At 42.6% G+C, this 71,835-nt stretch overlaps 3 protein-coding genes across 4 annotated transcripts; 1 reads left to right on the forward strand and 2 right to left on the reverse strand.

Moving 5' to 3' along the window:
* Nucleotides 1–5,467: 5,467 nt before the first annotated feature.
* On the reverse strand, nucleotides 5,468–11,511 carry LOC113010290 (transcriptional regulator Myc-2-like). Of its 2 annotated transcripts, none has more exons than XM_026149304.2 (3): nucleotides 11,356–11,511; nucleotides 8,101–8,713; nucleotides 5,468–7,076 (listed from the first exon to the last, which is right to left on the reverse strand). In XM_026149304.2, the coding sequence occupies exons 1-3, from the start codon at nucleotides 11,395–11,397 to the stop codon at nucleotides 6,580–6,582; spliced, it is 1,152 nt and encodes a 383-aa protein (XP_026005089.2). In that variant the 5' UTR covers nucleotides 11,398–11,511; the 3' UTR covers nucleotides 5,468–6,579. The 2 variants fall into 2 exon arrangements, with proteins under 2 accessions (XP_026005089.2, XP_026005090.2); XM_026149305.2 differs by lacking the exon at nucleotides 11,356–11,511 and adding an exon at nucleotides 9,307–9,511.
* A 2,973-nt stretch (nucleotides 11,512–14,484) lies between these two features.
* Nucleotides 14,485–43,804, forward strand: LOC113010309 (uncharacterized). The gene is made up of 6 exons (XM_080292943.1): nucleotides 14,485–15,103; nucleotides 35,739–35,837; nucleotides 35,926–36,249; nucleotides 40,701–40,748; nucleotides 42,222–42,533; nucleotides 42,642–43,804. Exons 1-6 carry the CDS (start codon nucleotides 14,485–14,487, stop codon nucleotides 42,857–42,859), a joined length of 1,620 nt encoding a protein of 539 aa, XP_080149069.1. The 3' UTR covers nucleotides 42,860–43,804.
* Nucleotides 43,805–51,947: 8,143 nt separating this feature from the next.
* Nucleotides 51,948–56,074, reverse strand: LOC113010328 (immunoglobulin lambda-1 light chain-like). Its single transcript, XM_080292449.1, has 3 exons — nucleotides 54,917–56,074; nucleotides 52,572–52,883; nucleotides 51,948–52,418 (listed from the first exon to the last, which is right to left on the reverse strand). The coding sequence occupies exons 1-3, from the start codon at nucleotides 55,053–55,055 to the stop codon at nucleotides 52,258–52,260; spliced, it is 612 nt and encodes a 203-aa protein (XP_080148575.1). The 5' UTR covers nucleotides 55,056–56,074; the 3' UTR covers nucleotides 51,948–52,257.
* Nucleotides 56,075–71,835: the final 15,761 nt, after the last annotated feature.

Consider the following 71,835-nt stretch of genomic DNA (forward strand, 5'->3'; position numbering starts at 1 on the left):
TTTGTGTTTGAATCCAAAGCAGCAGCAGCAGCTTAGCGTTTCAAAGACGCGTCCACACGGTGGAACCTCTGACAAATAATGACTGACGCTGGATGATTGTAACAGGTGTGTCATAGTTTTATTCTCTTTCAATGACAGTTAAACTGTCTCTTTGTGCACACTTCGAGTTACTGTATCCAGCAAACACCTGTCTAAGATTTTTCTACAGTTTTCAGTTATTAAATGTACAAAAACCCTGAACGTGTAGAAACTCCTGCCTGTTATGAGTTATGAGCTTTGGACTCCAGAAAATCAGGATAAAATGCAAAGGATGGAACTTAAACCAATTATTAAAAATGGAAATTTCTGGTAAGTCTATGCAAATCTCTCCAAGGGGAGTCCCAGGAAACTGTTTTCTGCTTTTATTTGAATATCTCAAATTATGCAGTTCAACTGCAGTTTCTGCAGCAGGAAGTGGGAACAGCACCGGCAGTCACTGAACCTGCATCCATGCAGGAAGGTTCACTGAGCTCACGTGTTTGTCTTTGGTACAGTGCAGCACTTTAACACAACAACAGAGTTACACACAAATATGTTTTTAAGGGGCTTTTTGTATCAACATGTAATCACCACAAACTAGATCCCACTCTGCTGACAACATGGCCAAAGTAACAGCAACATGTACCACACCCCCGATGGTTTGTGAATTCTCTTTGATCTGCTGTTTGTCACCCTGAGAGCTCAGATCATGTGACTGCGAGCTTCCTGTCAGAGAGCGCGAACAAACACCAGTCTGGCAGATTTGCCACCTGATCCGTGCCTTCTGCCTGCCTGATGAGATTCACAGCTTCCAGCTTTGTCCCGACTGTAACTCAGCAGAAATTAAAACATCATTTGGTGTCAAACAGTCTGGATGAAGCTGCTCAGCAGGAGTATTTCAACACTGTGTGTTTTCAGAGGAAAAGATACGCCAAAGGAGTCTCTCTGCTTTTCAGGGAGACCTCCAACTGTGTTTATCGCAAGGAAAGTGCAGCTCCTGATTTATGAGCAGCAGGTGGGAGTCCTGCCATCGCCTCAGTGGTCACAGGAATTTGTCTCAGTCTTTTATGGAGCTTTTATAGTGTTTATTCGTTCCCAAATTCCCCTCAAGAGGAAAATGAAAGCACCTGGATGCCCTGTACAAACAAGAATATGCAGAAATTCCCTTGAGTACACGTCCCCACTTCCTCTTGGCATTTTGCCTGTGTGGGTACCTCGGAGCCTCTAATGTCTTTAGGTGGACACATGATATTCCCTGTATGTGCTTTTCAAATGGCTCGTTTGACAGCAGAGGGTCTATTGTCACCTCCTGAAAGATCCTTAAAAGACATAAATGGAAACATGACAATCCCAACAAGTCTGCATGGGGACATCTGATTACCCACTGCACGCTTGACTACCACAGACCTAAGAGCCCACTATATGTTTTTATGAGGAGATTTAGGAGTCCATGAAACACCTCATGATTTATTCAAGGACACACTGGACTCATTTATGGTTGCTGTGGGAGGCATTTAAAAGCCCAGTGGACACCCGAGAGCCCATTCTTTATCTTCATGTGGATTTTCTTCCTGGCACCTTACAGTCAGTCACTCAGAGGCTGTGGGTCCACAGGCTTCTCTGTTTGGAACCTCAGAGCAACACTCAGCTGTCCACGGTGGTTTGGACACCTGGAGGTTCACAAAGAGTCTCATATGTCTCTCTGTGTGGACGAACAAGAATCGTCTTAGTGTCGCTGAGACGTCTTCAAAGTCCTTTCCATCTCTCAAAGCTCCTTGTCCCTTAGCGGCTGCTTGTTTGTGCCTTCTTCTAAAATATTCTTAATGCAGATTTCAAATTCAAACTGAGAATTAATCAGAAACATGAGCGCTGAGGTAATAGAAACGTGGAAAAAGTGGGAAACAAAGCTCTGGAGCAGCAGAAACCGGAAACTCGTCACCCCTCAGTCACTGCTGACCGTCCTGGACGATCTGCAGGTTTTCAGCATGACTCAGCAGTCTGGACTGTTCCCGTGAATCAGCCTGAGTCACTGCGACTCAGAAATTAGTTTTTTATTCATGGAAAGAATGAGAGAGGATCCTGTCCTGATGCTGTTATCAAAGTGGTTCTTTTCTTTTGTTTCTTGCATGCCTGAACTCTAGACGCAACAAGGAAAGTTCACGGCCGGCGCCCAGACTCTTTATCAGTGATTAAATATCAGAAACAGATGAGTGAAATAAAAGTCAGAAGAATATCAAAAGATACCTTTATTTTCCCTGCAAAAGTCATATTCAGAACGTCTTTTCAGAGAACCCATGTTTGCGAGGGGGCGGCAGTGAGTTCAGGAGTCTGATGGCTTGGGGGAAAAAGCTAAACCGCAGTCTGGAGGATCTGGCCCCGATGCTGCGGTAGGGTCTGCCAGAGGGAACAGAGTCCATGTGAGGGGTGTGAGGGGTCAAGCATGACGCCGGAGGCCTTACTGATGCAGCAGTTGTGGAAGATGTCCTGCAGCAGAGGGAGAGATGTTCCAGTGATCTTGGCAGCTGCTTTAACAATTCGTTGTAGTTTGCTGAGATCACCAACATTGCAGTTTCTGAACCACACGGAGATGCAGCTGGTCAGAACGCTCTCCATGGTGCTCCTGTAGAACATGGTGAGGATGGGAGGAGGGTTGGCTGCTTCAGGTGTCCCAGGAAGTGGAGGTGCTGCTGGGCCTTTTTGGTGATGCAGGCGGTGTTGGTGGTCCAGGTGAGGTTGTCTGAGATGTGAACTCCCACGTCGTTGCTGCTGATGAGTCCAACCATATGAAGGCTGAATTTGACTCATGTGCCTTTATTGAGTGGCATGAAGACCACCACTGGATTCAGGTGAGGATAGAGCCGACGAGTTGAATTTGTTTTTCAGTGAATGCTCACACACCCACAACCTCACCTGTCAGCCTGAGCCACACCACTGTCGCTCCCTCCCTCTCCATATAGCACTGTTGCCACATCAGGATCTGCTTCAGTTTGATTACCAGCGCCGTCTGGGAAGTGAGGACGTCATCATCTCTCTGCTCAATCGTGTCTACACCCACCTGGACCAGCGAGCACTGTGAGGGTCATGGTTTTTACTTTTCCAGTGCTTTCAACCGCATCAGGCCGACCCTCCTGGGTGATAAGCTAACAGCGATGCAGGTGGATGCTTCTCTGGGGTCCTAGATCGTTGATTACCTGACAGGAAGACCACAATACATGCGTCTTCAATGTTATGTGTCTGACAAGGTGATCAGCAACACAGGGGCACCACAGGGGACTGTCCTCTCCCCCTTCCTCTTCACCCTCTACACCACAGACTTCAGCCACTGCACAGAGACCTGCCATCTTCAGAAGTTTTCTGATGACTCTGCGGTGGTTGGATGCATCAGCAGGGATGATGAGACAGAGTACCGGGCTGTGGTCGACTCCTTTGTCACGTGGTGTGAGCAGAATCATCTGCAGCTCAACGTGGCAAAGACCAAGGAACTGATCGTGGACTTCAGGAAGACCAGGAAACACTTGACCCGTTTCAATCCAGGGGGTCAGTGTGGACGTTGTGGATTAATATAAATACCTTGGAGTACACATTGACAATAAACTGGACTGGGCTAAAAACACCACAGCACTTTACAGGAAGGGCCAGAGTCGTCTCTATTTTCTGAGGCAGCTGAGGTCCTTCAACATCTGCCGGACAATGCTGAGGATTTTCTATGAGTCTGTGGTGGCCAGTGCGATCCTCTATGCTGTTGCATGCTGGGGGAGCAGGCTGAGGGTCGCAGATGCCAACAGACTTAATAAACTGATCCGTAAGGCCAGCAATGTTGTGGGGATGGAGCTGGACTCCCTCAAGGTGGTGTCATAAAGACAATGTTGGATAACACCTCCCACCCACTCCATGACACGCTGGCTCGTTCAGCGAGAAACTCAGGTGACCAAATATCACCACGACACAGGAAACCATTCCTGCCCGACGCCATCTCCCTCTAACACAGCGCAAACACTGCAGTAGTTACACCCTTTTGCACACACTCTTTCTACTCTGCGATTATCCTGTCAGCTTTCTTGATATTTATTTATAATCACCTGTTAATCCTAATTTTATTTTATTGTTGAGCGATTTGTGTATATTGTGCTATTACTTAAATGTCTTAAATGTCTGTGTTTCTGTTATTTATACTGAGCAACTGTAACCCACATCATTTCCTCAGGGATTAAATATGCTGATTCTGATTATTGATTAAAAAAATATTTGCTTTATTGGTCTCATTCATTTTGAGCGTATATTTCAAAAACACACTTTATCCTGTTCTGCCTCAGAAACCTCAGATTTTAGGCTGTTGTTTTACTTACATCACTCATTTATATCACATTCAACAGTAAAAATAAATGACTGTGACACCAGCCTGTTTCAGTGAAGCTTGTTTGTCGCCTCCAGCTTGTTTCATTGTAACAACTTCAATCCTTTAAAACCAGATCTGACGAGCGAGCCGAACGCAAACCCTGCCTGACTGATCTGAGCATAAGTCACAAACTGAATTTCATATCGTGTTGCGTTCCCTACAGTTCCCTGTAAATTCTCTGTGGAGTGAAGAACGAACACTTCCAGGTGGGAACATTCGTGACTCAGCATATGGACACATTTACCACCTCTGTGTTCAATCAATAGTTTTTTTGCTGAGTCCAGGCTGTATGACACATGATCAGGATATATTTGATTACGTAAGTGTACAGCCTGCTGCTTTCTGAGATCAGCTGTATGTTTGACAGCTTTGTGTGAACGTGATTGGCCTGAACTTACACTGAATTATGTGACTAACTCGGGTGTGTTTGATTGTTACGTTCTGTGGTCCTGAGTTAAATTAACTTTGACAGCTATTCAGTCAAAAGATTATTTAACTACTAGAGTAGGGAGTTATGTGTATATAGATACTGTTCAGTCAAAGCCATGCCGGTTGACCTTTGACCCTCTTAAAGTGATGCGGCTGGTAAATGCAGAGCAGCTGATTTGGTTTGAACTTTCACCCCGTGTTCAGTGTGGAAATCGCGCAGCACCACGACAGCCTCAGCGCGCTGCTCCGCTGGGCCGGATGTTCTCCGATGACGCAGCCGAAATGTTGAGTAATGACTGAAAAGAAACAGCTCAGGCCAGAATACAGAGGAAATGCCATGAAAATGACCCACAGGAATATGCGCTGGATCATTTTCAAGAGGCTGAATTTGTCTCTAAGGAACCAACTTGGCGATTCCACCCTCAGATGTTACAAGAAGCTGAAAACACTTCCACTGAAACTTGGAAGTTTATCAGTGACTGTGGGGTAACGTCACTGTGGGTTTAAGCTGATCCTTCTAGGGGGATCCAGCGGCTGCCTGAGGCATGTTTCACACCACCACATGAATTCTGGGACTTACAAACAAACAGGGAGGTTTGCAGAAACAAAGCAGACACTTTGAGATCAAGAGAAGCTCCAACATGTGAAGGGCTTTTATTCTGAAGGGATGAAAACACCTCTGATGTACTTTTAGTGCAAAAAAAAAAGCTTTTGAACAAAAACAATATATATATATAAAAATGAACTCTGAAATTAAAAATACACAATCACAAATACAAAAGCTTTAGGGAGTGAACGGATTAAATAGTGAATTAAATTATTGTTCATCATCAGCTGTAAATTAAAGTTATGACACATATTTATTCACATTGTCGCCTCAAACTGGAATGTTTGAAAAACTACTTTAAATTAAAATAGTCAATAAAAACAAAAATAAATAAAAAACAGAAAACCTGATTACAGACGAGCAGCGAGCCCCACGGGCAGCGTGCTGCATTCAGGTGACGTCGGTCATTATTTTAGCTTTGTACTAACGTACTGCATAGGCATATGGTACGCTAGCTGCACAGTGGCTCAGAGGAAAGCACTCCAGGGAGTAATCAACGCTGCCCAAAGGACAATCGGCTGCCCTCTCCTCAAACTGAAAGACCTACACAGTTCCCGCTGCCTCAAAAGAGCCCATAACATCATAAAGGACACCTCACACCCTGGTCACTCCATGTTCGAACTGCTGCCTTCAGGTAAACGGTATAGAACAACATACACAAGGACTAACAGACTCAAACACAGTTTCTACCCAATTGCAATATCATGTCTTAATGCTACTAAAAGTAGATGACTTTCATTGCCCCTGTTGTCATTTGTGCCCTTGATGTTGGAATGCTTTCAGACATGTTTTGTTGGATGCGCTAACAAATTGATTGAGTGATTGATTGTTTGAGTGATATATCAACTAGGTCGTATGTTGAGTGTCTGTATGGGGCCTTAGGCCTGGATTGCTTGGGTGTATCTACGGTATGAGAATACTGTATTTTATATGTATTTCTATCTTTTATATCCTATCATTATAGTTTTTAAGTATTTAATTATAGTTTTTAAGTATTTATCTTTTGTGATGTTGCACTGACCAGAGACATCTTTCAATTTCATTGTACCTGTGACAATGACAATAAAGAATATTCATTCATTCATCATTTAAAACCTGAAGTGAAGAAACTAGAATGACTGAGCAGATGTTAATGTGAAGTCCTGAGCTGCTGCAGCCTCTGCTTCAGCTCTCTGCTCCTCTTCCTCAGTTCATCTTTCTTTGCCAACAGCTTCCTCTCCTGCTCTCTGACCTCCATGATGAACTCCGCCGCCTTCTTCAGGATCACCACCTTCGCAGCTTTTTCATTGTTGGCCACCGCTGGGACCTCGTCCCTCAGAACCATGAAGCTCATCTTCAGCTCGTTTCTCCGCTGCCTCTCCAGCACGTTGTGAGTCCTGCGCTTGTCGTTGTCCTCGCCCTCCGATTTCGGGCTCCAGCACCGGCGCCCGCCGCTCTGCCTCGGTGCCGCGCTGCTGCTCTCCGCCTTCACACGTTTCTCAGGGGGTTGCTGGGCAGCGTAGTTGTGTTGGTGGATGTTGACATGAGAGCGTTTCAGGACCAGAGGGGAGGTGTGGGACCGTCGAGATGACTTTCTCCTGTCCACTGTCACCACATCGATCTCTTCCTCTTCCTCATCTTCCTCTTCTGAGAAAAAACAAGGAAAAACATTCTGGTGTAAATAAAAGTGATCGCGGTCTGAGCCAAAACCACCGTCCTGCTGATGGACGAGTGACTGAACAGGGACAGAAAACGAGTGAAAGCAGCAGAGCGAGACAGAAAACGTGCCCTCCTTGAACTCCTCGCTTCCATATTTTCCATAGTTTTCAGACATTTACCGGCCAATGAAAACATTTCTCAGATGTCTGCTGACACTGACAGTACTGGTGGATATTTTAATCCACAGCTTAATTCAGACCAAGGTTACGTTTTAGTGTACTACTATCCACAGTAACTATAGCGTCAAAATAATGGTGACGTATGAGGAACAGAAAGAGCCCTGTGGTGAAGCTTTCTGAACAGCTGGTCTGATCTGGGATGACAGGCACGGCTTCACTGAGAGCCCCCACATCATTTGACTGTCCTCTGCACTTCCTGTGATGTAAAAGTACTGACCGCAAGAAGAAAACCAGCTACTGATTTTAAGGAGTTCACTTATGTCAGCTGATTGGACCCCAACGCACCTGAGCCTGTTGAGCCCCGCCTTGTTTAGGCTCCCTGACTCAGAGATCTGACCTGTGTGTGTGTGTGCGCGCGCAGGATGTCACAATGTTTGCAGCATCTAATATTTGTAAGTCTAATAAATTAAAAATAATTTCACTACTTTAGGAAAAGTCTGTCGTTTCTACTTCTGTTATGAAAATCCTCACACAGCCTGCAGGATATTTGCCTGCTTGGTGATAGGCTGTTCCCAGACGCTGTAATTAAAGGATGGCCACACCACAGTAGTGTTGGATATCAATAGATGCAGTATTTTGAGATGCTCTGAAAATCACTGGGTTACTACATTTCCCAAAATGCAAGTGGATCCTACCTGATGCTTCTTTGTTTCTAACCACTGGTCTCAGAGGGTAAATGAGAAGTGAAGGAAAGGTCGGAGAAAAGCAGAATTCAGAGTTCAGTGACTCTGATACTCAGGATTAAAGAGCTGGCTTTTCAAAATAAAACTCACCTGATTCGCTGTCACTGCTGCTGGGTGGTGGCGAGTCCAGTCTCAGCTCAGACCCCACCTCCATCGCCACACCATCATCCATCTGCTTCTCACCCAGGAACACCACAGAGGGGTCAATGCAGTCTGTCACCGAGGTGTGGAAGTCCTGCAGGTACCCAGCGCTCACCTGAGACCCGCCCACCTGCTCGTCAGCTGTTCTGTCTGTGATGGTCTTAGTGTTGCAGGAGTCCCGGCGGGCCCGCAGCGAGGCCAGCCTCTCTGACACCACCTTCTCCAGCTCTGTGGCGGCGGCGAAGCTGCTGCTCCACATGCAATCCTGGATGATGAAGGACTGCAGAAATGCTGCAGAGGCGCTGTGGTCATCGTCCAAGAGGTCAGACACCGCCTCCAAGTGGTCGGCGGCAGACAGGGAGGGTCTCCGGCTGGGGGACAAGGGAGGTGTAGGCAGCAGCTCGAACTTCTTCCAGATGTCTTCGCTGGGAGCCGGCAGGAGCTGGCTGCGTGGAGGAGGGTAGAAGTCTTCCTCTTCACCATTCAGGAAGAAGTAGGGCTGGACCACGTCGTAGTCATAATCGTAGTTTGTGCTGTTCAACACCGGCGGCATGACGGCGGCCTGAGAAACACAACAGGAGGTCAGCCTGAGCCAAGCACATGACCACAACATCAAAAACCATCTGATATTACAACAGTGCAGGAGAATCAGTTAAGCATGCCAGACTCCATTCAAAAAACAGCTAGTTTAGCTTTCTTTGGATTAAAGTCCGAGTTTACATAATAGAAAGCAAAGATCCTTCATCAGTAAACAGCACTACACACATCTGCACTCTCACTCAAATGTATTAAAACTCGGGATTTAACATGCGTAACAGCTTTAAAAGTAGTAATTTTATCAAAAAATAAGAACAGAATATGCGGTTAAAAGACATAAGTAAAGGTTGCAGAGCAGAGTTAAACACAGAGCTTCAGTATGAGTAAAGTCTCCAGACAGGCGAGAACTTCTGCAGATATGCGAAACTCAGCTGTCAAAATGCGCGACGCTAGTTTAATAACATTGAATCATTTATTCAGTCACGCATCAAAGGAAAAACGGTCAAAATGCGAAGAACGAACATCAGCGATAAATTCGGCACACATTTTAAACTGACTAAGCGAAAAGTTAAACGACAGCAAAGAAAAGCATCCAGAAAGCTTCAGACATAAACTTACCGTTTTTCTCCAACAGTTAAGGTGAAAACGTGAAAAAGGTCCAAATGTTCAAGCGAGTAACGAGTAAACTTATAGCGGGCTTTGTCCAGCAGAGCCTGTCAGTCTTAAATAATCCTCAGTTTCTCGAGAACAGACGTTATAACGGTCCCTCAGTGTCGCCCAGCTGCTCTGCCGTCTCAGCGTGAAACTCAGCCATCAGCTGCTTCACACACATTAAATACTCCGGCTTTTATATCTTCATCCGCCGGCACTACAATCTTCCCGCCAAATGCGAACTACGTAGTAAACAAACGGGACCTATCGATGTGCTGCTGACCCTTTAGAAAATAACCTTTAGTGCATTTCTGCCATAAAAGCTTGATTGTAGTATTAGTTTTACTTTAAATTCAGCAAGAAGATGTGCAAAATATGGGAACTATTTTACTCAGCGGACGTGTACTTTTTGTGAATGGTAAGAGGGTGGTCGTGACTGTAAGTGATGTAAAGGAACAAAGTTCCGGGAAACCCGCTCTTATCCCGTGATGAAGTCATGAAAACAAACAAGCAAAACAATGTTTATCGAAAGAAAACCTGGATTGAATAAACAAACAAACAACAGAACGAAGAAAACGATCACGAGCTCCGAATGCAAAAGCAAAACACGACATGTAATAGAAAGATTTAAAACTAGATTAAAAGACTAAAAAAAAAAAGTAATCTGCTAATAAAAAATGTATTAAATGAATCAAGTTTGATAAAATAAAAACAATTACAATATCATTAAAGAATAAAATAAAATTTTAAAGGAAAACTAACCTAAGAGAAGGAATTTTAAACAAAAACAAAACATATTTAAACAACTATTTTGAAAAATTATAAACAAAGCCACTAAAATGAGAAACAAAAATTTAGCACAGCAAATATACTGTTATTATATTTATTTATTTTACTTTGATGTGATTTTTTATTTTCTCTGTTTTGATGTCATCTAAATTAATTCTGGGAAAGACAACATCAAAATAACATCTATGAAACTGAAATATAAAGAACAGATTATGGGCTCCATGGTCAAGACCTATGAAGAAACTATTTATTTATTTCTTTTTAAATTCACAAAATGAAAGAATGTGCTTCAACCATCTCCAGGTCTCATTTCCCAGGTGTACATCCTTTATTTCTCTCCTCATATCTTAGACCCTCCCATCAAAAATGAGGTGAAAGAAGCAGAAACACAGAAACTGAGGCAACAGGCGCGCCAGATGTTTAGCTGTTAAAGATGTCACGAGGAACAGCTGCATCGGCTGTTTATTGCTTCATTACAGCCTGTTGCTGTATTTGATGTCCTCAGAGGTACATTTAAACCAGCTTTTTGAAGCAGACTTCAGTGGACGTGTCAGGGAAGGGGACACAGGTGATGAGCAGGTGAAAAGGTTGTTGGTGAACCTGTACTTCAAGAGGAGGGAGGAACACTGGATGATGGCCAAGAGTGTTAGATTTAACGAGAATGCAGCTAGGGGGCATCAGATGGAAGTCTGTGGGAGGAAGTGAGTGAATGCAGAGCCAAGAATGCCGCACACAGTTTGGGAGGAGCTGAGACAGGCTCTGGGTGGTAGGAAGGACTTAGCAGATGACTGGAAGTGCTGAGGAAACGGCCAAGAAAGTGTTTGGTGTATCGGGAAATACAAGGAGACTTGGTGGTGGAATGAGGCAGTGCAGGAAGGTATTTGGGTCAGCAAAAAAAGTGGGATATTCAGGAAGCTGAAGAAAGTGGAAGTACTGGGAGCTTAAGTGTACGACAAAGAGGTGACAAAGCAAAAAGCCCAGTAAGCTGTATTTCAGGCTGATACCAAAGGAGGAGAAAATGACTTGTAATGATCGACTAAGCAGGAAAGGACAGAAGTGATTAAGGATGGAGATGATAATGTGCTAACAAGTGAAAGGAGTGTGAAGATGGAAGGAGTACTCTGGGGATGTGATGAATGTAGAAATGAGAGGATGACAGTTAGAAAATCAGGAAGCGCAGAGGATCGAGTGAGAGGTGGGGAAAAGCCACTGGCCCAGAAGACCTACCTGTGAAGGTGTTTTGGAGGGTGGTGAGCTTTTTAACAGCATCTTAGAGAAGACCCAGAATAAAAACCGCAAACCTGTTTACTAAATCCATGACACACAAAGACCACAGAAGAGGCTCACAGACACGCCAAGAAACAAAGTGGAGGCAGCACCATAAATAAGCACGGGTCTAATTAAGGGAAGTGGACACAGCTGAGGAAAACACACAGGTGCAGATACTCTGGGATACGCTGAGGACTTCAAAGTGCTACAGAAACACTCACTGTGCACCGGATATCACTATAAAATACACAACCCACCGCATGCAACACTATTTCATGATTTGAGCCAACCTTTGTTTAACAGCAGCTCCTCCTGCCTTTTACTCTGCTGCCCCCTGCTGGTCAAAACCTCACACTGCCTCAAACTGCAGGATTCTTGTTTATCTTTGCATTTTCCACGTCTAGTTTTTTGTTAGATTTAATTTATTATTCTTTATAATTCTGCCTGCTTTTTACAATACCGTCAATATAACATGAATAACATTTACCTTTAATAAAATATCATCTATATAAATGTTGCTGCTAAAGATAAAACCTTAAGGTTGCTGCCCTCTTGTGGCTGTAACAACACACTGCATTACCAACCATAACCATAAATTCTTATTGTTGTCTGTGGATGGAGGGATGGAGGTAAGTGGATAGAGTATGTGCCATTTTAATCAGAATCAGAATCAGAATACTTTATTGATCCCTGGGGGAAATTATTTTTTGTTACAGTGCTCCATTTTAAACCAACATTAAGACAAGACATTTAATAGAAGTTATATTAATTTTTCCTAAATTTAATTTCATAACATAACAAAGCAGAAGATTTAGCTGAAATATTCAAACTACACATTTATTTAAACCAAACAAGTGTTTAAGATTTGTGTTCCCAGTGTTTGTAATCAGATGTAATCTGGGCTTTCTGACGTACATAACTGACTTCCAGCAAGGCTGCATGAATATGGCATTAGACAAAACACAACATGAACCCAGGAAAGACTCCAGCTGGAGGAACAGGCCAGTTAATGTCAGAGTTGTCCACATATAACCAAGGACAGCTTCAAAAACATCCGACTAACTGGAATTTCTAACTTAAAGACCTGAATAGAAGAGCCGATGATAGGCGAGCCTTACATTTTAAAAGATGAGCATGTTTTCATAAATAACAACCTTAATCAAGGATTAAGATACTTTTTCAGACAGTGATACAGTGTCAGGCTGTATCACACTCCAAGGTATACGTCACACCGCTGCACCAGTTTGACTCACTGAATCCATGGCAACAAAGTATTTCCTGTTTACTATAAATCTGACAACTTCTCACACAAATAAAAACGTCTGCCTCGGTTTGAAAGAGAGAAGCAAAGAGATGGAGCGCCATCCTGTGGTGAATCACTGGAAGTACAAAAGGAGAATTGTGGAAGACAGGAGGAAGCTGCGTGTGGAAGTAACAAAAAGCTGCAGTGGTGTTAGCAACATGTTTAAATTAACAAAACAATTTAACACGTTTGGAAAAAAGCTGATAATTTAGAAAGAAAATAAAAAAAGTCAAAATAAAGAAATTATAATGTGAGACCAAGAAAGATTTTAAACACACTGAGTGAAGAATCTCAAAAACTGTCTTAATGATTCACTGACTTACTCAGGAGGTTAAAATCTTTCATTCAGCGACCTGGATGCAGATGGAAAAACTGAACCGATAACATTAATGTATTAAAACATTATAGTTACTTTTAACAAACAGTCCAACTTGAACTGTTTTTAATTATTGTGGTAACTGATAACTGAACTGGCAGAGGCAGTAGGAGTGTGTTGGAGTGCACAGCTGGACAGGCCGCGTTTTTGTAACGGCATAAACGATGAAAGGCGGTGGATTGGCCAGTTGTTCATGATCGACTCTGAGCTGGACCAATTACAGCCGAGGAGGTCGGATGCACCCCCCCCTCTCGTTTGGGCAACGGCTCTGAAAGCAATCTCATCAGAGACAAACCAAAGAAAACGGAGAAGAAAAAACAGAAAGAAGGTGCAGAAAAAAATGAGTGCCAAAAGGAAACAAGCCCTTCAGGCAGACGCTGCCAAATATGTAAAGATAACTCAACTGTTTGGTGGTGTCTGTGGTGGAGCTTCCACAGATTCAGTAACATTAGCAAGTGGTGGAGGCCAGCAGGTGGATGAGAGAAAGGGGAGGCAGGAGGAGGAGAGACCCGGGGCGGTTCCAGGGGCGGAGGAACTTCAGGTCAGAAGTTATGACCTGCAGTCTATCCGGGTCAGTTATAAACCAAGTTTATTTTCATTGTGCTGACTTTTTATTGACGTTTATTCTTCTGCTTTGTGCGTCGGGGATTTGCAGGGCGGACTGACATGAAAAGAGCACTACACACCAGACCTGCGCTGAAGCTTCTTTCTTAAGGTGCTCAAAGTGTAACATCAGCAGCTTGTTTGCTGGCAGTCAGTTGTCAGCTCACAGAGCACGAGTGACTCGAGACGGCGAGTTTTGGAGCGTATAGTGGATGTGGTCCAAGTACTTGGGAAGAGGGGACTCAGCTATGGGCATGTGGAGAACGAGGCTGCACACGTGGGGTGAGAACACCATCGATCATGGTAACGTTCTGATTGTGTTATTAGGCAAGTATGATAAGTGCCTTGGAGAACATTTGAATGACTGCAATGAGAAAAGCAAGAAGTTGCATGAGTCCAGTGGATGAAGAGGTAGAAGGTGTCTCATCACCCTACTTTCCACAATGACTGTCAACTCAGTGACTGATGCACTCGGCCATCTCATTCAAGAGAGCATCAACAGTGACGTCCAGAAAGCTGGCAGGTTCTCTGTTCAGCCAGACACAACCCAAAACATCACAGGTTATGATCCGTGTTCAGTAATCATCAGGTATGTTACTGAGGCCGTGCAGGAGAGGCTTGTCTCCATAGCGAGGTGCGATGCATCCACAGGCAGCACTTTGTAAAATTGCTGTGGTGGGGCGTGGTCTGCGGTGCCATGCAGGGAGGGCGGACGCACCTGCACGGCGTCCTTAATCACCCCCGCCTAGTTAAAAACACGGGGACTCAGGGGTTTGGTGATTGTTGTGGTGAGATGTAAATAAAGATGGCTCCGAATGATACTCCGTGGTCCCACCGTGCCTTATTCTCGCCACATTGGTGCCGAAACCCAGGAGACAGCACGGCGGGTCCGTATCGGAGCCAGGGAATGGAGGAGCTGGCCCAAATGGTGGTCGAAATGGCGGCCGCCCAGCGGGAGCAGGCGGCGGAGGTGTGTCGCCAGCAGGAAGAGCTGCAGGACCAGTCCGAGCGCCACCTGGAAAGGATTGGGGAGCTGGCGGCGCTGCTCTGGGCCTGGGCGCCACCCCCACAGTTGTGTCCCGAGGACAGTGAAGCGGTGGAGGAGGCGGCAGACGAGGCGCGCGAGGGTCTGCGCCGGCTGGAGGAGGAGGAGGAGCTGTGTGAGGGGCTGCTCGAGCCGGGAGTGGCGGCGGAGGGAGTAGTAGCAACGGAGGGAGTAGTAGCGACGGAGGAAGTAGTAGCGAGGGAGGAGTCGCGCGATGGGCTGCTCCAGCGGGGAGCGACGGCGGTGACGGATGGGCCGCGCAAGGAGCTGGAGGTCCCCGTGCCAGGGGAGCCTGCTCGAGTGGAACTGGCGAGCGAGGCGTGCACCACGCTTGAGATCGCCGTGCTCACCAGACCGGCCTCACCACCACCAGAGGCCAGTACACGCCACACCTCTGTTGTGCTATGCAGACAAACTTAATCTTGTGCTTGCTGACACAACACAAAGTGTTGTTGAAAGTGGATCACTCTTTAATTTACTTAATGACATAGCTGTGTTCATGAAGGAGTCTTATCACAGGGTTAATCTGTGGGAGAAACAAACCCAAGAAGAGACGAGACACAGACGCCTCGGTCCATTATGATGGACATCCAGTATGATGTCCTGCAAAATATCTTTGGACACTTTGGAAAACCAGGTGATGCCTCTTCACTGATGCAGTGCTCACGCTGAAAAGATTGAAAAAGAAAACCTAGCTGTTTGTGCCAGAGCACGGGGTTTTAAAGAAGCACGAAACTGTGTTAACACACAGACATTTCTTAGTGTTTGAGCGAAGGACATTCTCTGCCCATCACATGGTGACTGCCTGTGACAAAGTGGTTTGGCATGAACTCATTTACCACTTACAGTCAGCCATAATACTTTAATTTAGACATTGCTGGTGTAACTTTGCTTAACACACTCTCCCGGGTTTGTTTGTGGTAGCAGTAGTTACATCTGTTACATCCATGCATGTTTTTTTAAAGCAAACACTACTGACCATCAGGTCATTTGAATTTTCTTCTGTTTACAGGCAAATGTCTGGTAAATTATGTTTCTTTATGTTGCTTTGGTTTTGCTTACCATGTTTGTCCATTTATTCAGGTCATATATTTAAGACAGGTACAGTGGGGCAAAAAAGTATTTAGTCAGCCACCGATTGTGCAAGTTCCCCCACCTAAAATGATGACAGAGGTCAGTAATTTGCACCAGAGGTACACTTCAACTGTGAGAGACAGAATGTGAAAAAAAAAAATCCATGAATCCACATGGTAGGATTTGTAAAGAATTTATTGGTAAATCAGGGTGGAAAATAAGTATTTGGTCAATAACAAAAATACAACTCAATACTTTGTAACATAACCTTTGGTGGCAATAACAGAGGTCAAACGTTTACTATAGGTCTTTACCAGGTTTGCACACACAGTAGCTGGTATTTTGGCCCATTCCTCCATGCAGATCTTCTCGAGAGCAGTGATGTTTTGGGGCTGTCGCCGAGCAACACGGACTTTCAACTCCCGCCACAGATTTTCTATGGGGTTGAGGTCTGGAGACTGGCTAGGCCACTCCAGGACTTTCAAATGCTTCTTACGGAGCCACTCCTTTGTTGCCCGGGCGGTGTGTTTTGGATCATTGTCATGTTGGAAGACCCAGCCTCGTTTCATCTTCAAAGTTCACACTGATGGAAGGAGGTTTTGGCTCAAAATCTCACGATACATGGCCCCATTCATTCTGTCCTTAACACGGATCAGTCGTCCTGTCCCCTTGGCAGAAAAACAGCCCCATAGCATGATGTTTCCACCCCCATGCTTCACAGTAGGTATGGTGTTCTTGGGATGCAACTCAGTATTCTTCTTCCTCCAAACACGACGAGTTGAGTTTATACCAAAAAGTTCTACTTTGGTTTCATCTGACCACATGACATTCTCCCAATCCTCTGCTGTATCATCCATGTGCTCTCTGGCAAACTTCAGACGGGCCTGGACATGCACTGGCTTCAGCAGCGGAACACGTCTGGCACTGCGGGATTTGATTCCCTGCCGTTGTAGTGTGTTACTGATGGTGACCTTTGTTACTTTGGTCCCAGCTCTCTGCAGGTCATTCACCAGGTCCCCCCGTGTGGTTCTGGGATCTTTGCTCACCGTTCTCATGATCATTTTGACCCCACTGGATGAGATCTTGTGTGGAGCCCCAGATCGAGGGAGATTATCAGTGGTCTTGTATGTCTTCCATTTTCTGATGATTGCTCCCACAGTTGATTTTTTCACACCAAGCTGCTTGCCTATTGTAGATTCACTCTTCCCAGTCTGGTGCAGGTCTACAATACTTTTCCTGGTGTCCTTCGAAAGCTCTTTGGTCTTGGCCATGGCGGAGTTTGGAGTCTGACTGTTTGAGGCTGTGGACAGGTGTCTTTTATACAGATGATGAGTTCAAACAGGTGCCATTCATACAGGTAACGAGTGGGGGACAGAAAAGCTTCTTACAGAAGACGTTACAGGTCTGTGAGAGCCAGAGATTTTCCTTGTTTGAGGTGACCAAATACTTATTTTCCACCCTGATTTACGAATAAATTCTTTACAAATCCTACCATGTGGATTCATGGATTTTTTTTTTTCACATTCTGTCTCTCACAGTTGAAGTGTACCTCTGGTGCAAATTACTGACCTCTGTCATCATTTTAGGTGGGGGAACTTGCACAATCGGTGGCTGACTAAATACTTTTTTGCCCCACTGTATATGGGAAGCCCCAGTACTTCCTGTTTATATAGGGTCATGAGGTCATTGAGTTGTATTGTATGCAGTGTTTTACTTCTCAAACCATTTAGCTGAGTAAGTGAGTTTGTCAATTTCATGCATAATCTTGTTCCTGTTCTTTGTTTGGAATTGTATTGTTTGGTCTGACTAACGAGGTCAGGTGTGGGTAAAGTCCTGTATAAAGCAGGTGGGATTTTTTTTGCCTACCAGGTTGATTTTTTTGTAGAAGTATACTTAAAAGAACCTTTATAGTCTGCTGATGCTGTTTACTTATCACCTTTCTTGCTGCTTACATTATGCTACCCCACACTGCCACACAAGATAGCCTCAAAAGCATCGCCCGGGACTTCCCAACTGTGAAGTCAGCTGCAGACACATTTGTGAAACAGACAAATCGGAAACTCGAGGAGAGTGAGGACAACGCAGACATGGAAGTGGAGGCTGAACTACCTGAAAAGAGGGCCAAGAAGAGAAAAGGCCGGAGAGATGACTGAAGCAAATCAATGCTGAGAAATCATATGGTGAAAGTGCACGACACCATCCTGGACACAGTTATAGAAACAATGCACAAACGATTTGTCACAGCTCTTCTCGCAGATTTGGCATGGTTGGACCCCAGGAAGTTTAGCCAGGGCAGAACAGTTTCTCTTCCTAGTAATGCTCTTCAAAACCTGAGCACATGTCTCCTCAAATTTGACAGCAGGGCTTCAGTAAATAACTTTCAGTGAGAACTGAAAAGTTTTGCTGGACAGTGGGAAAGGCTTAAGACATCACATGTACAGGACCGGAGCAGGAAAGATCTGAAGAACGGGACGAAGAAGGTGAAATGGTGACCAAAAGATGTGATTTTTGCAAAAACTGCCCACTGTGATGCTATCAAATACTCAACATGCTGTCTGATGCCTGTCGTCTCCGTGTGCTGGCACACAAGTACCTGTTGACCCTCTCCCTCACTCAGGCTGCCTGTGAAAGAACTTTCTCTGCACTCAAGTTCATTAAAAGCAGATTCAGAAGGGGTCTGTCTGCAAACAGGCTGGAGATCTTTATGCTGATGGCAAAAGGACATTGGACATGGTCGTTGGACTCCCGACATGGTCGTTGAAAGGGTAGCTGAGAAGAGTGACCTGCTGAGAAAGCTGCTTTTGTAACCTGGTTAGGTGAAATAAAAAAGATCAAAACATTCCTAATTATGTATCAGTTAAGATTAAATCCAACTTTATTACCTAAAGTACAGTCAAATGAATAGGTTTGTATCTACCTTTACTTCAAACAAGTCAAGTATTCAGAAAATGCTCACAATGTTTCCATCTGAACCTGTTTTTAATGCATAAGACAGCAGATAGAATAAATATGGGATCGGAGTATTAGGCATTTATAAAGATGTTTTCTTACAGCCTTAATCTGTCATTGTTTCGTTTCAGATGCTGTCAGTGATTTTTGGAAGTCTGTTCATTTTAACTAAGTACTACATACAATATGACTCAACCATTTTTCTACAGTAAACATACGCGTCCTGTCATCGTCACGTGCCATTCTTTGTCACCCTTTGCTGTCGTTTCACTTCTTAAAAGTTTCCATGTGATAACATATGTTCAGTGTTGCTGCTGTGGAAGTGCTGTAGGTGACTTTTTATTGATGCAGTGAGTTAATAGTTTCTGATACAATTCAATCACAATCTGTCCTTAATAGATTTTAATATTCATCTAATCTTTGTTCCTTTGTCCTGTTTTCAGGGTCTAATCATACATTGTTTGTTTGTTTAAGAGGTTCTTTAGACCAAACAACTTTTTAAGTTCCTCAACATAAGTTTGGTTGACCAACCATCCTATAGTATTTTATTTTATTTTTTCACGTGTTGACTTGTAAAAGCCTGTATGACAATTTTTTTTGCCATTCATTAACCCCACAGAGAAGGCATCATTTAAATATGTTAACGTTTTCTTTAAGCAAGCAGTATTAAAGTTTTTCGTGACTGGGCCCAGTGTCCTCATTTTTGGAAATGAAAATATGGTCACCCTAACGTAAATACTGCTGTATGTGATTCAGCTATTTTTGTGGAATAAAGATAACAGTACTGTGATCACTCGAGCAAGTCCATAAAGTGCCATTCTTTGTCACCCTTCTCTGTCCTTTCACTTTCTTTTACCTGTACTGTGTGTACACTGCCATCAAAAAGTCAATTAAATGTTATTTTTTTCCTCACCTTTCTTTCTGTCTCCTTTCACTTTTTAAAGGTTGGTATTAAAAAAAATTGTGCTGCTATGTTGTTTATTGATGTGGTAATAAAGACTTTATGAAAATATAACTAAATCTGTCATTTATTGATTTTAATATTCAATAATGACCATGTCTCACCTCTAGACGTCTCTGTCTTAATTTCCAACATGTGTTGTAGATAGTTCGGTAAGTTAACTTGACCAAGCGGTCTTTTCTTTTCTGCTAAGTACTGTTTAGAACACCAGAATAGGCAGGATGCTGTAGGTTTAAGTTCTTTAGATTGATACATATATACCAACAATTCAGCGTACATCACTGTCACAACAGCATTTGTTTTCATTCAAAAGCTTTATGGCTTTTCCGACAATACCTGGTGGGCCGGTCTCTAGTCCAAATGCCCGGGCCGATTTTTTTGTCCCAGTCCAGCTACGTTGGAGTGTTATGGAAATATATAAAACTATATATGTGGAACTTGCTTCAAACCAGAGAGGCACAGGTACCAATGCAGCAAATGTGTTTTCAAAAATGTCTTCAAAGAAAAAAGAACTGATGACAATTAAAAAAAAACAAAAAACACTGGAGGAAAAGTGACGTGTTTGGAAATTCCCTGCTGTTGTTGAACGCATCAGTAGTGTACCTCAGGTGTGTTAGTTGCGTGTCCGGCGAGAACAGAAAGGTGAGTCATTAACCAGCAGAGCTAAATTAGCTTTCTAAGCTCAGAGTTAGCATCAGAGGGCTAGCACATGTTTTTGGCTAGCTTGGCTCGTTAACATGGTGGCTAACCATGACTAGCTTAAGTAGCTGCTAACATCCACCAACGTGACTGTCAAAGAGACTTTGATGTTTGCACTGTACCGTTGTAGTGGAAATTCTAAAAAGAGGTATTTTGGAGAATGTTGGAGACTTCCTGTTATAAACCCTCAGTAAGGCTGGGCGAGCTTGCTAGCTGCCTGTAATTTAAAGCTTTAATGTGCTATTGGTCTACATTTTGGGCCCATTTTAATGAATTACTTCTATTTTGAGTAGCTAAGCTTACCGGTACTAATTAAGTGATTTAAGTGAAATATTTTAATTTATTACGAAATGAATTCGTTCCCGAGGGTCTTTTGTAAGACAAAAATTTTCGTAAATCGAAGCACCCATCGCGCCTCTTGAGTGAGGCGATGCTGGCTGGAGACGAAGTTCTTGGTGGAGGAGGAGGTGGCGGAGGCTCAAGGAAGCATACGCACGCATGCATACATATGTACAGTGGGGCAAAAAAGTATTTAGTCAGCCACCGATTGTGCAAGTTCCCCCACCTAAAATGATGACAGAGGTCAGTAATTTGCACCAGAGGTACACTTCAACTGTGAGAGACAGAATGTGAAAAAAAAATCCATGAATCCACATGGTAGGATTTGTAAAGAATTTATTCGCAAATTAGGGTGGAAAATAAGTATTTGGTCACCTCAAACAAGGAAAATCTCTGGCTCTCACAGACCTGTAACGTCTTCTGTAAGAAGCTTTTCTGTCCCCCACTCGTTACCTGTATGAATGGCACCTGTTTGAACTCATCATCTGTATGAAAGACACCTGTCCACAGCCTCAAACAGTCAGACTCCAAACTCCGCCATGGCCAAGACCAAAGAGCTTTCGAAGGACACCAGGAAAAGTATTGTAGACATGCACCAGACTGGGAAGAGTGAATCTACAATAGGCAAGCAGCTTGGTGTGAAAAAATCAACTGTGGGAGCAATCATCAGAAAATGGAAGACATACAAGACCACTGATAATCTCCCACGATCTGGGGCTCCACGCAAGATCTCATCCCGTGGGGTCAAAATGATCATGAGAACGGTGAGCAAAGATCCCAGAACCACACGGGGGGACCTGGTGAATGACCTGCAGAGAGCTGGGACCAAAGTAACAAAGGTCACCATCAGTAACACACTACAACGGCAGGGAATCAAATCCCGCAGTGCCAGACGTGTTCCGCTGCTGAAGCCAGTGCATGTCCAGGCCCGTCTGAAGTTTGCCAGAGAGCACATGGATGATACAGCAGAGGATTGGGAGAATGTCATGTGGTCAGATGAAACCAAAGTAGAACTTTTTGGTATAAACTCAACTCGTCGTGTTTGGAGGAAGAAGAATACTGAGTTGCATCCCAAGAACACCATACCTACTGTGAAGCATGGGGGTGGAAACATCATGCTATGGGGCTGTTTTTCTGCCAAGGGGACAGGACGACTGATCCGTGTTAAGGACAGAATGAATGGGGCCATGTATCGTGAGATTTTGAGCCAAAACCTCCTTCCATCAGTGAGAACTTTGAAGATGAAACGAGGCTGGGTCTTCCAACATGACAATGATCCAAAACACACCGCCCGGGCAACAAAGGAGTGGCTCCGTAAGAAGCATTTGAAAGTCCTGGAGTGGCCTAGCCAGTCTCCAGACCTCAACCCCATAGAAATCTGTGGCGGGAGTTGAAAGTCCGTGTTGCTCGGCGACAGCCCCAAAACATCACTGCTCTCGAGAAGATCTGCATGGAGGAATGGGCCAAAATACCAGCTACTGTGTGTGCAAACCTGGTAAAGACCTATAGTAAACGTTTGACCTCTGTTATTGCCAACAAAGGTTATGTTACAAAGTATTGAGTTGTATTTTTGTTATTGACCAAATACTTATTTTCCACCCTGATTTACCAATAAATTCTTTACAAATCCTACCATGTGGATTCATGGATTTTTTTTTCACATTCTGTCTCTCACAGTTGAAGTGTACCTCTGGTGCAAATTACTGACCTCTGTCATCATTTTAGGTGGGGGAACTTGCACAATCGGTGGCTGGCTAAATACTTTTTTGCCCCACTGTACGTGTACATAACATTCTAAACATTAAAACTAAAACTTACATATTTTTTAAACTTGTATAATATTTTTTATTTTCTATTTTATATATTTTTAAAATTTTCTATTTTTGGTGCATTTTTATGTTTTTTAACTAATCACTACTGCTACTTTCATCGCTTTTCGCCTTCTAAGGCACACTTTCACCTGAAGGTTGGCTTGTTGCTGGCCTCTATTTAACGACGTCTGTCTCTGTCTACTTTTCAAAATGGATCTGAAGTGGGAGAGGCAGACGTCGCTCAAATGCTCTACAGCACGAGCGGTGAAGTTCTTTTTAGGGTGATTTTTTTCGACAAAATCGGCCACCCTCTGAAAACCACGGAGAATGTCCTTGATATCGGCCGATGGTATCACGGCCTCCTCCTCGCTGAATTGTTGCTGTACTGATGAGTGCTGCATCGCCTCCAACTCTTGCAGCTCTGCCGTCGGAAGCCATTGTGGGCATTCTGGGCTCAGCCAGTCAGAGCCAGCGGATTTCGTTATGTGGGCATTTTGCCGTACCACGGGCAGAAATATTGCTGTTAAGCGCCTTCGTAACTTGAATTTTTCGTTAAAAGGGGTATTGGTAAGTCGGGGTTCCACTGTACCTCAAACGGATTTCAGGAAATAAACTTGAATAAACATAAATAAAAACTGGCTTCCTGTGTGTTTCAGGAATGATTTTAAAGATTTTATTGTATGTTTTTAAATCACTTAATGAATTGCTGCTATTGCACATGCACATTTTTAAAGTTTGCCTTAAAACTCACTTTTAGTGTTTGGCTTTCAACCCACAGTGAGAGCTTTAGGTAGTTAGCTGTTATCACCATTGAATGAATGCTGTTCTGAGGGTTATTTTCACCCGTGGACCATGTGTGGCACCAAAATGCCAAATTCGAAGCACGAGCGAGTGTTGCTCGGCCACCGCCCAAAACAAGTACATTTCTGTTGTTTTGGTGCATTTATTTTTTTCAGGTAGAGCTACGAATGGTAAGTGCATTTTTAAGAATTATTATTTTGCATTCATTTACATGACTGCTGAGACATAAGTATACCTTTCTTTGTCTGTTGTGCCAAGTGTGCTTTCCCTCACTCTTTGTCATGACCGTCCCTGTCTGTTTTGGTGCAGACGCATTTAATGTACACGTTTTTATTGTGTACATTTTGTACAATTGTATTTCCACTTTCTTCTTGGCAGCTGCACTGATCACTGTGTTCATCACGGCTTCTGTGCCACAAACAGCTACAGGAACACTGTGCAAACTTTTGTTCTTGTATGAAATCTACAATTGACGTATTAAAAGAAAAAGAAAAAAGAAATGTTTATATGCTGCACAGCATCCATTTATTTATTTTTTAAGATAGTGTTTCTGACACTGACGCATATATTTGCATACCTGTGCTTCAAACATGGCTGCGTTTCCCAGAGGAACCCACCCGAGGGATTAATAAAGTTTTATCTTATCTTCTGTCTGTTGAATTTCATTTTGGAGCATTTTGGCATCTATAAAAGATATGTGTTTTTCTTTTTTTTGAGGTATATTTTTGTGTTGCTGCTCTGCTATGTGTGCTTTATCTAAACCAGTTTAATGTCCACCACTGCCGGCCTTTAGTTCCTACTTAAATCTGTGCATTTGTTTGAATTTGAAAGTGGGAACGTTTTCTTCCTTTTGCTCTATGAAGGCAAGTGCAGGCAGGAGCCTCGCGGAGTGATACGTACTGCGCTTCAACATAATGTTACCGTATTGTGTGTGTATAACCTCTTTTAAGTTTTGTGGATATTATACATGGTTATGCTGAGGATATGTCGTGTAATTTCCACTGAAAATGCCTTTTGGTTAAACTGTCAGCGAGGAATTTGCATTTGCACTGTTACATTTTTATATAACTTTAATGCACATAAAAAACAGCTGCTTCTTTATTATTTTGCACTAATAAAGTTGAGGAGTTGTAAAGTATTTTGTCTCGTGTCAATTATATCGTCAGTTATATCGTCATCGCAAATTTTCAAATGTATATCGTGATAAATATTTTTGGTCATATTGCTGCTCTACTAGTGAGCAAATATATGAAAAAAAACATAACGTAATGATTGATACTTATATAAAATCATGGCGTGATGTTAACAAATACACTGAAAGTAAGCCTATAATGAGTTAAGTAACAGCTTTTATAAATAATCGGCACTTTACACCTGGAATGAAAAGTGCCATGATATACGGCGCCCTCTCTAATGGAATACTTACCTGATGATCTGAGGCAAACTACAGTGAGAGGGGCAAGCCTACTCGAATGGCAGGTTAGGTTTGTCAAGTCAAATGTGTAAACGGGTGGTAGACACAATTATTTACTGTACTGTTGCTATTTTTCTTTTACTTGGCTCAGATTGCTTAGTGTGATGTTGTTGTTGTTTTTTTTTTTTATGTCAACCCCCCCCCCCCCAAAAAAGGCAATCGTAGCCCCATTACTCTCATAAGTCCTCTGCAACTGTCTAAACCGTGACGTTATTTGAGTCAGAAACTCTGCACGTTTATGGAACTCACCCGAAAAAGTTTCCGGTGCAGGCAGAGATTGTTGCTCCGAGGAAGCAGGTGTGGAAGGAACGAGGGGGTTGGTCTTCCTCGGTCTCTTGTGTTCTGGGGGCCTCTGGATGTCTGGAGTTTTGATCTCCTCCATACCTGCTTCATGCCCTGGAGGACGGGGCTGTGGCCCCCCCACACCCTCTAGCAGATCATTACATGAAGGAACCTTTTAAAAACAAGCGCGTCCATGCTCACAGGTGTACACACGGGTGATCACACCCACAAACTACACCCTTTTTGGCTCCTACCTCAAAGCACACTGTGTTCTGTTGATCTTATGTGCTGCACAATAATGTTTAACATTTAGTATTTACTGTCATATTCCCATATATCATTGTGATGTTGTTTATTCTATTACTCTTGTTCTCTTCTGCTTGTTTTCTTTTTTCTTTCTCAGCAGGTGACCCAGGTGATTGATAGATGCATTTTTTTCTTCTTTTTTTTCCTGCTCATTCTGTTGGTTTTTGTTTTTTCCCTTCTCCCGTCCCTCTTCTCAGCTGTTTCTCTTTCCCTCTTTCTTTCTCCCCTTCTTTCCCCCAGTCAACTCTGTCCCATGTTCAGTAAGTGTAAATAAAATAAACAATAAGATAAGATAACCTTTATTAGTCCCACACGTGGGAAATTTGTTTTGTCACAGCAGGAAGTGGACAGTGCAAAAGTTATGAGGCAAAAATTAGAATACAATAAGAATAAATACAGTACACAGCTGTACAGAATAGAATAAAATAAAATACTATATACAGTAGAATAAAATAAATATACAATAAGATAAAAATAGAATACAAATACAAATACTATATACAACTGAGTAAAAATACAACGATGACAGAAAGGATTATTGCACTTAGTGTTATTGCATATGTATGGATGTGTGTGCTTGATCAGTTAAAGTCTTTATTATGGAGTCTGACAGCAGTGGGGAGGAAAGACCTGCGAAATCTCTCCGTCCCACACCGTGGGTGCCGCAGTCTCCCACTGAAGGAGCTGCTCAGTGCTGTCACAGTCTGCTGCATGGGGTGGGAGATGTTGTCCAACAGGGATGACAGCTTAGCCGCCGTTCTCCTGTCACTCACCACCTCCACTGGGTCCAGAGGGCATCCTAGAACAGAGCTGGCCCTTCGGATCACCCTGTTCAGTCTCTTCCTGTCCCCATAAAAGGTGAATCAAATGGACCATTACGGCAAGGCTGGGATGGTCAGTTTGGTAAAGTAAATCCGTTGGGCATCTTTCTTTGCCTTTAGACAACAATTCTGATGGCAAAAGAGCCAAACGGGACAGGCAAAAAAAAAAAAAAAAAAAAAAAAAGGAACAGGTCAGTTTAATGTCAGAGTTTTCCACATATAACCTCTCTCATGCCGGAGGTTCTGGAACCGGTAATTTTGGATAGCTAGACGGAGGTGATGTGGGTGGGCTTGCCACGTCCTGAGCGAGGGCTTGGGTAAACGTGGCTAGCGGCGTTCCAATATTACTTCCGGAGAAAAGACAGGCTGCTGGGCGGAGTCTGCTGAGTCCATGGTATGGCTGGATTGTTACTGTTACAGTTCACTTTTGAAGACTGACGCACAGGACTCCAAAACTCAGATGGACACAGGGGAATTTATTTACAATCTTCACCAGGTGTATATACAAAGATTGCTGGGGTAGTGCTACATACAAGTTGTGATGGGGGACGGGGCTCCAGGGAATCCAGCTGGGAAAAAAAACACTTGCTCCTGTTCTTTTAATCCACCCTCGTGACCGGTCTGTCTTTCCAACACTCACCACTCGGGAAACACGGGAATTGGTCCAGGGAATCGATAAACAGAGCAAGTGCACATTAGTACAAAAATGTGAGACACGAGAGTAACTTTGCTGAGAACTTGACTTCGCTAACGTGAGTCACACACACAGCGATGAATAGCAGTCACTCCCTGGCTTAAATGCTGGCTGCACTAATGAGGCCCAGGTGTTTGTTCTTCAGAGCGCGGGCCAAGAGAGAAAGAAAGAGAGAGCGAAAGGCAAAAACTACTGATCAGCGCCCTGCTGATTCTCTGGGCCTTGACAATCTTGACACCCATACATCATGTGCACTGTGTTCAAGGCTTATTTTGAGAGACACAATAACAAACTTTATGCTCCAAGTTTAACTTCACGGTATCATTCAAAACCAGCTCATAAGCTTTTGTATCTAATGCTATGCATCTGCCAACGTGGGATCTTTCTTTGTTTTCTACTTTTGTATTGTCCCTCCTCTCAGGCCTAGTATTCTACCCTTTAATAGCAGGTGCTCTGGTTTCGCTGTAGCCATAACATGTCTGCAGTTCAGGCTCATGAAGTGAAACCACTGTTTCATAACAGCTGTTTCATGGCAATTTTCTAAATGGATCCTTTCTTCAGGAAAAAAAGCTTATCCCTACAGCTGAACATTAGCCAGCTGCCAACATAAAATGTAAATTAATTAACTCCCAAATAATTTGCAGTTGCTTGGATTTGAACTTCTGTAGCTCAGAAGTTTCATTTCACATTCGTTTTCTAAATGTGCTCTGCCACTCACAAATACTCTATTCTCAAATCTTACTATATTTTGCAGCATTTTTTTTTGACCATGACAAATTTTACTTTACTGCAATGATGCTTTTGAGGTCACAAGCTCAGATGCATCACATGATCCAACAAACACAATCCATCCCTCAACATATGTTCCTGCAGCTTTTCGTCCAACACAGCGTCATCATCCAATAGCCCAAAATCTGTAAACTGGTTGGCCTATCTCTGCTTTCCAGTTTTACCCTAACACTGTGTGCTGTTCAGTCAGCTTAGACAACTTCTGTTTACTGTCACTGTCCTGTCTTAGCTATAGAAGTGAGTAACCCCTCTACATATACTTTATCAACATCCTTCTGTTTCCATGTACACACTAGTGCTATCACATGCTTGACTGCAGTTACAACACTGCATGCAATTGATACATTTATATCTGAAGTGAGTGGTCCAGTGTCCCAGCGACAGTGGATACTTGCAATTTCTCTGAACAAATGGAAACGTTAGGGTTAGCAGTGGCGACTCTTTGTGTGCCGCATGCAAAAAACTCGTGTTTTTTTCTTTTTCATCTACAATAACAGCGAAAGACAGAAACCCTAAGATGAGCGATCCAAACAATGTCTCTCTCACTGGGTCAATAGAACAACTGCCACAGGGCAGCTGTGATAAAAGAGAGAAAGGAAGTTTCTCCAACTCTCTGGATCCAAGAACCCCAGCTTGGCCTTGATGGTCTCCCTCACTAGTTTTCACACAAATCACATGATTTACTGTATTCACCTACATCCATCAGCCACGTGTTACCTAAAACAGGTAGAATCATATAAAGAAGAATGAAGAAAATGTTAAAAACTGGAAAAATGTCAAGTACAAAGTTAAAAAAAGAACCTTCAAAACCTTTCTTCGGTCCATAGGTGTGGAAGTGGACCACAACAACATTGAGGCTTGCCACCCTCTACCCTGAACAAATGACAGTGACAAATCGGCTGTCATTATGAGATCAGCTAACAGAAAACACAAAACAGCACTGATGAAACAAGGAAAGAAACTGAACGGATATGATGTCTTCATGAGTGAACATCTGACAAAATGAAATGAGGACATGGCCAGGAAAGCACGTTACTTCAGAAACATGGAGGAGCTGGACAAATACTGAGGTATGAGTATTCATGTGATGTGACACACAACACAACACATGGCTCAGTCTAAAAGAACTTCATCTGCATCCAGCAACAATATCAATATAACTCCTTGGAATTCTGTTTCTGATCATCTGGAACAGACAACATTTCAATAATGTTCACGACTTAGAAAAAGATTTAAACCCAGAAAATAATTTCTTCTACAACATCAGCAATAACTGCTGCTACTTCAATGATGAACAGTTTAAACACACCATCAACACGGAAAACAAATGATCAATAATCCATTTTAATAGCATAATAATAATGGAGTGGATTTATATAGCGCTTTTCAAGGCACCCAAAGCGCTTTACAATTCCACTATTCATCCACACACTGGTGGAGGCTACGGCTGTAGCCACAGCTGCCCTGGGGCAGACTGACAGAAGCGAGGCTGCCATATCGCGCCATCGGCCCCTCTGGCCAACACCAGAGGGCAAGTAGGGTAAAGTGTCTTGCCCAAGGACACAACGACCAGGACAGAGAGCCCAGGGATCGAACCGGCGACCTTCCCAACCTCCTGAACCACGGTCGCCCCGTACAAGTCTGTATGCCAGCTTCAACAATATAAAAGAATACTTAAATCGGTTGACAAATCCATTTGGAATTATTGTTTGAAAATGCTGAGAAAGGACTGGACTTTGCACTGGAGGGATATGATGTGAACTTAGAATGTATAGCAATTGAAATTTCTAAGGAAAAAGAGAAAAAAACACCTGGATCTAGTATTTAAGTATTTAATGACTTCATAGAAGATGTATTCTCTAAAACAAATCAAAAACTTATGTTTGTCTGTGGTGATTCTAACATTGACTTGTTGAATCCAAAAAAAGCATAAAATGACTGCAGAATTTCTAAACTCTGCGTACAATTTGAGTTTACGTCCTAAAATAACCAGGCCTAGCAGACTTACACCTCATTGTGCCACTTTAAATTGACAATATTTTCACTAATAATATAGAAAACAACATTGTGAGCGGATTATTAGCTAATGATATCAGTGATCAACTACCAGTTTTTGCAGTTATAAACTGCAAAAACTGGTAGTTGACACTAATTACAATAGAAATCAGCATGAAGAACAACTGAGATACAGACGTGTAAGGACAGAAGAAACTGAATGCACCCAAGAACGATAATAAACGATATGAAAATAAATATAAAAAATACAAAACTAAGTTGACCAATATTATACGCATATGTAGAAAGGAGTATTATAGTAAAACACTGATAAATAATAAACATAATATGAAGGGAATATAGGATGTTTTAAACAGTATCATTAAAAATAATTCTGATAACAAAGTTATCCTCATTATTTTATTGACAGTGGCAATATAATGAAAAACACTGCTGATGTGATCAACAGCTTTAATCATTAATTTGTAAATATTGGACCAAATCTGGCAGAACAACTTCTGCCATCTGTAGACTTTTAGTGAAAGCCTGAGTGATACGAACCCTAACTCGATGTTCGTCACAGCAGTGGAGGAAAAAGAAATAACTGACAATGTAAATGTGTGGAAATATAAAACATCAACTGATTGTAATGATATTGACATGAAAATCATCAAGAAGGTCATTGAAGGAACCACTAACATACATCTGCAACTTATCATTTCCGACTGGAAAAGTTTCAAACAAAATTAAAATGGCTAAAGTTGTGCCGCTGAATAAAACTGAGGATAGACACCACTTCACAAATTACAGGCCTGTTTCTTTACTACCAAAATTCTCCAAAATCCTAGAAAAACTGTTTAATAAACGACTAGACAAATTCTTAGATAAATATAAATTAGTCTCTGATCAAAAAGATCAACATCACTGGCATCAATCGAATCAATCGAGGAGATTACAAATGCTACAGATCAGAAACGGTATGCAGCTGCACTATTTCTGGATCTCAAGAAAGCATTTGATACAATCAATCATGACAGATTAATTAATAAACAGGGACCAGAGGAGTTGTACTGAAGTTTCAATTCAAATTCAGATTGAGGCAGTGTGCGGTTGTGAGCAGCAGGTGGCAGCAGAGTAAACAGTAACATATTTGCTGACAAAGGAGGCCGATGAAGGCTGAGTCCAGAATCACTCACTAATTATGAAATGGTGGAACACACATGGAGTTCCCATTTAACAGTGATGTTCAATATATAGTGAGTGTTATTCTTAGAACAACTTTTTGTGATTATGTGTAGATTTTTGTTTATTAGTAAGATAAATATTAGATTTCCTGACAACAGTGACGTCGTGGAAAGTTAATCTTTTTATGCACCAGTTTAAGTAAGAATTTAACTGTGATTCAGTGTCTGAGCTGTAAGCTGTGAGCTCATGAGCAAAACTAAAAAAAAAAAAACACTTTGGGACAATACTGTGGTTATTGCTCGTTACAGATCAACACAGGGTAATCATTCTGGTCACCAGCTTGGTCAAACCTGCCATGGGATGGTAGCCAATGTAGTTGTTGGCTGACTTGCCAAAAATGCTGTTTATTTGCCAAAGGCAAACGTGTTTTGTCTCGTCAGACTTCATCCAGTCCAATAAACGACAAAGTCAACAGCAGAATAAGCTGTTATAAGAAAGTTATATATTTAAAAACCTCTCTGGTTACTCTGGTATGAATAACTCTGAATCACTTCATGGTAAATAACACTATCTGCAAAACACTGAAGGAATTCCAGATGACAAGTTTGTAGTTCACCATACAAGTGACGACCTTTGACCTTCACCAGGTTTTATTTAATTGTGTCAGAGAAACTCAAACGTGCTCTTCATGTAGCTGAGTACATCAAGCGTTTAAAACAGAAGCTGTGCAGGTCTGAGATCAGCAGCTCTCTGAAACACCAAACTGAGGTCCTGTTAATGCTGATCTATAGTGACACAGTTACAGGGGTGAGTAATCCTTTTGTTTTTTTGTCTTTAACTTTATCAATAAAACAGCTGCAGCTTTCACTACAGCACGTGTGGTACTTTAACCTTTGCACTGTTTCCATCAGTTCATTTTGCAGTTAACATGTGAACATGTTGGATGATCTGTCTGCTGTCACTGGTGGTGCTGAGGTCTGAATCTGAGGGCAGCTCCTGTAATCACAAAGAGAACAGAACCATCACAAACTCAAATATAAAGTTTATCTCTTAAATCATGTGGAGACTGAAAACATGCTGTTGTTTGCACATGTTTAATATTCAGCTCTGCACATGAGCTGAAGCAGGATGCAGCCTGTTGCATTTACAGTATAATACTTGTGATAAAAGTACAGTAATGATAATTAGTGACTGAGCACTTTTGTCAGGGTAAATCCATTCACCTGCACAGATTAGCTAAACTAACTTTACAAAACAAGTTTCCCCGACAGCCGAGTGCTCATCTTAGCTAGCTAGGTCTCAGGACTTAGCTTAGGTAGTTATGGATTAGTTTACAAACACATTTAACTTACCGAAAAATAGTAATGTGCGGATCGATCCTGAAATATCGATTCCTCTGATACCAATCATTTAATCAGAATCAGAATACTTTATTGATCCCTGGGGGAATTATTTTTTGTTATTTTTTGTCACAGTGCTCCATTATAAACCAACATTAAGACAAGACAGACAATACGCTAACTAAGAATAGTACAATATATACATATATATACATACATGAGTCACTCATAAATAAATTTATGTTCTAGAATCGATTCTCACAACAAATAAAACACTGAAAAAGCCAAACAATAACATTCTTAAGTTATCAGAGTGACTTATATATCATGTTTAACCTGAGTAGTGAAAGCCCGCGGGGGTTTGAAGACGATGTGTCGGCTCAGATGTTTGAAGTTCACACAGCTACATTCTCACCTGAAAATATGTTAAAAGGTTTTTTGCGACCCAGAAAGAGAAATAAGAGTGATATTAAAACTAAGTCGCTGCCGCCGTTGTTGGAAACCAGAATTGGCTGGGCCGCGCTATGAATTCTGCGATAGTTTTTCTATTTTGTTGTCCGGGTGGACAATCGGGAGAAATTCGGGAGAATGGTGGCTCCGGGAGATTTTCAGGAGGGGCACTGAAATTCGGTATTCTCCTGGAAAAATCAGGAGGGTTGACATGTATGGTTGTGGCAACATCACTAACCATGTCAAACACCTCAGAGTAAATCATATCACAGAATATGATGAGCCTATGTTGAGGCGAACTGAAGAGGAGGACAGGGACAGGTGCTCTCACTGAGTCCTTTAGTGCTGCAGGCGGGCAAGGTGTTCAAATAGGCACAACTTCAGTTTTTTTTTCTATATGATGAACTCTGCATTACTAAGTGATAAGGACAAGTACTCTGATGTCCTGTAATCATTATGATGCTATAATTTGAGATACAATAAATAAAATAAGTTTTTGTACAAAGTATCGGTATCGGATCAGTATCGTCGATACCACCCTGAATATTACTTGGTATCGGATCGGAAAGAAAATCAGTGGTATCGCACATCACTACCGGGGCCTCGGGTCCTTCTGTCCAGTTTACTGAAGAACACCTCAGGCTGTCAGGTTAAAACACTCGGTCGTGTTTTCGTAGCGTAAACGCTGGCCCTCCTCGCAGAGCCTACGCTCTATCTGCTATTCCCGAACAGAGATACGCAAGTTTCTCCGTGACTGCAGCTGCCAGTCAAAGCTGTCATGATGACGTTTCACCCCAATTTAACACAATGGCGGTAGGAAGTAGAATCAAACTCATGGGAGAGGAGACCCCTCGGACATCAATCAGCGTGATGAGAACTATTGAAAACAAAAGAAAGAAACTTTGGAAAAATTTATCTGAGGAGAATTAATTAATTTTAGTCTGACCCCAGTCCCATCCGCTAACATGGAGGAGGCGGGGTTTATGACCTATACTGCAGCCAGACACCAGGGGGCGATAGAGACGTTTTGGCTTCATTTTTGGGGAGCTGTCGCGTCGTCCATGTTATCTACTGTAATTTGTCTGTAGAGCTGGTCTATGGGGTTAACAGCACGAAGCTGTGTTGGACTGGGAACAGGAGCTTGCATCGCTCCAGGACCTCTTTGGGGAACTGGTCGTGTATACTAAAGTCTGTTTCTTTCGGCTCCCTTCATTGAGCTGGGTCACATTCTCAGTTAGAGACTTGACAAAGTCCCTTAGTGAGTGAGCCTCTGGATGTTGGCAAATTCCTTAGTCGGTGGTGTTGTTCTGGGGGAGATGCTGGGTGACTTCTCCTAGAAGACAGCATCTTGTTCTTGGCTGGGGAAGAGGAACTCAGGCCTTCTTAATGACTAGTGTTGAAACACCAGTCACTGTATTCCTGGAGAGCATATAAATTCTTCTTGCTGTTCTCCAGGGTTTCGGAAATGATTAATGCAGATGTGTGTTGTCCGTCAATTGTTTGGTGTAATTTAAGCTTTAAAAAGTGCTTGTTTAATTTGTTTAATGTTGAGCTTTCTGAGCCAAGCTGTGAGTCTGCCTTCATTTTGTTGCCATGCCAACTGCTGTTTTTTTTGAAAATGTAGCTGCCGTGTAAAGTTTGATTATTTTATTCAGCATTACTGTTCATATTTGTTTTTGTTTGTCCACCTTTCATTCAAATATGATTTTTGGTAAATTGACTGGTTCCCTTATAGCCCTGTTCTACTCGACCTGAGCACTCAAAGCTCTTTATAAAACATGCTTCATTCACCCAAGCACTTTTTTCTACTTAAGAGCTTTCTATCTAAAATCACACATAATTATATTCAGATATACGCATCGGAGAGCTCAGATATCGAGGATATTGGGCATGACAAATATCCTGGAACAGCCAGTGATTGAACCATGAACCTTCCGACTGGTATATTTCTCGGTCTACCAACAGCTACAGCTACCACCGTTTTGGGCTCTATATCTACAAACGGTAAGTGAGCTTTTTATTTATTTATTTTTAATTTTTTTATTCTATGTTTGTGGGTTCTTGTTGTTAGGTCTTGTTAAAGATCTAATCATCTTGCACAATGACAATCATATTAATTCACAATTCTGTAACACATGTGTTGCCAAGTGGCTTTAACTGCACTTAAACCCAATGTAAAATCAGGTGCCAGTGTCTCCTTTGGTATGTGACACATGGCTGGTTAAATGAAAACAATCTATGATGTTGATAAAACCAAAGTGGTCAGAGTCATCGGCTATGTGAATGTTAAAATCCCCAACTATACGCTGTGTGTCCGTTAAAGGCTGATGATGCACCACAGCACAATAAAAAGGATTCTTATTCCTGACTTTAATCAGCTGTTCGCCTTCACTGAACTGCAACACTTCGTTGATACAGAGTGTGCAGAGGATGGAAGTCATTTTCTAATAAGATTTTAAAGTCAGAGGAGTGAGGCATGTATGTGTGAACATGTAAATGTGGATATAAACATAAATGTGAAGTTCTTGATGATAAATCGTGTCTTTATTCAGATTTGATTTCTTTTTTGGGTGTCATGAGTGTAGAGTTATACAAGTAATTGAAGCGTGGTTTAAATAAATTAGCAAACACAAAGAAATATCATCCTGTGGTATAACACGGGAATTACAGAGAGTTGTTAGACAAAAATCGAGCTTAATCAGGAATGTGGAGAGGAGCAGAATTTTATTTGGTTACAGAGTTTTGAGCGCAATTAAAAAAGATGCAGTAGAGCATTTTAGGTCTGTAATAATTAAAAAAAAAATCAAGTTCGTGTTTTAGTAAATACCTAAATGTTTGTAAATTATGCCACCCAGATGGTGTTTACATGCTGTGGTATTCAACACAAGATGATCAAACCACAGCAGCTTTGGCTGAGCTGTCAGTCAGGAGCGGTACGTTCCTCTGTGGACTGCAGGGGCTGATGGGAGCTTTGAAGAACTGCTGCATATCAGCGGAGGGGGAAGACCCGTCTGATCTCACAGCTCATCCTTGTTTGGCCTCAGCTGCATCAGAGCGCCACTTCTCCCCAGGTTCACCAGAGGAAACACCACTGCACAAAATGCTTTTCCTCCCAGCTGCTGCTCTGTGCTGTCTGTGTTCAGGTGAGTGTTTCCAGTCAGGAGCCAACAAAGTCAACCTGTAACAAACACTGTCACACTAACCTTCATCTATCTGTCTGTGTCTCTACAGCACTGGTTACCATGGCAGCACAGATGATTCAGGAGGATTTAACATTGACCAGGAGAGTTGGAGAAAGTGTCTCCTTCAGCTGTGGAGATGATGAATGTGACTATACTGGTTTGATCTGGTACCAGAAGAAAGATACTGAACCATTTAGGCTAGTTCTTGTCGTGGATACTGATGATGGTAGAGTTGAGTCAAGTTCTAATCATTCCCAGAAAGATGATTTTTCAGTTGAGATTAAACAGAACAGATACCAGTTGAAGATAGAGAAAGTTAAACTTGAGCATTCGGCCACTTATTACTGTGCCTGTTGGAAGGACGCACCCCACAGTGAGAAATGATGCCTGCAGCCTGAGCAAAAACCAAAGCATACAGAGATGTCAATCAGAGTTTGTGACAGGAAGAGAGCAGTAAACCACAGCCCAGGTGTATGTATTTCTTCACAATCACAACCATACTGAGGCTGTCCTGCTCCAGAAATGGAAAGCCGTTTCTTTGTTGTTGCTGTTGTTTCAAGCAGCTATTACAATCTTACGTATCTTTTTCAATTAGAGCTACAAGTTGGTTGTGTTACTAAATAGGGAAAGGAATGTGTGTTGGCAAAACTGATTGATTGAGAGCAAAGCTCTCAATTTACTGGCCGATCTACATCCCTGCCCTCACCTATGGTTACGAGCTGTGGGTAGTGGCTAAAAGAAGGAGATCGCGGATACAAGCGGTGGAAATTAGCTTCCTCCGAAGGTTGAATGGCATCTCCCTTAGAGATAGGGCGAGAGGTTCAGCCATTTGGGTGGGGCTCAGAGTAGAGCCGCTGCTCTTCCACATCGAAAGGAGCCAGCTGAGGTGTTTCGGGGATCTGACAAGGATGCCTCCTGGGCTCCTCTTGGGTGAGGTGTTCTGGGCCTGTCCCACCGGGAGGAGGTCCTGGGGCAGACCCAGGACATGTTGGAAAGATTATATCTCTCAGCTGGACTGGGAACGCCTGGGTGTTCCCCTGGATAAGCTGGAGGAGGTGGCTGGGGAGAGGAAGGTCTGGGCTTCTCTGCTTGGGCTGCTGCCCCCACAACCTGGCCCCGGTTAAAGCAGAGGAAAATAAACGGATGGATGAATGTGTGTTTGCATCTTAACCCTTAGGTACTTTTCATATTCAATTTTCTTAGTATGGTGGGGGCCTGTATTGACTGAGGCCCAAGATTCCCTCTCAGATGTCTTCAACAAATACTGAACTCCTAGAATATTACAAAGCGGCAACCAATGGGCCGTGGAGCTGGGAGAACTTCTTTTTGTACTTTTAGGTTTTACACCACACGTTTTTGGAGCAAAAACATGGGTTATCATACACCATTATGCACTGTTTACCTAAGACAAACACGAACCATAAAGATTTAACTAAATTTGATTAAATTCAGCCTGAAAACTGATGTAGAGATTACTGATAGGGCAGAAATGTTTAGAGATAGTAGTAGTGGCCCATGTAGGGACTTCTGCTTTTAATGAGCAAAGCTGATACGATGAATAATTTCAGGTCTTCTGTTTTCTTCTACTAGGTTCCTTGACTGCAATGCAGTCTGTGGATAAACTGCAAGAAAAGAACAAGGATGTAGACAAGAAATGGAGAATGTGTGAGCTGTGGAGAAGGATCTAGAAAAAAGACTGAGAATAGAACTGTGCTACTGTCCGGCAGTACTAAAAGTGAGATTGTCTGAAGTAGGATAAAAAGAGATACTCAGGGGAGATCAAAGACAAGTTTAAAAACACATCACAGGCAGCACTTGGTAATGAAGCTTTTGCTTCCCCATGATTGCTTGTCATATTGAAGTGATGGTAGATGTTCTGTGGATCTGACAGAATTGAGCTCATTGCTTACACTTTATTTATCGGCATCTTTAAAGGTCCTCAAGGTCACCTTACATCAGTGCAACAAAATAAAAACATAAGGTAAACAAAAAATTAAAAAAAAAGCATAAAGGCTAAAAAAGGTAAAAATAGACTAAGACAGTCATGATGAAGAATATGCAATTCTGAATAGATGGGTTTTAAGACATGATTTAAAAGTAGAGCAAGAGTCTGAAGTCTGGAGATCTGGAGGACCTTAACAGTCATGATGTTATAATGTCTGAAAGCCAGCTGTCCAAAAACAGCCCAGCGGCTAACAGCTGAAGCTAATAGCTGACAGTAAATATGGCCGAACAGGTAACGCAGAGAAACACTTTACCTGGCAGACAATACAGGTTCATAGAGTAAAACAAACTTGTGCAACTATACTAAGCAATAAGTATAGAAAGAGAGCAGCGGCAGCTAAAACGCACCAGCGTTCACTCCCTCCCAGCGTGTCTGACACGAAGTGTTAAGTGTTATCGCCTAAAGTAGATTTGTTCACATTTTTGATTCGTAAGTAAATTCTTGGATTTCTCTTAAATTAACATTCTTATTTTCTAAGTTGTGCCTCTGAAGTCATACAGTAACTCAATATAATAAACAGTAAATGGCCTGTATTTGTATAGCGCTTTACTAGTCCCTAAGGACCCCAAAGCGCTTTACACATTGAGTCATCCACCCATTCACACACTGGTGTGATGGAACAAGCTACATTGTGGGGAGCCCTGGGGCGCACTGACAGAGGCGAGGCTGCTGAACGCTGGCGTCACCCTCTGACCACCACCAGTAGGCAACGGGTGAAGTGTCTTGCCCAAGGACACAACGACCGAGACTGTCCGAGCCGGGGCTCAAATCGGCATCCTTCCGATTACAAGGCGAACTCCCAACTTTTGAGCCACGATCGCCCAAATAAATATAATGCAAACCTTAATATAGTACTGAACATGTTGTTTTAGCCAAAGCTGAAAAATCACATTTTCAGAAATATTCATTATTTGGGGGCCTTTATAGTAATTTATCTAGGGAGCTTGGGAAGAAAAGTGACTGGACTTCTTTAAGTTTGAAGTGCACTGGGATGTCGTACTCGTAGAAGACTCCTGAGTTTTTCACTCCTTATGGAAACGGTTTATCAGCGAAACTCAGGAGAGTCTTCTCCCAGCATGACATCCCAGTTTACTGCCGACCCAGCCATACACTCAGACAGAAACTGGTTCATCCCAAAGACAAAACTCCCAAACACAAACTTAACAACGTGGTGTTTGCTGTACAGTGTAGCGAGGAATGCTCAGACCTCTACATTGGAGAAACCAAACAGCCACTTCATGAACGGATGGCACATGGATTTCATGTCAGAGAGGCCTCAGTCCGTCCGAATTGTTTGCAACATCTCCCGCATCATCAGGCTGAGCCCAGGAGCTCCTCAGGGCCGTGTTCTCAGCCCACTGTTGTTCACCCTCCTGAAACACGACTTCCCTGCCCTGCACAGCTCTAACCACATCATCAAGTTCGCTGACGACACAAACATGGTTGGACTCATCAGCAGCAACGACGAGTCAGCGTACAGAGATGAGGTTCAGCAGCTGGCGTTCTGGTGCAGTGAGAGCAACCTGTCACTGAATGTGGACAAAACCAAGGAGATGACTGTCGACTTCAGGAAGACTGGCTCCACCCATACACCACTCAGCATCCACGGTTCCACGGTAGAGACTGTTAATAGCACCAAGTTCCTGTGAGTTCACATCTCAGACGACCTTACCTGGACCATCAACACCGCCTCCATCACCAAAAAGGCCCAGTAGTGCCTCCCCTTCCTGAGATGCCTAAGGCGGGCCAACCATCCTTGTCCCACGCTCACCATGTTCTACAGGGGCACCATAGAGAGTGTTCTGACCACCTGCATCCCCGTGTGGTTTAGAAACTGAAAAGTTGGCAACCTCAGCCAGCTACATCAGATCGTCACATCAGCTGCTATGATCATCAGAACATCTCTCTCTCGACTACACCTTCCATAAGCGCTGCATCAGCAAGGCCTTCAGCATCGTGCTTGACCCCTCACACCCCTCACATGGGCTTTTCTCCCTCCTCCCGTCCGGCAGATGCTACCCCAGCATCGGGGCCAGATCCTCCAGACTGTGAGACAGCTTTTTCCCGCCAGCCATCAGACTCCTGAACTCTCTACCGGTGTTCAGTGTAAAGTGTATATTTATTCTTACTCTTCCTATATTTATTGTTGTTCTTTTGCACTGCTGTAACTGGAGCCTCATCGTCTCGTCTCTCTATATACTGTACTGTATATAGCAGAGAGACAATAAAGTTTACTTTGACGACGATAGAAGAGCCACCCCTACAGGACAAGACTCAGCAGTCCATCTGCATCTAAAGGACAAAGGTCGCATTTCAAGGATACCAATGTTCACATTTTGGACACAGAAGGCAGAAAGAGTGAAATAAACCATCTATGTCCATTGTGAATGACCATCCTTGAACACAGGCGGTGGCCAACAACATCAACAGTCTGCCACCTACAGTACAGTTTTGAGATCCTGTCCCAGGCACCTTAACATCCACTCAAATCTTGCATCACTTGATCGCATGGCAAGGTAGTTTCACATGAAACCTTGGCTCATGTGATAAGGCACATGATCAATAGTGCCAGGTTTTTAATCCTAGTAGGAGGACTTACTTACAACCAGTGCATCCCTGGTTATGGCTAAAAACAGGAGAAGAGACGTGTTGATATAAATATTAGATTGAAAAAAATTTACCTATCCTAGCTGTCATGAAAAACAAGAAAGTGGATGGATGGAAAAATGGCATTCTGGCATCATCTGGACTCTTCCATCTCAGCTGATCATTGAACAGCAGGCAGGTTTTTGTATGAGTGTTTCTCACTGTGGAAGGAGGCTATGATTACGACATCTTCGGCTCTGGAACTAAACTGTATGTAACAGGTAAGATCAAACATTTATTTTCCTCAAATACTTTCTGTTCTTCTGTAAGTAATCGAGAATTAAGAAGAAAATAAAATTAATTCAGTGTTGCAGGAAATTGAGTCCTAAAAGTCCAATCTTAGCTACACAGTGAATATCCTGATCTATAAAATTCAGCTTATTTACTCAGAATCTCCACAGCGTCTTTGTTCTTAAGAGCATTTTTTAAAGGTTAAATATAATTGTGCATATATAGTCTCAAAATTTTAAAGAATGTTAAAAGTAATTTGCATATGCTAATTACTATAATTTTATACATTTGATAGAAAATTGGATTGGCACAAAGTAATTCATATTGGCACGCATGTTGGATGTATAGTAAATGAAAAGTACATGAGAAAAGTTAATCTAATAATGAAAAGCTTTTGTAGAATATGCAAACGGGTTTAATGAGAGTGACATAGCGCACAATTTAAAACTTCCTCTTCAGATTGTTTATTGTTAATCATGTGACCATAGTGGATTATTTCATGTCGGCTGCTATAACAAAGAATTTCCCAAACATGGAATAAAGTGTTTAACTTTTAAAGTTGAAACAAAATGTTTAAAATAGTTATTTACACTTTTTTCTTGGAATGAGACTGAAATATATATTGATCAAAATGTCTGTTGTAAACTATAATAAACATTTTCTAGTAGGATACATTGTTGTAAAGAACATTTATATAACCCGTGATGCAGATAATACAGATGCACGTGTGCTGTGTTCTTTTATGAAAATGTTTTCTTTGTGTTTATTTTTCCTCTGAAAGCAAAACATAAACGGGGGATAAAGTTAAGGCTATATACTAACATCCTTTATTTGTCCCACAAGGGGAAATTTGGTTGTAACAGCAGCCAGAAAAACACAAATACAAACAAACAGCACTTTTTTTTTTAAAACTTATTTACATCATGGACAATAGTTACCAAAAACAGAGTGTACAGTTATTAAAATTAAATAAAATAAATACAGGTAAGAGGCAAAATGAAACTTGAATGAAGGCTGAAGCATTACAAGACATTCTTGTCTTTATATCTTTAGATAAGTACAGTGCTGAGCATAATCCTGTAATTTTATGTGAAGATAAATATGTTATTTAAATATGTAAAAATCTTATTGAATTCATTCAATTTAATTGTAATTATGTTTTTCCGCAAACTGGTACTTTATAGAAATCTCAAAAAAACAAAAAAAAAGCGAGCAAACACAGTTGCCATTTAACTGTATTTCTGTTTTTAAAAGTGTTTTTCAGTTTCCATGTGATGTTTTTCCATGTAGTTTCCAGATCAGACTGAATCCAGTGTATGTAGTGAACTTTGTGCTGATGAGTAGTTTAGTGATCAGAGTCCATGTAGTTTCCAGGATCAGACTGAATGCAGTGCAGTGCTGGAAGCTGCTGCTGACTGTGTGAATGTGTGTCTGTGCTGCTTGTTGCTGCTGTCAAACTTCAGATGAGCAGGTAGTGAAGCCCGTGGTGAGCGTGTACCCAGCAGCATCCAGAGCCCACCTGGAGGGGAACAGCTCCCTGCTGTGTGTGGCCTCAGCCATGTTTCCTCCTCTGGTCCAGTTCTCCTGGAAAAGACAGAAGAAGAACGGCGGAGAAGCGGAGGAGCTGCCCCCTGCTGAGGGAGAGCAGCTGGAGCTCAGAGAGGCGGGACGCAGCGCCTCCATTTTAGTGGTTAATCGGGATGATCCCTTCACATACATATACAGCTGTCATGTGAGACATCAGGGGGGCACAGTGGAGGCCCAAACACAACAAGGTAAAAAGATTTGGCGACAGGACGTCATTGATGTAGCTTTGTAAATTTGACATTTTCAAATCTGAGGGCTGATATTTCTTAAAGCATTTTATTGCTTTTCTGTTTCAGAGCTCCTCTCTTATGTTCTCCAGTCTCAGTGCAGGGTGAAGCTGCTCTGCCTGCTGTACACAGTGCTGATAGTGAAGAGTCTGGTGTACTGCTGTGGACTCTCTCTGCTGATGATGCTCACAAACAAGGGAGCGTCCACCAACTGCACACATGCTGACTGCTTTCTGATTGGCATCTTTCACACTCAGATTTCCCCACATGAGCAGGCAGACATATAAATTAAGTTGTGGCTGCTAAAATCCATCCATCTTCTTCCTCCTATTCGGGGCCGAGTCGCAGGGGCAGCAGCTTAAGCAGAGAAGCCCAGACCTCCCTCTCTCCAGTCACCTCCTCCAGCTTGTCCGGAGGAACACCAAGGCGTTCCCAGGCCAGCCGAAAGAGATAATCTCTCCAACGTATCCTGGGTCATGCTGGGACATGCCTGGTGGTTTGGAGAAATGTTTATCATTTATACCCTTCTTAAATATAACCACCTGAAAGTATAAAATAGATATGCAAATATTAAAACAGTCGTTTTTTTAAAGTGTAAATGTTTCATATGGAGTCTTCTTTCTTTTGTATAAGGTTTTGTTTTTTTTCTCAGTCAGGTATGCAAACTATCAAAACCCTGCAGAAAGACGGGGAACATACGTGTGCTATGATCATTATAGTAAAGAGCTGCTTGGTTTTTTTTAAGGAATGTATATTTTTCTTCTTGACTGATAACACAAGAGGAAAGGTTTTTTTCTTTACATGACATTTGTTGCACTTTGTATAACAAGAAGGTGGCTTGTTCCCTTTTCCACCAATCCAAATGCAAAGATATATTCTTTCTCAGTTCTGGGTCCTTGTATAGTGAATATGTGAGTTTTATTCTTACAATCACAAACTCGTTCTGTACAGATTCAGCACAGGTTTAAAAAAACATCATCTAGCGCTTGGAGAAAATAATGACGTTTTCAGTGAGCAGAGCAGTCCAGCACATCTGTGTTTGAACCAGTTATTCAGTTTCGGGTTTCAAACATTCAAAATCTTTTCCTCTTTAAACGTTACAGAAAAAGTAATGGTGCCTCTTGGCTTCACTCCAGGATCATGCAGCTGTGCCATTCATGTGGGTTGATGCTTGAAACCTACCGTAACAGTGTAGTTGTTTTATGTAAAAATAAAGACTTGATTCTGATGAACGTGTTTCTCGTTTCAGTCTTTGATGCATAACGACGTATATGAATGTAGCATTCACATATCAAACTTGCTCTCCTGCAGCAGACGGGCTGTGTGGGTTTCTGCTCTGCAGCCTCCACACCGTTAGCTGTGGCTTTCACTTTAATAACACAATGACAGTTACAAGCAGGAACTCTGCTTCAAGAATGATTCCAGGAAGGATCTGTGTTCTTCACCTGTGAGAGAAACAGCTCAAATCCTCAACTCACAGCTGACAAATGAACTTATTTGAACTTTATCATTATACATGTGTAAATACAGGGTGATGAAATGCACTTTTAATTTGGTTTCATCACAAAAGAAAAATACAAAATGTCTAAATATTATCTCACAGAATCATTGCTGGAGTTTTAACTGAAGAAGTGGATAAATCAAGACAATGACACTTGTAAAAACAGTCACAGAAGCCAACAGTCAGTAGTACATTGTGTCTTTGATCTGGTTAATTATTCAGACTTTTTATTAATTTAAAAATGAAATAGTAACTGAAAAAATAAAGTCTGTTGTAGTTGAGGATCAGTATTAAATGCAACTCTGAACATATAATCAGTTATCACATTTAAACATTTCTGCGCCTGACTCTGCTAATTGTAAAAATTATTTAATTATTTAGTCTGACCCTGGTGACATAATAGATTATAGCGCATGTGAAACGTGCAAGAATATCAATATTTTGAGCATCATTTTTAGTTTATTTAACCTTTATTTATACATTTAGTCCCATTGAGACTCATGTCTCATGTACAAGAGAGACCCGTTTCCTCCAAACATGAAAATGTTTATTTACTGATGAAATTTCAAACAGATGTATTTGAACTCCTCTGTCAGCTGACATGTAAATGTTACATTTGAGAAACTTCTGTTTCTTCTTGTACGTTCATGTGAGAGACCGAAGCTCTAAGACAAAATATGCAGAATAAAATTTTGATTAAAACTCTTATTGATTTTCTGATGAACTGCAGTGAATTAAAACGGACTAAACATGAAGCAGATGCTGATTTTTATTATTTATAAAAACTTTTAGAATATTAAATGAAAAGGAGTCCATCTACTAGAAAACTGTTGAGTCCAAGTAAAGAATTAAATGAACATGAATGTCAGGGTAAGTACAAAAAACCAAAAACAAACTTGCCCCCCTCCCCATAAACCCCCCACATTGAGCCACAACACATCGCTTTTATTTTCACCTACTAAGAGTGTGAGGAAACAGTCAGTCAGCATGTGTGCAGTTGGTGGACGCTCCCTTGTTTGTGAGCATCATCAGCAGAGAGAGTCCACAGCAGTACACCAGACTCTTCACTATCAGCACTGTGTACAGCAGGCAGAGCAGCTTCACCCTGCACTGAGACTGGAAGAGAGGCCTGTGGAGCCTGGAAGTGAAACACAAAAGACGTGTGTTGTCCGTGTCTTTAAGGGGATTCACAGTGGAACAGGCACCAAGGCTTAAGGGCCTTTTTCTGGTTGACCCTCCATGTTCCCCCTCATGCTTGACATAGCAGCTGTATCTGTACGTGTAGAGATCATCTGTATAATCTACTAAAATAGAAGTTGTCCATCCCGCCTCTCTGAGCTCCAGCTGCTCTCCCTCAGCAGGGGGCAGCTCCTCCGCTTCTCCGCCGTTCTTCTTCTGTCTTTTCCAGGAGAACTGGACCAGAGGAGGAAACATGGCTGAGGCCACCATAACCGCATTAAGACGGCAAATCTGCTGTAACGAGTTAACGCGGATCGCCTCGTGCGTGGGGCTGCACGGCGTCAACGCGTTAGCACGGTTAGCTCATTAACGCGTTAGCACCGTGCAGCCCCACGCACGAGGCGATCCGCGTTAATTCGTTACAGCACTAGTTACAATATAACAACAATAATAATTTTACAGATGAAATATTTCACGTGAAGCTTTTGCAAACATTTATGTCTGAGGCTGAAATCAGTCTAAATGCTCATCGTTGTGTTTAATCAAATCACTTTTACTGTCACATCACATGTGCTGCTGCACTGAATCAGCACATGTGAGTTTAATATGTAATCAATATTTAAATGATAGTTAATCTGAGCAGTTACTAAACCCCGTTCGTCGTGCTGCTATAGGCAAAAGAAAAAAACTAACTTTCACTCATTTGCTTTCTAAGGTTCATTTTGCTTTCACCAGGTTGAACCTCGTTTTACTTTCATTCTTTGGGGCATAGATTGAACACAGCGTTGCAAACCTTCCTCAGAGGTTCATGTCCACATTGATGATGACAGCGTCACACAGTTTGACATGTTAGCTGCACACACATGATGTGAATTTGCTGTTTGACCACATCCCAGAGCTGTTTATTTCTACTTTACAATCATTACAGGTTAAACAATGTTCTATTCCAATATTGAAACACTTCTGTAGAGATTCCTCTCCAAATAAGACATGTGATCCAACCAAGATCAATAACAGTAGTGCTGCATTAGCTTCAAAGTTTATTGCAATCCAGATGTTTGGTATTATAAAGAGACACCTTAATTTATTAATATACTAACATTTACTAAAACCGAACCTCAACTATATTCAGTCAAAACAGTTTTTATTGTCCTGCGATTGAGCCACAGGAAGTGTTTCCAAACTTGTCATCAAAAGACATTTTTATTATTGCATCATTTTACAAGAGTTACTTATTGCAGAAGTTAATAAATGATTTCTTTTGTTGTGTCTGTGATTTCTTGCTGACAGCTGCTGAAATATTAATCTGAAAAAGTTTCATTTCTGCAGCAACTTCTGATTGTGGTAATTAAGTCTGTGAGCTCAGTATGTTTGTGACTCTGAGATGGAGGTGAAACATGTGAAGCTGGGCTGTGGTTTACTGCTCTCTTCCTGTCACAGACACTGTCTGACATCTGTTGGTTTTTGTTCAGGCTGCAGGGATCATTTGTTATTGTGATGATCAGTTTTGAAACAGGAGCTGTAGTGTGTGGCTGCTTGAACAGGTTTAACTTTGTCTCTCTGAAGCTCACATCCATTCTGTTTATTGAGAAATCATCTTTCTGAGGAAGATTACAACTTGATTCAACTTGACTGTCGAGTTTATCTATGTTAAGAATCGCTGTAAAAACTTATTTGTCTGGTTTCTGGTACCAGAATACTAATCTTCCATCCTCAGTCCCTCCTCAGCTGAAGGAGGAATTTTCTCCAACATTCCTGGTCAATGTTAAATCACCCTGAGTCAGCTCTGCTGCCACAGTAACCAGCACTGTGGACACACACACACACACACACACACACACACACACACACACACACACACACACACGGTTGTTTTCATGGTCTTTGTTAAAATTGGATGTCTCCTGATTGGCTGGAAACACTCACCTGAACACAGACAGCACAGAGCAGCAGCTGGGAGGAAAAGCATTTTGTGCAGTGGTGTTTCCTCTGGTGAACCTGGGGAGAAGTGGCGCTCTGATGCAGCTGAGGCCAAACAAGGACGAGCTGAAATGTAACGAGTCTTCAGACTTCCTATTGGACAAAAGACAAGACTGGTGGTGCTTATGTGCTTAAAATGCATTAAAATAAATGTGTTAAGTCTTTAGTAACATGATGAATTTGGAGAAAACAAGCGTCTATTTGACTGATTTAAGTTTAACGTCACAGTAAATAACTGGAAACATTTTAGTAACCACATGTCAAAACACAGTTATGTTTTCAGTGTCTCACACAGCTGAATGAAATTAGCAATAAAAACATTTTTTCTCTGATCATTTTTTCTTTTTAATATCAACTCATACTGACCTGGATGATTGAGCACGCATGGAGACATATCAGTTGATACATTTCTTACAGACCTTTACAATAAATATACACTTGTTTGTTATTATTTCAGGAACCAATATAAATACAAATATAATATAAATATTTTGACTCTACTGTACGTTGTTATGCACAAATGTTCACAGTTTTTGTTTTGTTATTTTAGGGAAGACAACAAACACACTGTACGTTCACACTTTATAATATCTTCTGTAAATGCTCTTCTCAGTGGAAAATTATGGGTAAGAACGAAGGTCGAGTGTTGAGCCTGAGCATCGTCTCTCCTCTGATTCCACTAAAGTTCATTTCTCAGCTCTGAGTCCAGGACTTGAGCTGTTTCTCTCACATGTCAGGTCGTTACTGGAATCATTCTTATCTAGAATTGGTGGTTGCAGCTGTTGTTGTGTTGAAATGCAAAGCCACAGCTGACAGTGGAGGCTGCTGAACAGAAACCCACACAGCCCGTCTGCTGTAAGAGAGGAAGTTTGATTCACACAGGTCAGCGTGTGTCACTGAAGGAAACAAGAAACAAATTCTTCACCTTAAGTCTTAAATTACAGCCACTCTGGTTTCGCTGTGTAGTTTAAGACTCATCAAAATACATTTTCTGCACTCTGACTGTGATTTACAAAACTCCAGATGTTGTTGGGTTATGTTTGCTTTACAATTACAATTTATTACAATTATCAAATACATTCAGTTACATAAATGTGTAAAATAATGCTCGACAATGTAGTCATTCATATGGGCAACTCATTAAATACAAACAACTTTGCTTGGATTATGTTTGACTGTTGATTCTGGATTTTGTACCTTAACAGTTTTACTTCAGATTCCTATCACAAACATGTAAAGGCTGAAAACAGGTTTGTGACACGGCTGGATGCTGCTGGGTACACGCTCACCACGGGCTTCACTACCTGCTCATCTGAAGTTTGACAGCAGCAACAAGCAGCACAGACACACATTCACACAGTCAGCAGCAGCTTCCAGCACTGCACTGCATTCAGTCTGATCCTGGAAACTACATGGACTCTGATCACTAAACTACTCATCAGCACAAAGTTCACTACAGTCATAGTTCATTTGTTATCTGCATCATGGAAATGCAAATGTAATCAATAGATTTTACAAAATCATTTTTAGTGTTTATCTTGATACAGATTCTATTTAAGAACATAAATATCCTGTAATCACTAATAAAAGAGACGATTTTCAGCGATTCAATGATTTTGTTTGGATGAAAGTTTTAATTTTAATTCATTTTTTTCTCTTTTTCCTCAGAGCACTTTAGGGATAAACAAACTATAGATACTGTTTGGTGTTTTGTGGACATACTTCTAGCTGAAACACAGCTGGAATTAAGGTGTTTTGAATTGAAATAGAAATATGAGCTCAGGGGAAAAATGATCGACACTAGAATATGATGTTGACCTGCACTGTATGACACATTATTGCCCTTTATATAAAACATCTTGTGGATATTTCAAGTCATCAACATCATGAGTCGAACATTGTTTGTGATATTTTGTGTGGGACAACAAAGTGATTTTTTTCATGCCCACATGTTTTGGCTTTGTGTGGGTTTTTAATAGGTTATGACATTCAGACAGTAGCACGAGATAATGTGTTAATACAAGTGAGTCGGACCCACTGATGCTGATAAACAAAGACTGAAAAGTCTGTTTTTCCAAGATGGAACATTTTAGAAATTTAAATGAATAAAAGTGAGAGCCGCTGAAGGCCCCGAGCACTTGATCTTTTACTGCCTGCGGTAAAAGAAATGTAAAAAACACCCCAAAACCTGGGGGAGTGCTTTGCTCTTTGTTATATCTGTTTTTTGAGTTGTTACTGAAGTTTGTAGTGTGTGTTTGTGTCATGTTTTCACCACAGAGATGTAAATGTAGTTTAGAGAATAAAATAAGGCCTTCAGTCTACACTCCCCACTTGCCCCGGGGGCGGTCTTTAATCTGGGAGCTTGAGGGCTCCTGTGTACGGCCGGGCGATATGAGGAAAATCTAATATCACAATATTTTTTGGCTATATCACAATACACGATATATATCACGGTATGTTTAAATAAGCTCCAATAACAAGTTTTAGTTTCAACCATATCGTGTCTAAAATTGGTACACTCATTCACATCAACCATTTTTTGCTTTGAATACAGAAATATCTGAATGAATTGAACATTTTTATTATAACCACTTTTAACCATCAGTTGCTCACTGAGGTTTTTCACCAATGTCAACACCTGACAGTAAACTCTCTCTGTGGTCGACACTAACAAACACAAACTATATCAACAAAAATGGACATCAAGGTAGACGACACAAACGAAAACAACTGAAATTACAAAGGTGCTCGTTTGTGCTTATAACATGTAAAATTGTAAAAAAAAAGAAAAGAAAAAAAACTCTTCTGACCTCAAATGACAGAAATAGAAGTCTAGACAGTGACTATAAAACCGACTGACGTGGAACAGTTACAGGTATCACAGCTCGTTTATTTAATGTTTCCTTTGGTGTGCGGGGAGACGTTAAACACGTTAATGTTTACAATTGTCTTCATTAGCAGTAGATGACTCTTCCGCTGGTGGAATAAATCTGTGGTACTGCTACCTTTAGCAGCAATAGTTGTCAAATTTGCAAATTACCAAAAGTAGGAATATTTGGAAACATCTCTGTGATCTCTATAAGACAAAAGGATGGGAGAGGCTGGTGTGGTCTCAACACTGTTCACAGTGTTTCCTTCAGTGCTGCTGACAGCGTCTCACAGCGTGCTGTGATACCTGATACCTTGTAAATGAGTCATTTACCTCAGAGCCGATTTTTAGGCTCTCGCCTTTAGTTCATGTTTGTTTTCATCACTCGTTGTCGTCACACCGAACCTCCTGTAACAAACTTCACTTAATTCTTCGCCATCGAGCGTCTGAGTTTGTCTGCGCCTGAGTCCACTCCTCCATGACAACATCTGTTTCATATTTGCTCTTTTTCACTTCATAGTAAATCACTTAACTTGTTAGAGATTATTTACCCTGACATAAAACACAAATCTGTGGAATAAATCTCATCAGATTTTATATTTGCATCTAAGATTTTAAAATCACAGATTCTTTAAAAGCATCACTAAAGTTCAGCGAATTTCTAATTGATCCTCCTGCACTTGTGTCAAATATGGACACGCCTTTGTCCTCATGAAGGTTTGCCTTCACTCAGACCCATGCCCTGCTGTTCCTACCATGCCAACATACAGAAACATGTCAGGAAGTTGGAATAAAGTTGAATCAAACCTTGAAACACAGAGATGGATGATATTTTATACCTTTCATTTATAAACAGTCAAAGCAGACGGGGTCATTTTTGAGCCCAAAGGAAAACCTGATTATTTGCTGCCAGTAAAAAACTTGAAGTCGTTTAAAAACAGCTTCCTACATTAACTTTGACATAAAGCCGTCTGTGATCATCTGTTAAAGCGACCGACTCTGGTTGTGAAACAATGATCACAATAACTGATCATTTCATGTATTTTTTACATTGAATTGATCGACAATTTATACTTTAAAAACACTGAAATGAAGTGGGGACATTTGTGACCCTGAGGACCACAGGTGTGTGGAAATCGGGACATTATGAGGGTTAAATCTTAATATTCATATCAACAGAATTTACAGCACAGCGTGGGTGAACTTAATAAATATTCAGCACTGGTTCAATCATCAAATTGATGAATGTTCTTTGTTTGACTTTGTTTCTCTGTGCTGCTCTTAATTATAATAATTATGTTTTATTTCAATTATATTATTTGTATAAATTGCACTAGTCTGAATAATTAAGCTGATTAATCAATGACACATTTTGATTAAACATTTTACATATTTATAATTATTAGAAAAAGATGGAAAGATGCTCAACATCCATCTGAACTGATGGTGTTTTGTGAAATTGTTTTTACAAATCTTGTCTTAATTTATTCCCTTTTTCAGTGTTTTTAAATCATAACGGTTCAACTTGAGTTCTGTGGGATTTAATGTTCAGACTTCATCTTGTATTTGTCTTTTGTGATCGTACTAAACATCAACTGTGTAACAGCTCTGAGTTCACACTTTGTTTCTCTCACACACATGAACACAGATGCTTCCTGAACAACTTGAAGCAGAGTTCATGCTTGTAACTGTCGTTGTGTTATTAAAGTGAAAGCCACAGCTAACGGTGTGGAGGCTGCAGAGCAGAAACCCACACAGCCCGTCTGCTGCAGGAGAGCAAGTTTATGATCTGTGAATGCTGCAGTCACACAGGTTATGTATCACAGAAGAGATGAGAAATGCATTCTTAAAATCACAATCTTTATTTTTACTTCAGACAAATAACTACACTGTTATTTTGTTATGGTGGGATCTGAATGCATCAGCTGAGTTTTTCTGCAGAGATGTACAAAAGAAATCTTCACATAAAGAATCTACACTTTTACAAACACATCAAACATGTTTATCTGTAAATTTATATTACACAGTTTAAGATGATTAAATGAGAAAAGGTCAAATGCTCAGTAATGAAACATTGAACCAACCAGAAGTTAATTTACATTTCTGACTGCTGACTGGAGGAAATCTGATGGTGAGAAAAGGCGAGCAGGAAACAGTCAGTCAGCATGTGTGCAGTTGGTGGACGCTCCCTTGTTTGTGAGCATCATCAGCAGAGAGAGTCCACAGCAGTACACCAGACTCTTCACTATCAGCACTGTGTACAGCAGGCAGAGCAGCTTCACCTCGTGTATAGAAGGAAGAGAAGGAAGATACAGGACTGGTGGAAGAGCTGGAAGCTCTGAAACAGAAAAGGAGTCAAATGTTTGGAGCTGCAGTGAGAAATGTCAGTCCTCTGCTGCTCTGCTCTCTTTGACAGCATCTCCACATGAAGCTGAATCACTGCTGAACACAGTCACCAAGCCTTCATTACCTTGTTGTGTTCGGGCCTCCACTGTGCCCCCCTCGTGCTTCACCCAGCAGCTGTATTTATATGTGTCAGAATGGCTCCCATCAAGCATCCTGATGGCAATGGTGCGTCCCGCCTCTCTGAGCTCCAGCTGCTCTCCCTCAGCAGGGGGCAGCTCCTCCGCTTCTCCGCCGTTCTTCTTCTGTCTTTTCCAGGAGAACTGGACCAGAGGAGGAAACATGGCTGAGGCCACACACAGCAGGGAGCTGTTCCCCTCCAGGTGGGCTCTGGATGCTGCTGGGTACACGCTCACCACGGGCTTCACTACCTGCTCATCTGAAGTTTGACAGCAGCAACAAGCAGCACAGACACACATTCACACAGTCAGCAGCAGCTTCCAGCACTGCACTGCATTCAGTCTGATCCTGGAAACTACATGGACTCTGATCACTAAACTACTCATCAGCACAAAGTTCACTACATACACTGGATTCAGCTTCATATCAAACACAGTCATCACCTCATGTCATCATGGCTCACATGAGCAACACTCAGCCTGATTTTAAAGTCAAATTAAATTCATTTCAGTTTAATTCGTCATGTGTTTGCTTTTTATTGTTTTATAGAAATTTAGTTCAGTCCAATTTTAAAATATTTACATTTGTCTTTATACAAGTGAAAATGTATTTTTCTTATTAGTCCTTAGACACGAGTTCTAACAGAGATCCTCTTCTGTCCAAAAATAAATTCATCTTTTTTCATATTGTTTTGTACTATTAATAAAATTAAATATCATTTCACAAAATTCAGTTCAGCAGATAAAATTTCCATTCTTCTTGTCTTTGATATATTTTACCATAAAGACCATATTTGTCTTTCAGACTAATTTATTCTCAAATATTTTTGTGTAAAAATTGGAAAAGTAATGCAGTGATTATTTTAATTTATGTTTTTATTCAAATAAAAAACTGTAGCAACTATTTTAAAACACTAAAACTGAAATGTTGAATAAAACGTTTTCAATAATATGAGATATACTTCATGATATTTTTAGTCATAAAATACAAATTATTTGACAAAGAATATTTAATAAAAATTTGTCTTGAAAAGTATTTTGGAAAGTTTAAGTATTATTATTATTTACTACCTGTACATTTTAGGATTGTTTTTAAAGTTCTCTTATTTGCTTTTAAATCTCTTAATGCCCCCCCCACCTCTCGGAGCTACTACAACCATATACACCTGCCCGCTCCCTTAGGTCCGCCAATCAGCAGCTCCTTAAGGTACCGAAAACTAAGTATAAATTTAAAGGTGATCGTGCTTTTGCTGTAGCTGCTCCAAAGTTGTGGAATGATCTGCCCTTGCATGTTAGGCAGGCCTCTTCTCTCTCTGAATTTAAAAGTCTTCTTAAAACATATTTATTCGCTGAAGCCTTTGGCATTGATTAGAGGGGTTGACTCAATTTGTTTTAACATGTTTTAATTTATTTTATCTATTTATTTTATCGTATCTCATTTTAATTTTCTTTACGTATGCTATTAGCATGTACAGCACTTTGTGAAACTCTGGTTTTATGTTAAAGTGCTTTAGAAATAAAGTTGGTATGGTATTAACTTTTTATTGTCACGTACAAATCCACACACACGACTTAATCTCAGAACTAAATATCGGGGCAGGGATTGCTCAGTAGGTAGAGTTGTTGCCCCATGATCGGAAGGTCGGGGGTTCGACTCCACTGAATGGTTACCCCTAGCAAAATACCGTCCCTACACACTGCTCCCTGGGTGCTGCCCACTGCTTCACTTGGTGAATGGGTTAAATGCAGAGGAGCAACTTCCCTATGGGTACTAACAGACACACATTATTAAAAAAAATTGGAGTTTAACGATGTCATATTCATCCTAAATGTATCTGTAATATCATTGTTTTCTAATCAGTATCTGTTTTTATAATTCTATTTACCTTTTTGAAGCAGCTACATGAATGTTTGACTATTAAAAATATTTGTTCCTCAACATAAAGCAAATATTTCCTGAAACCATATTTGTTGTTAATCTATATTAATTTAATTTTAACATCAAATATGATCTTGTGTTAAAAACCAGCAGAATCACTGAGAGGATCAAATCCTAAATATTTGTAACATCACTAATATTTGCAGAAATAAAGAATAACTTTAGTTGTTCGGTGAGATTTCAACATGTTTTCAGAGATTATTGAGCTTTTCTTATGTAACAATGGCTGCAGATGAATTCTCTACTAATGATGAAAAACTAACATGTAAAGCCTGAAGCAGCACAAACTGACTTTAAACACATTTTCAGCTTCTACAATAAAACAACTGAAGGAAAATAAATGTTTGTTCTTACCTGTTACAGACAGTTTAGTTCCAGAGCCAAAGATGAGGTAGTATCTTCCTCTCACAGTGAGACAGACTGCTACAAAAACCTGTCTGCTGTTGAACGTGTCAGCTGAGGTGAATGAGTCCAAATGAGGAAGCAGGATCATATTTCAGCTCCATGATGTGTTTCTCTAATGTTCATATCAACATGACTGTCTCTTCTTCTCTTTTCTTTTAGCCACACTAGCAGCACGGCTCTGATGTTAATGTCAGTCTGTTGGTCAGTCCACTACTTTAGTCCACGTGAAAACAGAAAATCACTATATAAGCACCAGTCCATGTATCCCATCAATGATGCAACACTACAATGAAACATGCTGCTGATAGGATCATGGTTTGGCCCATCTGGCTCACCATCATTAATCACACAATCAATTTTGAATTCTAGCAGCAAATTGTAAAGAAAACTATCAGAACATCTGTCTGTGAACTGAATCTCAGGAGAAAGTGGGCCATGCAGCACCACAGTGACACAAACCAGTCACGTTTGTTCTCTTTGTTCCAAATAATGGTGACAGAAAAAGAATCCAGTGAATCCAGCGAGTGATGTGATGAGTCTCTGATGTCTTTCTGATGTGGTTTTGTTGCGTCCTTCAAACCACACCTGGTGTATTTTAGAAGAGAAACATGTTGGTCTGCACAGGCTCTTCTATTTTCAACACTGACAGGATTTCCTTTGCTGTTTCTTCTGTCCTGCACATTTTCCTCTGTTTTGTGCAGCTTGATGGAGCTTCTGTATAAAATAGATCCAGAGTTATTTTTAGTGGTGCGGAGCAAAGAGATGCTTCAGGGATGCTTCTGAAATGTGCTGTGGCATGTCTGCTGGAATCATCAGTGTTGTACTGAGTGGCCTCAATCAGCTCCAGCAGCCTCGTAGGAACACACAGCGTCCATGCCTGCTGTTAAAAATAGAGCTTTGCAACAACAGAGTCCAACAGAGTCCAACAGAAATGGTGTGAAAGAGCTGGAAGCGAGCAGTTCATGTGAGAAAATCCAACATGTCAGAATTAAAGCTGCTCTGTGTCAAAAATGGAGTCAAATTCTTCCAAACTGATGTGCTGGACTGATTATCAGTTACTGCAGGTGCTCCAGCCGAGGAGGAGCAGGAACCAGCAGAACTGCCAAACCCCACCGACACACATCACACACACCACAAATGCCACACTCACAGAGAGACAAAGATAGAAAACAGGGAGGAAAGATCGATGGTGGGTAGGCAGCAGAGGATCAGGGGACCATAACACCATCTTACACAGTTATTAACTAATGAGCTCATTGACTGATCTGAAACATCACTTTGATTTTTCTAACAGCTTCATTGGAAGTTCAGCTCACAGTGGATCTGCAACATGAGCAGCTGAAGACCTTCAAGAGCTGAACTTGAAGTTTAAACACACAGTTGTACAGAAACTGTGGCAAAATGGTTTAAACAACATCAAGTTATCAGAGTGACCGTCACAAATCTGATCTCTGCTCAATAAAAAAACAAAAAGTTTCTGATGGAAGAAAAGTGACAGAGAGGCTGAAGTCTCCTTCACTTTCCCCTGTCATCACATCTTTGAGGGGGTAAAAGGATTTAACATCCAGCCTCATGTGTTAGATCCAGATTTGTGGCATCACTGTAAGAAAAGAGCTTTTTCCCCATGTGCTCGTAGTAAATCATCTTTATTTTTCATCAAAGTTATAATCAAAGTGTGATCCTGATCTATATGTTAAATAATAAATGTAGTAAGTAAAATAACTGCTGATCTTCTGTAAACACAGTGATTGGTGACGACCTGCCAGAGGGAGGAGAGGTGGGGTGAGTGAGCACTTGTCAGAGCATAAATTGGAGCCTCAGAGATGTTCAGGTTCTGTTTCCAGCAGTTCTGTGTGATGAGCAGTTCAGATGATCGGATACCAGAAATTCACCTTTGGAAATTCTGGCAGAGACACCAGAGACATCAAGCAGCTGCCCAAACAATGGACTTACAAATTCAACATGGATTTGGCTCCATCTCTGCTCATCATCATCATCATCATCATCTTTGCTCTGTTGGATTATAATTCTAACGGTTTGGACTCCCATCATTTTCCTGGTGGATTGCAGCTTCTCCCAACACTGAGAAGATCTGGGGTCTCGCTGTTTTCCTGAAGTATCGAATATTCAAGGATTCCTGCTTTCCTGTTGGATTGTTTCCATTAGCACAAAACACTGAGATGAAACAAAATTCAGCACAAGATCTGCTCATTCTCTCCTCCAACCTCTCTCATCCCAAAGATAAGGACAAAATCAGCATTAGCTCAGAGTAGGTTAATGAGATAATTATGATTGATGTGATTTTCTTATTATTCTGTGACTGTTATTATCATTTAATTCTGCCTCTGCTTCTCTCCTGCCAAATAAAGTAAAATATCCTGTAATTACAGTCTAAATTGTGGACATACCCTTTTTAAACCTTTGTGACAAAGGATTTCTTCAAATCACCCTGTAGTTCTTCAGCTAAGACACCTGAGTTAGAAAACACAAACACTGCAGTCGTCTTTACACGCGTGGGCAGTCGCTCTGAGACCTGCGTCTCATCACTGCCTGCACTCTTTATTTATACATGTGTGTGTGTGTGTGTGTGTGTGTGTGTGTGTGTGTGTGTGTGTGAGAGTGTGTGTGTGTGTGTGAGTGTGTGTGTGTGTGTGTGTGTGAGTGTGAGAGTGTGTGTGTGTGTGTGAGTGTGTGTGTGTGTGTGTGTGTGTGTGAGAGTGTGTGTGTGTGTGTGAGTGTGTGTGTGTGTGTGTGTGTGTGAGAGTGTGTGTGTGTGTGTGTGTGTGTGTGTGTGTGTGTGTGTGTGTGAGTGTGTGTGTGTGTGTGTGTGTGTGTGTGTGTGTGAGTGTGTGTGTGTGTGTGTGTGTGTGTGTGTGTGTGTGTGTGTGTACAAATAGCTTCTTATTCTAAGAACTCTGAGCTGAGGTTCCCCTTTTTCTAATTCTGTATTTTCTTACAAGAAGAGGAATCTATCAGTTGTTTATCACACAAAAGTGCATGTCAAAAGTCACGTAGACGTTTGCTTAGTGATTAAATAAAAGAATACATTTCATGAAGCTGATCACATTATATAAAATCAATATTCTTTTGACACTTTGTGAAATAGTAAAGGTAAGTATAAGAATATTAATCATTTTATTGTAAACAGCTCTTAGAGGTTACTCCTGTCCATCACTTTTTGAGGTGATGGACAGGGCATTCACAGCTCTTAGCATCTTGGTGGCCGATCATAGCGATCTGCTCCTTAAAAATGGAATGTATGTAAAGATTTTAAGGAATGGTTCAGTATTAGTGCAAATGTTTTCACTGTAACTGAAAATCTTTAGAAGATTTTTTTGATTTATCAATTAAACTATTAAATAATTAATCTTACAGTAATGAGTCTGTGTCCTTTATGAACTATTAGTTTATTAGATTTATATTTCCTGGAGTGTTATTCCCAGGAAAGATTAGGATATCAGCCTCTCTGACTTTGTCTCTGATGAACTCATTTCTAATCTTGTCCAGTGAAAGTCTGAACATCTTCCGTTCGGCCTCCTGCCTTTTTATCAGAGCCACAGGATCCAAACCAGACATCACAGCAGCTCTCACCAACATCCTGTAAACCTTCCTTTCACTCTGCTGCTGTCCTTCTGTCACAAATCACCTGACAGTCATTTAAAGTTAGCAGCACAGTGTGGCTGTGACAATGCTGCTCAAACTTTCCTAAATTACATTCTAAGTTATATACTGCTCAACAACATAAAGGGAACACATGGAGTTACATTGTGTTGTTTAAGGGTTCCCTTTTTTTGTTGAGCAGCATATATTAAGATCATTTAAGCAGATTACTGTGAAGGACTTTAATGGTTCGCTGATGGATTCGCCTCCATCTCCTGTGTTCTTGCTGTCAGGTGGATCCTTGTGATCCTGTAAACAGTGATGCACCTGAGAGTCACAGACAGACATGTGGGACACAGACAGACCTCTTCCACAGCAGATGTCTTTAGTTCACAGGAGGAAAAATACAGGTGTGATAATGACGGCTGCATTCCAGTTAGCAGAGGTCCTGCTTTGTGGATCAGAGTCAGTTTCAGCCTGCTGTGTTACAGTGGACAGCTACAAATAACAGGTGTAGCCTGAAAGGTCGATCAGATGAAGGTTATTGATTTGAATCCATGTTGAGAGGTTGGTATCTATCTCTCTGAGATTACTTTTTTTTGTTCATAAAGTTGTTCTGAGACAAACTGCTGCTGCCTCCAGCTGACTGGTTCCAGGTGTTGCAGGTATGAATCCTCCTGATGGTTCAGTCTGAGAAGAACTGAAGTCAGAACAGTTTTAAATGTTTGCTGGCACAAAAACACAACCTGACATCCAAGGTGAAATTCTGTGATTTAGAAGTGGAATTACAGAGAACAGTGGTGATATCACGGCCACTGAACTGTGATTAAATAAATGTTTTAAAGAACAAACAGTGTGCTCTGTAGAGCTGTTTGATAGCCAGAATACACAGAAGTCCTGCTCTCACACTGACAGCAGTGATGGACACGTACAGCTTCATGATGGCTGCCAAACACACAAAGAACACGACAGGATCAACAACCTGTGAAACAGTTTTAGCAGTTTTTATACAAAATGTCATCTCTGTCATTCTAACTGTAAGCGATCATTAGCTAGATTAGCCACACGGTATTAGAGGGTTGTTGCTAGCTAGCGATGCTGCACACCTGTTACTCCTGTAGTCTTTATGCTTCAATGATTCCACAGGTCTCATTTTTTCTTATCCTGTTTTAGACAGAGATGACATCAGCAGCAGACTCCACAGAGACCCAGAGTTACTGTTAGTATCTGAATTATATGGATTTAAACAGTTTTAGATTCAGTTCACACAGAGCGCTCTACAGCCTGCTAACATGGAAAGTTTAAATGAAATAAAGCACACTTACAAAAGGTTTCATAGAAGTGTAATTTGTTCTTTTCATTTAATAACAGGGTCCAAAGTCCACATCATTATCAACAGCTACATTCATCCTGGGGAGCAACAAGTGAACGTGACCATGAGGACCACGCTGGGTTTCCTGGGTCCAGAGGTTTGAGAAATGTCCTCCCTTTCATTTATCACAGCTTCTGTTGACCCACGGAGGAAGACTCCTGATGTGTCATTTCAGAAACATCAGGAACTGAAGGTCACCGCAGGGATCAAGCAGAACTCGCAATCTTCACCAGCAGCTTCCTCAGAGGGAAATCTTCAGACCTCCACTAGACGCCCAAAATAGAAGATGGACAAATCTGCATTTCATGAGCAGTGTGATAGAGACCTTTAATTGGTGTGATGTTAGAAGTATAGACCCTGTGCATGAGAAAATGCTAACTTCCTGGTTTGAGACCGGATGTGGGGTTGTATATTTCCGGTAGCTTTATTTTGCCGTCAATCGCTATTGCGGAGATGGACGCAAAAATGATGTGCAAAACTCGAAAACGGAAAGATCGCTTTTTTTATTTTTTTTGTGTCCCGTTTGGATCTTTAGCCATCAGAATTGTTGTCTTAAGGCCAAGAAAGATGCCAAGCGGATTTATTTTACAAAGTGGACCATCATGGCCTTGCCATATTGGTCCATTTGATTGACCTTTATTATAATTATGAATTTATTTTATTTTCGGTTGCTACAAACGGGACAGACATGACTGGGGGATAGGACAGGGAGAAAGAATGAAAGAAAGAGAGGGAGAGAAAGAAAACCAATGGGGAGAAGAGACGGTGAGAAGGGGGGAAGAAAGAAAAACAAACGATCACATGTATGGAGAAAAAAAAAACAGAAGAGAAAGCAAACAGCAAAGAGCAACATAATAAAAAAAACAGCACCATCACAATAAACTAGCTAGCAGTAGATATCAGTAGATACTAAATAATAAACGATATTGTGCAGCACGCAAGATAGACAGCGCATAATGTGCTTTGAGGCAGCAGCCAAGAAAGGTGTAGTCCGCGTCTGTGAACACCCGTGTGTACACCTGTGTGCATACCTGTGTGGATCAGCATGCTTGTATTCCAAAGGTTTCTCCATGTAACGATCTGCTAGGGAGTGTGGGGAGCCATAGCCCCGTCCCACAGGGCATGAAGCAGGTATGGAGGAGATCCAGGCCCTAGATATCCAGAGGCCCCAGAGTACAAGGACCCGAGGAGGACCACCAAAGGGGGGGGAACGGTGCCACCTTCCTGGGAAGAGCTGAGTAGAGCCCCAAAGGAGAGGTCACCCCGCAGCTACAGAGCAGAGGCCAGAGGGGGTTGCAGTGGCGTGCCCGCGGGCTCTGCCGGCAGCCAGCTGTGCCAGAGAGGACCGAGCTTCAGAGGGGCAAGCCGCACCTAGACCCAGGAGATGTAACCCTTCTCTCTGGGGTGGAGGCAAGCGGACCACCTCCTTATCTGCAGTAGCAGGGAGGCCCCGCATCCCAGACCCCAGTCTCACGGCCAGCACCTCCTCCCAGCCCTGACGGCTAACAGAACCGGGGTGAGTGAAGACCCCAAACCTCCCTACGCCCACTCATATGTAGTGTTGCTGTGTGCTGTTCTAAAGTGCATTTAAAACTCAGGAGAGCATGGTACTAGCTTCCTCTCAGAGAGCAGCACGGCTCTTCCCGAAAACCCTCAGTGTCTAAACGTATTTAAAATTGAGGGTAGGGCACCAGCGCCAGAGGTGGTTTGGAGTACACCGACCATCCTCTGGATGCTGTAAAACGTGCCCACCCCCAAGGCCCTACATGGATGTGTTATGTGAGAGTGTGAGTAATGTGGATGTCTAGGTTGCAGAATAAAATTGAGGCACAGGCGGCCAGAAGGGGACAGAGGGGGGGTGCCTCCCCTGCACCCTGGTGACATACCTGCACCCCAAGCCCTGCATGTGGGTGGGTGTGGTAGAGCGGGAATAGGGAGGCAGCTGAGGATGGGGAGGGAAGAAAGGGAGGGGCATGTGGCCCCTCCCTGGGGCCAGCTCCCCCGCTGACCCCAGTAGGCACCCCCACACTCTGGAACCCACCAGGGCAAGGGGGCCCAGGCCCATCCGGACCGGGGCCCGCAGCAGCAGCACCGCCCAGTCCCACAGAGTCAGGGGCAGGCCACCCGACTCCATCCCAGAGAAAACTGCACCCACCCCATCATCCAATCATCTCCCAAACTACACAAGACAATAGACACCCAGGTTGAGTTCATTCTCCACCTCTCCTATATCTCTCCCCCTACCTGCAGAGTGAGTTCATGACTTCACGACTTCATGAACTTCTTCACAAATAAAATTTTTATCATTAGAGAAAAAATTACCAGTAATCATCCCACAGATGTAATATTATCTACAGCTACTCTTAGTACCATTGATGTTAAGTTAGACTCTTTTTCTCTAATTGATCTTTCTGAGTTAACTTCAATAATTACTTCCTCCAAACCATCAACGTGTCTTTTAGACCCCATTCCTACAAAACTGCTCAAAGAAGTCCTGCCATTAATTAATTCTTCGATCTTAAATATGATCAACCTATCTCTAATGATCGGCTATGTACCACAGGCCTTCAAGCTGGTTGTAGTTAAACCTTTACTCAAAAACCATCTCTAGACCCAGCAGTCTTAGCTAATTATAGGCCAATCTCCAACCTTCCTTTCATATCAAACATCCTTGAAAGAGTAGTTGTCAAACAGCTAACAGATCATCTGCAGAGGAATGGTTTATTTGAAGAGTTTCAGTCAGGTTTCAGAGCTCATCACAGCACAGAAACAGCTTTAGTGAAGGTTACAAATAATCTTCTTATGGCCTCTGACAGTGGACTCATCTCTGTGCTTGTCCTGCTAGACCTCAGTGCAGCATTCGATACTGTCGACCATAATATCCTATTAGAGCGATTAGAACATGCTGTAGGTATTACAGGTACTGTGCTGCAGTGGTTTGTATCATATCTATCTAATAGACTCCAGTTTGTGCATGTAAATGGAGAGTCCTCTTCACACACTGAGGTTAATTATGGAGTTCCACAGGGTTCAGTGCTAGGACCAATTCTGTTTACATTATACATGCTTCCCTTAGGCAGCATCATTAGAAGACATAGCATACATTTTCACTGCTATGCTGATGACACCCAGCTCTATCTGTCCATGAAGCCAGATTTTCCAACTATTTATTTATGAGTGACTTATGTATGTATGTATATATATGTATATATTGTACTATTCTTAGTTAGTGTCTTGTCTGTCTTGTCTTAATGTTGGTTTTAAAATGGAGCACTGTAACAAAAAATAATTTCCCCCAGGGATCAATAAAGTATTCTGATTCTGATTCTGATTCTGATAACACACACCAATTAGTTAAACTGCAGGAATGTCTTAAAGACATAAAGACCTGGATGGCTGCTAACTTTCTGCTTCTTAATTCAGATCAAACTGAGGTTATTGTACTCGGCCCTGAAAAGCTTAGAAATATGGCATCTAACCAGATTCTTACTCTGGATGGCATTACCTTGGCCTCCAGTAACGCTGTGAGGAACCTTGGAGTCATTTTTGACCAGGACATGTCCTTCAACGCACATATTAAACAAATATGTAAGACTGCGTTCTTCCATTTGTGCAACATCTCTAAAATTAGAAATATCCTGTCTCAGAGTGCGCTGAAAAACTAGTTCATGCATTTATTACTTTCAGGCTGGACGACTGTAATTCATTATTATCAGGATGTCCAAAAAACTCACTGAAAAGCCTTCAGCTAATCCAAAATGCTGCAGCAAGAGTCCTGACAGGGACTAGAAAGAGAGAGCATATTTCTCCTGTTTTGGCTTCCCTTCATTGGCTTCCTGTTAAGTCCAGAATTGAATTCAAAATCCTGCTCCTCACATACAAGGTCTTAAATAATCAGGCCCCATCTTATCTTAATGACCTTGTAGTACCATATCACCCTATTAGAGCACTTCGCTCTCGCTCTGCAGGCCTACTTGTTGTTCCTAGAGTATTTAAAAGTAGAATGGGAGGCAGAGCCTTCAGTTTTCAGGCCCCTCTTCTGTGGAACCAGCTTCCAGTTTGGATTCAGGAGACAGACACTATCTCTACTTTCAAGATTAGGCTTCAAACTTTCCTTTTTGCTAAAGCATAGAGTTAGGGCTGGACCAGGTGACCCTGAATCCTCCCTTAGTTATGCTGCAATAGACGTAGGCTGCCAGGGGATTCCCATGATGCATTGAGTTTTTCCTTTCCAGTCACCTTTCTCACTCACTATGTATTAACAGACCTCTCTGCATTGAATCATATCTGTTATTAACCTCTGTCTCTCTTCCACAGCATGTCTTTATCCTGTCTTCCTTCTCTCACCCCAACCAGTCGCAGCAGATGGCCCCGCCCCTCCCTGAGCCTGGTTCTGCCGGAGGTTTCTTCCTGTTAAAAGGGAGTTTTTCCTTCCCACTGTTGCCAAATTGCTTGCTCATAGGGGGTCATATGATTGTTGGGTTTTTCTCTGTATCTATGAAGCGCCTTGAGGCGACTTATGTTGTGATTTGGCGCTATATAAATAAAATTGAATTGAATTGAATAGAAGAAAGAATATTCCTTACTGTTGGGGTGAAGGGAGCGCCATGCATCGCAAAGACCAAAGTTTGATTATATTTGTGGACTGCCAGTTACGCTGAGCTCCTGCTGTATTGAGCCTATCCATTTCTTCATTTAGTCCCAGGTTGAGGTCTCCCCCAAGAACAATTGTGCAGTCTAGGTGTTCGGAGAGTGTACTAAAAAAACTGTGGAAGAATGAGGGGTCATCAACATTTGGACCATATATACTTACAATACCTAGCTTTTGGTTAAGTATAGATAGTTTGACGATTAGGAATCTGCCCTCTGGATCTATAACTGTATCGAGTACTGTGAAATTAATATTTTTATGTATTAGAATTGCTACTCCTCTTTGTCTAGAATTATAACAAGCTGAGAACACATTAGGAAACTCAGGTGTTTTACGTTTATTCAAACCTGTGACAGGCATGTGGGTTTCTTGTAATAAAACAACGTCTGCCTGTAATTTTTTAAGTTGGTTAAGTATTTTTAACCTTTTTTCCCTAGAGCCAGCTACATGCACATTCCATGTGACAAATCTTAGCATGCCCATAGTTGTGTGTTTGTGGCTAATGATGTACGCTGTGTGTCTCGCTTAGACGGGTGAGGAAAATGGAAACACATCATTTTTTTTTTGTAAGTAAAGAGAAGAAAATGCGCGGCGAGAAGCTCCATAGGTCTTACTATGTGTGTGCATAATAACTAATATGAGCAAATGTGTGCGTGTGTCCTATATCTGTGTGCGCTGTGTGGCTGTTGTAAATGTGTTGCCTTTAAACGCATGTGTGTGCGTGAACGTGCAGAGTAAGCATGTAGAAATAGACAGTGTCGCTTGTGGATGGATAGGGAAACAGGTGATCGACATAGTGATAGAAAAGATAAGCAAATAAACCAAAGAGCAATGTGCGCGACAAGAGAGAGAGAGGGAAAAAGAAATAAAAACGGAAACATTCCAATTAAAGCGTTGGCGGAGAGTGACGGTGACGTTAGCAAACTAAATTAGCAAACTGAAATTACATAGTTAAGCAAAAGTTAATACAAGAGAGTGTGAGTGAAGAGAATAGTGTAGCGGATACTTATCTGGTGTGCGGTCAATACAGCCATGGAGTGATGCCAGGGTCGCGGTAGAGCTGTCCGTCCACGTAGAGCCGGTCCACGGCGATGACAGCCCGGGAGCCTTTCTGGATAAAACTACGTTGGACTGGGAAGAGGACCCTGCATCATTCCAGGATCTCTCTGGGGAACTGATCGTTCACGCTGAAATCCGTTCCTTTCAGCTCTCTGCCGCGACTCTTCCCCTGCTCCTTCTGCTTGAAGTGGCTGAATTTGGCTACAATAGGACGTGGTCTCCCGCTTCCTGTCTTCGGAGCCCCGATGCGATGCACTCTTTCGAACCCTATGTTTTTCACCGTGTCCTCCGGCAGCTTCAGGTGGATTTTAATGTGTCATGGTCCTGGGTCGGTGACCCAGCTCTTTTAGTTATCATTTTCTAGTTTATGATGATTATTATTGTTTGAGTTCTGTGTGTTATATTTGGTCTGCCTTTGAGTCTGTGTCTCTGTCTATGGTGTCACCCCATCTGTTTGTGAATCTGTCTGTTTAGTTCAATGTCTTGTCTGGTTCCATGTGTCTGAGTTTCCTGTTTTATTGTGAAGGTCCGCGTCGTATGTGAGTGTGTTCAGTTTACGTTTCCCCTGTCCCGTCAGCCCAGATTCCTCCCAGCTGTGTTGCCCTCCTGTCTCTCATCCCCTGATTACTGGTTTGTGTATTTAAGCCCTGTGTGTTCTCCTGCCTGTTGCCGGTTCGTCTGTGTTCCTCCGTGTCAGGCTGTTACCCTGTGTTCCATGGTGTCCTGTTCCTCGTCTGCGTCTCTCTGCTATTCATCATCCGTTGTCATATGCTCCCAGGTCTGTTATTTTTAGTTCTCCCAGTTTAGGTGTCTTTAGTTGTTTGTTATGCCCCACTGTTTGTTTGCCACTACACCTCTGTAAATAAAACCACCGGTATCTCATCCACTGCCTGCATCTTGGGTCCTCCTTCTAAATCCACACGGCTCGCCTCGGCAGCCGTGACAGTACGAACCGGCCACTATGGACCCAGCAGCATTCAACCCGCCCAAGGAGCTCCGGGAGGACATTGTTTACTCCGTGGACAAATTAATTAACGCGTGGCTGGAGCACGAGGGGAGAGAATTTCGCCAAGCCGTGGCTAATCGGCTACAGCGCTTGGTTTCTGGTCTCCCCTGGCTGCTCAGCTCACTTCACCCGCTCGCACAGAATTTCATTCTGAACGGACTCCGTCTTCACCCCCCGGCTGCTACCACCCACCCTGCAACTCATGCTTCACTGCCCGGTCCGACAGAGGATGTTCTGCCCGGCCCGTCAACCCAGCCTTCAAGGGGGAAACGGCGCTCACGCTGCCGACGCTCCTCGCCACAGTTGGACCTGGGGATTTCCGAGCGGCCAGCTGTGGTGAGTGGACAGGACAGTATTATTGGTCTGAACTGTGGGACCGTTTACTCAGGGGTGATGTTCTGTACGGCACAGGACAAAAACTGTTTATCACCTGAAGCTCAGTTAGCCGCCCGGCCAGAAGCTCAGTTAGCCGCCCGGCCAGAAGCTCAGTTAGCCGCCCGGCCAGAAGCTCAGTTAGCCGCCCGGCCAGAAGCCCAGTCGCCACCTCCGCCACATTCAGCCTCACAATCCATAGCTCAATTACAGTCACAGCCAGACTTATTACAAATGCTGTTACAATCCATGGCCCAGTCAGTAGCCCGGTTGGCAGAAGAATCATTAGCTTTATCCTCAGTTCAGCCTCCTGTTCAGCAGCCACCAGCCCTGCATCCTGTGTCAGTTGCTCCACCACCTGTTCAGCCATCACCTTCACCTACTCCTCCTGTACAGCAAGCCATGTCAGTCCAACCCATAACGGACAGTTCAACTACTTCGTACTCTAAGCAGAGAGACAAACCCAAGAACAATGGAAACATTCCTCAAGAGCTGGCCAGTTCTGAGACTGCGACACGCTCCAGGGCCTCCCCAGAGGCTGGGGTTGAGCCCCCAGCTGACTCTGGACCCCTGGAGGTTAAGAAGCCAGCTGAGGACTGCACCGGACTGTCGCTGCCTGAGCTGAGTCACTGCTCAGTGCAGCTGCAGTCCACTTTCTGTCTGCCAGAGGCCCGTGTGCCTGCTGGTTCTGTTGCGTCCCTGCCAGAGGCCCGTGTGCCTGCTGGTTCTGTTGCGTCCCTGCCAGAGGTCTCCGCACCTGCTGGTTCTGTTCTGTGTGTGCCAGGGGCTCCAGTGCCCACTGGTTCTGAGACTGTTTTTGCTGGGGGGCCCGAGGAGCCCGTCCAGCGTCCTGCCTCGTCAGCTGGGGGGCCCGAGGAGCCCGTCCAGCCTTCTGCCTCGTTAGCTGGGGGGCCCGAGGAGCCCGTCCAGCCATCAGCTGCAGTCTCATCACCAGCTGCAGTCTCATCGCCTGCTGCAGCTTCATCGTCCTCGCCTGCTGCAGCTTCATCATCCTCGCCTGCTGCGGCCTCAGAGTCTTCGGCCTCGCCTGGTCCAGCCCCCGTGTCTTCGGCCTCGCCTGGTCCGGTTTCAGCATCTGCTTCAGCATCCTCATCGCCTGGTCCAGCATCTGCTTCAGCATCCTCCTCGCCTGGTCCAGTGTCTGCTTTGGCTTCATCCGCTTCGCCTGGTCCAGCCACTGTGTCTTCATCCGCTTCGCCTGGTCCAGCCTCTGTGTCTTCATCCTCGTCTGGTCCGGCTCCAGCATCCTCATCAGCGTCGCCTGGTCCGGCTTCTGCTTCAGCATCAGCTGCTTCGCCTGGTCCAGCCTCCTCATCAGCGTCCGCCTCGTCTGGTCCAGCCTCCTCATCAGCGTCCGCCTCGTCTGGTCCAGCCTCCTCATCAGCGTCCGCCTCGTCTGGTCCCCTACTACCACCTCCACATTGTCGGTCATCTGCCTGGCCGCTTGTTGGGCATCTCCGCCACCGTGGACGCCCTCCTGAACGCCGCCACTGCCTTCCGCGTGGCCGGCCTCCGGACTTGTTTCCACGCCGCTGTTGCCGTCCGCACGGTCGGCCCCCAGAACTGTTTCCACGCCGCTGTTGCCGTCCGCACGGTCGGCCCCCAGAACTGTTTCCACGCCGCTGTTGCCGTCCGCACGGTCGGCCCCCAGAACTGTTTCCACGCCACTGCCTACTGCGTGGCCGGCATCGGGACCTGCCCCGCTGCCATTCGCATGGTCGGCCTCCTGAACTTGACCATCTGGGCCTTTTTGGACTCTGTCCCTCCGTCCTGGGCCCCCTCCGCCCACCCTGGTCGGGTGCTTTTCTTTTTTGGTTTTGGTCCGTTTTTGTGTTTCTGCTGGGCTGTCTGGAGCCAGCCCTTGAGGGGGGGTACTGTCATGGTCCTGGGTCGGTGACCCAGCGCTTTTAGTTATCATTTTCTAGTTTATGATGATTATTATTGTTTGAGTTCTGTGTGTTATATTTGGTCTGCCTTTGAGTCTGTGTCTCTGTCTATGGTGTCACCCCATCTGTTTGTGAATCTGTCTGTTTAGTATTTAGTATTAGTATTTATTTATTTATTGTCATTGTCAAGAACAATGAAATTGCGTTTGGGGCTTCCATACAACCCAAAAAAAAGAAGAAAATAATAAATACCCCTTAAAACCCAAGTGTACATATGTAACCCAGTGTGACTCCAATGCAATAAGACAATCCTTAGCAATAATGTTCGTAGAAATTCAGACAAAGACCTGAGAAACATGACAAAATACAACAATGCAACCCATTCAATATTATTGTACTGTGAGATATGATATCAGATATGATAGTTATCTATTTAAGAAAGTTCAATGTCTTGTCTGGTTCCATGTGTCTGAGTTTCCTGTTTTATTGTGAAGGTCCGCGTCGTATGTGAGTGTGTTCAGTTTACGTTTCCCCTGTCCCGTCAGCCCAGATTCCTCCCAGCTGTGTTGCCCTCCTGTCTCTCATCCCCTGATTACTGGTGTGTGTATTTAAGCCCTGTGTGTTCTCCTGCCTGTTGCCGGTTCGTCTGTGTTCCTCCGTGTCAGTCTGTTACCCTGTGTTCCATGGTGTCCTGTTCCTCGTCTGCGTCTCTCTGCTATTCATCATCCGTTGTCATATGCTCCCAGGTCTGTTATTTTTAGTTCTCCCAGTTTAGGTGTCTTTAGTTGTTTGTTATGCCCCACTGTTTGTTTGCCACTACACCTCTGTAAATAAAACCACCGGTATCTCATCCACTGCCTGCATCTTGGGTCCTCCTTCTAAATCCACACGGCTCTCCTCGGCAGCCGTGACATAATGAAGCTTCTCACGGTCGTTTCCGGGTGTTAAGTCTAATTGTTGAATGTTGCCATTGTGTTTCTTAAATTTGTACAGTCTTAGTTTAAGCAGTAGGATCAAAGCCATCCCTTTGATCCTGATCACCTCTCCAACCACTCTGTGCTGGGGGAGGTTTTATTGTAGATACATCCTATCTGAAAGATCTGTTTCTTTTGATGTAAACTTCCTGGGTTTACAACCCTTTGGTCAGCAGGAGGTCTGACACACACACACACACACACACACACTCTCAGTGTATACATTTACATACAGTGCCTTGTCTTTGTAATCAAAGGGGGTTGCAAGGGGAGGTGTTTTGTAAACTATTGTTTGAAGTTTGTCAATAAAAGGCAGCGAGAGGAGGCCATCATCGGGGTCATTGTCGTGCTGGACACAGATGAGAGGACTCCCTTGCGCAAGTAATCGATCGATCACTGTTGCCTTGTTTTTCTTTCATGGGAATAAGTCCTGGATACAGCGGGGTTTGAGTTTAGACCCAACATTTATTTGGTCCTTCGGAGCCGGAGCCTAACACATTGCATCCACCGAGGAGAGGGAGAGGACGCCACCGCAACGTCTGGGATGATTGACGTAAAGCCCTGGTGTTTCACTTTGCTTTGTCACCAGGCCGGGAAGTTTGCGCCTGAACTCCCCTCGGGATGGATGACGATTGACGGGATCCAGAGACTCTTCCCATGAACGTAAACAAACAGTGAGTACAGAAGGCCTTAGAGAGTGGCTACGTGACCCTGCGTTGACCGCAGGTACGGGAGCGCGCTAGCCACGTGAGAGACGCAGGCTTCTCCGCCGTGTGGGGCGTGGAGATAACCTAGGTTCGGTGACTCCGCTGTGAAGAGAGTCCGGAATCTCCGCCATTTGTGGGCGTTAGAGAGTGTCCGAAGGTTGAATTCTCCGCCATATGGGGCGTTTGAGAGTTTTCAACAGAGAGCGCTAGCTGTGCGTGCAGACGCAAGCGATATGCCTATGTTGTGTGTGTGTGCGGGCCAGACGTGGTCTGCGTGAGTGTGGCTGATTGTTGTCTTGTAATGGAGAATAAAATGTGTAAGTCTGCCTTAGAAGGAGATGTAAAATTTATGGAGAAATGTTTACCAGGCAGCACGCAGTATGTAGGTTGTTGGTGTGAGAAATATGGATTTGAAGGGACATTAGTGGAAGTTCAGTGTAAAATGCTTGTAGAAAGAATAGCTGTAAATGTAGCAGGTAAAACAGGGAAAGCGAAGCGGAGGAAGGAATTGCAGTTAGCAGTTGCTAAGTTTTGGCTGGAGCAGGCTCAGAAGAGAAGAGAAGCACAGAATGTTAAAAGAGCAATGTTGCAAGCAGTAGTTGTGAAACCTGAGGATGAAACAGCTCAATCCACTGCAACTACTTTAGAACAACACCGTAGAAAAGCATTAGGAAGAGCAAGAATGTTAGCAGAAAGAAGAGCCAGAGAAGAGCGTGAGAGAGCAGAGGCAGAGGTGGAGGAGAGACTAAAGGCTGAGTATGGAGAGACATTAGGAGCAACATTGAGTCCAAGACAGACTAGGCAGGGCAGGAAACAGAAAGTAAAGTTAGTGAACACAAACTACATATCCATCCCTGACACAACGCAAAAGAAAAAAAAAAAACATATGGTGTTTCTGTCCCAGAGTGTGAAGATGAAGAAAGTTTTTCTCCTGATCCATTCCGTGAGTGTGAGCATGTTTGACGTCATGGTGTGTGTGAAAGGTATCCAGCTGGGGCAGACGTGATTCTGCAGATCACCTGCCCAGTGGACAAAAAGGAATAAAATAGTTGTGTGGATGAATGATAGCATGAAGAGTGTTTGGTGTTTCTCAGTCTGAAACAGCTGTAATGCTATTTTCTGTTTTGGAGAAAAGTACAGTTAAAAAAAAACAGAGAGAGAGAGATGTGTGTTGTTTAAGCAGTGATGAGAATAATGAAAGTGTGATGAGAGAGGAACAC

This window comes from Astatotilapia calliptera, chromosome 18 (assembly GCF_964374335.1).
Source record: "Astatotilapia calliptera chromosome 18, fAstCal68.1, whole genome shotgun sequence".
NCBI lineage: Eukaryota > Metazoa > Chordata > Actinopteri > Cichliformes > Cichlidae > Astatotilapia > Astatotilapia calliptera.

Coding starts and splice junctions, on each gene's coding strand:
- LOC113010328 (XM_080292449.1), bottom strand. CDS start 55,055: ATGATCCTGCTTCCTCATTTGGACTCATTCACCTCAGCTGACACGTTC. Junction 52,884..54,916: donor AACTAAACTGTCTGTAACAG/GTAAGAACAAAC, acceptor GTCAAACTTCAG/ATGAGCAGGTAGTGAAGCCC. Junction 52,419..52,571: donor GGAGGCCCGAACACAACAAG/GTAATGAAGGCT, acceptor CTCTTCCACCAG/TCCTGTATCTTCCTTCTCTT.
- LOC113010309 (XM_080292943.1), top strand. CDS start 14,485: ATGGCTCCGAATGATACTCCGTGGTCCCACCGTGCCTTATTCTCGCCA. Junction 15,104..35,738: donor CTCACCACCACCAGAGGCCA/GTACACGCCACA, acceptor GTTTGGCCTCAG/CTGCATCAGAGCGCCACTTC. Junction 42,534..42,641: donor GGAGGCCCAAACACAACAAG/GTAAAAAGATTT, acceptor TTTCTGTTTCAG/AGCTCCTCTCTTATGTTCTC.
- LOC113010290 (XM_026149304.2), bottom strand. CDS start 11,397: ATGCTGTTAAAAAGCTCACCACCCTCCAAAACACCTTCACAG. Junction 8,714..11,355: donor CCTCCAAAACACCTTCACAG/GTAGGTCTTCTG, acceptor TGTGTTTCTCAG/GCCGCCGTCATGCCGCCGGT. Junction 7,077..8,100: donor CAGCAGTGACAGCGAATCAG/GTGAGTTTTATT, acceptor GTTTTTTCTCAG/AAGAGGAAGATGAGGAAGAG.